Here is a 72,089-nt window from a genome sequence, read left to right as displayed (position 1 = left end):
CTTGTTATATAATGCAACTAGTGTTGCCGGACTTTAATACAGACATGTTGCACGATACAAAATGTTTTGCATTACTTGTTTGTTTGTAAACATCGCAGCTATTAGTTTAGTGTTCTGAAAACTTTTGTGTAAACACTATTATCCATTTCGATTAAGTTAAATGTCTATTACGTTAATTATGTATTTCTAAATTGTAATCACACAATTTGGTTTAACGATCTCTTTATATTTCAAAATATAAGAGTAACAGCTTTACATTCCTGGTGGTGGAACAAAATGTCGGAAGTTGATAACTCTCTCCATGCAGCCATTATTTTATGCGAAAAAAAGATGTTACGTGGTGAGGAATCGTACCGAGGTTTTCCAGTTGGAAGTCCACTACGATACCGATATTCCATAGATCACTCTACCCAAAACTTGTTTAACAAATGGTGTAGTGTTCCTTTCTAAGAAAAATAACATGAAAAGATGATACTTCAGATCAATGAAGTTTTGAACTGCAAACGTAATCCCCGTAGATGTTTGTCCTTTCCCAACCAACATTCGTAAATCGTCTGTGATATCTTCCTTCCACCTTCTTAAGGTTTGTTTGTTTAGTATGAGAAGTCACTCTTCGATTCTTCACGATCGGTTTGTAAAATACTTTTTGACCTGAAAAAGAATTTAAACCTACTTTGTTTAGCTGTATTACTCACAAACCCAGCACGTTACCTCTAGACTAACTTACCACGTAAAGTCATGAGTCAAATATTGCTAAGTTCCGCCCTAATGTTTGGAATGAACCGGTAATGTTCTTCCTGTAATGATATTTACAACAAAGTGCATGCCGAAATTCCTTATTCGATGACCTGGAGACAAATTAGTGCCCAGCAGTGGCGTATTTACAATTTTGTTTCGGGGGAGAGCTTTGCTAACTCTAGTTCTGGAAATGTGAAAATTCTGGAAAATGTCATTTACTTTAATATAGTAAGTACAATTTCGGGGGGGCTTAAGCCCGGAAGCCTCCCTTAAATACGCCACTAGGCCCAGTGATAAACTAAATAACATACAATGCAGGGAAATTACAGAAATGATAACATATTATACAGTAATTTCGCCATGCATATTCAAAAGTACGCTAATAATAATGATAATAATAATAATAAAGTAACAATAACAATAATAATAAATATTCATCTTCATTGTATATTTATCACTTCAACAAACTATTTACGTCTTCGTGCTATCGGTTCAAGTCCATTGGCACTATTGAACACAGTGGTCCTTAACATAGTTTGACCATAATTGTGTCTCGTCGTTAGGAGCTGAGTTGTTCGTTTTAGTTTTTCGTAGCAATTATTATTGATAATGTTTAGTACTGGCAGGGCCGGATTTAGAGGGATGCAAAGGTGCACGTGCACCCCCCTTCGTTGTAAATATACACTATCTAACAGTGAAAATACCAATACTTTCCGAAACTTTCTGCCATCATTTTTCCGCTTGGAGCTTAAATAAAGCAGAGTTTCGCAAAAGCAATAGTTTAAGTCGATTTTCAAAAGGTTGAAAGAAAAGGACGTACCAAGCAAAAGTATAAAGCATTTGTAAGTAGGGAAGAAAACAGAAGCTAGTAGAAGAGAATATTTTTTCCTGCAAAATACTTGCAACCCTCTTTAAAATACTTTTCTCAGTTTTATGCATCAATGTTGTCAGGGATAAAGACAGGGCCTAAAATTGAGTGGAGTACTCCACACTTTGTGGAACTGTAGGAAAGGAGTGTGGAACTGTAATTCTTAAAGTGTGAAGTGGTATTAATGTGAGTACCTTACTTTTTTCGGATTATACATTTCAAAGCGTTTAGTGTGTCAAACTAAGTCTTACTGATTCAATACATTCATTATACAATGGGGGGTTACTCAATTCCATATAACTGCCAGTATATGACATTAAGCCAAAGTTAACACGTATAGGTGTCTCCTAGATGGCAGGGAAAACCATTGCTAATTTTGAGGTGAAGGAATTTTTTAACTATATTAGTTTTTAAACGTTTTCGGTTGCATTCATATAGTTTTAAAATATGCAACTAACTGCACGTTTATCTGTTGTTTCAATAGGACATTACACTTTTCCGATATAATGAAATGTGTTGTTTTGTAGATAAAAATTACACGATCCTTTGAACCTGTTATGGAAATATGTACTACCAGAGATAACATACATCAATAACCGCCAAAAATTTAGCCGAAGCACAGCATTACGAAAATCAGTAGAAAGAGTAATGTTTCCCAGAGTGACTTCGATAGTTACTGATAATGAAAACATGAATACAGGAGAACACAAAGGAATGCGGAAATTGTTAACTGATGAAAGAGTTGCTTCAGGTGAAACGTTGCCTCTGTTGAAAATTTGGTATGCTGCCCATCGCATTAATTTAGCATGGAAAGATGTCACCAAGAATGTCCAAGAAGTTTCATCTCTCATATAAGCAGCATCTGGACTGTGTGTTTTCTATGACTCTTCAGAGCAGCGAACGAAAGGTTTAACGATGGTAGCTTCAGAAAATAACTTAGAAGTTTTGCACTACCCAGATTATTTTGACGTCAGGTGGACAAAATTTTCATTCAGTATGCTCACTACTCTCCTAAAAAAAAAATTGGTATCCAAGCTGCCTTTACTTGTAAACTGAAAGCCATGGATGTAATGAAGCCAATGGTCATCTGCGTAAATGGATAGAAGTAGATCGCCTTCATCTTCTGTGTCTTGTGAAGACGCTCTATATGTTTTCAAGAACTGCCAGCAGAAGTTTGAAAGTGATGAAATGTTTCTTTTGGACATAATAACAAATAAAAATAGAACTATAGCACAATTGGAGAGTATGAAAGAGAAACCTCTATTGGGCGGGTGGGAAAAAACGTTTTTAAACGAACGTGTGCAAGAGAACGTCAACGGAGAAATACAGTACTCATTACATGGTATTCAACTTCATTGCAACACACGTTGCAGTAAATCCCATAACAAATATGTCAGTGAGAAAAGAGATTTTACTGTAAAGGCTACGAAGTCCTGGATTCCATAATTAACTTTGTTAGTCATCGTTTGCTGCATGAAGACAGTATTGTTGCTTTGGAGCCTTTGCGTGTTTTGCAAGAGGATGTAACTGATGATGCCCTAAGAGAATGCCACAAAGTTATTTGTCTTGATACAGATCTTTTGCAGTTCCCAATGCAATATAGAGAGGCATCATCGTGTAGTATGTTGAAAGGTCTGGACGCTAAAAGCCTTCTCATGAAAATCTGTGGAAATCAGACATTTCATGCTCTGTCAACAAGTCGAGCCCGAGTTGTTGCTTTGAAACCATCTTCTTCCGATGTTGAAAGACTTATAAGTGACTACAACATATTGAAAACAAATAACAGACTGTCTTTAGCTCCCACTACTGTGAAAAATTACCTTCACGTTAATATAAATATGGGTCCGTTGCAAGATTTTAGCCCAACCCCTGCTGGCCAGAAAGTAAAGGCGTTTTGAAGTTGGTAGGAAGTCAAAGGAACAGCCCTGGTATAACGGTGTAGTTGCCTCGGCAGAAAACAGACTGAGACAGCGTGATGATCACGGAAAAATGACAGTGAAATTCTTATGTAAGAAAAAGTGACTTTTTTCTTCCAATGTGACTATTTTTCTTACCGGTTTGTTTCCTGTGTTTTATGGTTTAATACAATACAATTAAATATGTATCCTAATGTGCCTTTAATTTTGTTTGCTCTGGATGCCAAAATTTTCCTAAATAATAATAATAATAATAATAATAATAATAATAATAATAATAATAATATTTGGGGGTTGCAGGTAAACATGATGTACTGGACAGAACACTGATTATATGTCTAAACAAATGCTGACTAAACTGGTTTTTCTATACTATATAAAATTTTTACCAATGTGGAGCTGTGATTTCGTTGAATTTTAGGCCCTGGATAAAGAACATTGTCAGAGGTCACTTTGAAGAGTTTCAGTGTGATTGGTTATTTTGGTAGTTACTGGTGCACCCCCCCCCCTCAGACAATCCTGGATCCGGCCCTGAGTACTAGTAATACTTTTTGTCTTTGCGTATTCCTTTTATTCTCTTCATTTCGAAAGAGAATATTCAAACAAATACCACAATAATTCATCCTATTTTGAATGTAAACGCCATTTATAATTAGTAAAGAACAAAAATTGGACATTCCGATGTAGCCGCAAAAAGTTTAAAAAAAATAGCAGTGGTGAGGCTCGAATCCATACTCATGGTCATTAAAAGTAAAATACATACATGCCTTACACATCTCACCGACGATTTCTACGCCGCACAGTGCGTCGAGCATATGGGAATAATGGACAAAAATAAAACAAATCATACTGAAGCTTTTATCACATGTTTATTGTGTTGCAAGGCGTTCTTTGCTCACTTAGACTGAAGCAAAGTTGTTCTTGAAGTTATCGAACTTGACAACTGTACTTATATAGAAAATAATATCCCGTTCAGGGACGGAAAAAAACTATGTTAGACATTTAAGGCCTTATGCAGAGTAGTTCTGACGCGTGATTAGTGTCACACTAAAGAGTTCGACTAACATATGTTTCCTGCAGTAGTCAGGCCTTTGGTATGACGCTAAACATATGTCAAAACGACTCTGCATATGGCCCTTATTGTTTACGGCACTCGTAAACACGAACCCATACGACTCAAAACTACATAACACTAAAATATAATGAAAAGCAGTGCATGAAATGACTGAAACTGTTCTAGAGTATTTTTTTTAGATCAGTCAGTACCATCACTGTCTAAGTTATCAACTTCCATAGCGACAGAATTATGAAGTTGGACAACATCAGTGTTGAAATAACTCTCCAGATCTGTATCTGTCCTCCTTTTCTTTGCGTGAATCTGTATCTTGGAGGAGACAATAGGTTCAGATAGATTAAGCATATGTTTCATCAGGTCTAAATAAGTATTGAAGAGAGAAGTTTTCCGTATAAGATATAGCCTAGTGTGACAGAAGACTTTGTGGAGGGCTTCTAAAGCTTCTTCCGCATAACCGACAATCCTTTGGACTATTCGTCATTTCTTGATGTATTTAATTTCACTGCTGCTTCTTTGACAGCAAAGGCAAGCTCCTCTGCCGATTTAGTCGCTACAAGAGTATCTAAGCGCCTTTTTTTGTTTTTTACTGAATACTCTGCAAACTGTTTACTGGTTCTACCGCGAGTAGAGGAAGCTACATCGGTTTTCACGTTGCTGTGATACCGAGCAGTTATCACTGTTGACACAAAGTCCGGAAGTGTACATGCACGATCAAACCACTCTTTATTTTTAGCTAGGGAAACCGACCAAACTCTGTGCGACATCCTCCATTTTTTTTTTTTTTTTTTTTGCTCAAGGTCATATTAATAACTTACTAAATTTCACTAAACTGTTGTACACATCTTCCGTGGCGTCTTCAAGTTTATAATGACTACAAATAGCCTACATGGTTTCCGCTTTCTTCCGTCCTTGTTTTTCATGGCATCTTCTTGCGCAATTTCACTAATTACAGTCAATATTGCGGACACTTGCATACACTATTGCTGAATCCAAAGGAAGTCATTAAAGGAAGATATTCCTGTAGAGATCTCAAGACATGTTTAGGCTTTTTTGAGATATTCCAAATATACCAGTAAAAAATGATTACCAATCGTTCGTCGTAAAGGAAAGAACGTACCTGTGCTATAACTGCTTACTAGTGACAAAAAGTCTCACCTTTCGCTTTGGTCTGAAACACCAGTGCGATCGCTGTGGAGATAATGACTCAGGTCAGTTTAATATAGTAGTTGTGCATGCGAATTGTTATCTGTAAGAGTGTCATCTCGACTCGGGTCGGTCTAATGTGGTAACTTTGCGCGCGCCCTCTGTAGGCTGACGGGTTGTCATCAGTTTGTGGCTAGGAATTTCTGTCTTGTGAATCATTTGTGCTCATACCGTGCTATTTGCAAGTCCGAAGAAAATTGTTTCTTTTCTCATTTTTGTCCATTGTTCGACGCACTGTACGCCGGTCATCCGAGTTTGAATTTATCTTGGGGTATTTTTTTCATTTGCATGAAAGTATTGTTTCTTTTCGCTACAGGTAGTCACTCCTTTCATATTTTTCGTCCTCCTTCCTAGTTAAAGTAATTGTATATTCTTAAAGGATAGATCTTCTCTTTGGTTTCATGTCAAACATGCGCAGGTAGTGAAAGACGCTGTTGATAATAACAACAATAATAATAAATATTATTAGCTGACCCGTTTGTGTATTTTACACAATATAATTTTATATTATCATGTGGAAATAAGTAAGGAGGGCTGGCGCACCATCATATTTTTTCGATGCGCCTTATAGGTCCATAGTGTTCAACGTTGTTCCCATCCCTCTATCACCTCCTGTTCTCTCGATATAAATTATCGACATTTTGGCTGTAGAGGGCTCTGCCGTAGCCATGACTCCCCATGACAATGCCTCTTCGTTATTATTTGTATTGAAATCGTTTATTTTCACTTGTTTACTTTTTATCGAGTTGTGAGCGTCTGGTGATCACACATTTTTTTCGATAAGCCCTATGGGTGCATAGTGTCCAACGTTGCTCCCATCCCTCTAACAGCTGCTCCCCTCCGTTTCCTCGATATAAATTATTAATAAATCACCTGTAAGGGAGATATGGCGCTTCAATCATTATGTTTATGAAGATTTAGGGAATATATTTCGTTGCCACAAACAACACCTTTAAAAATAATAATAATGTATTTATTAATATTATTATTATTTTATTTGTCACTAATGTTGCCTATCACTATTTCCAATGCAATGTGTTATTAAACAACAAATCAAATAACACTCCTCGCCATTCACGCTCTCGAACTCGAAATAGTGTTAGGGGAAAGAACATTTATTATACTATTCTTTCAAATGAAACATTTCACAAGTTACTTTATTTTCAATGTGTTACTTCAAATCATCAATAACAATCGTCTTGTTCCAATAGAAAAATATTCCCCTCACAGAACCCGAGCCTGACCGTAGCGAAAGGGCACGAACCTTCTTTAGGTGATTAATCGGGTTTAATATTTCAATAAAAGAACAAAAGTAACTCAAACATTGTGAATACCCATTTATGGGCCAAATTTGGTTCGTTTGGAACTTTTCAAGGGTTTGAACGGCCGCCATTTTGAACATTTTCATCTGATTATTCTGGCTAACGAATTCACGAAATCATCCAAGATATTTCAGCAGTTAATGTCTGTGCCAAGTTTGGTGTCAATCTGCTGAAAGTAACGGGTTATGGCGTTCACAAAAAGCGTTATATATATATATATATATATATATATATATATATATATATATATATATATATATTAGGGTGGTCCTTATTTATATGGGCAAAAATAAATTTAGGAATTTCCTTGGACTCACCCTCTAAAATGGTTCCATATGGGACAAAATTAAGCCAGGAGAAAAATTAGATCCATTGAATAATTTTAAATGATGCCCCAAACGACCTAAAATTTTGAATGCGTTTACAATACATAGTATATGGGGAAAAGCTGGAATAAACTCTTGTAATTTACAAATGGCTTAAGGGAATGGAAAGATATCTTGGATAATGGAACTAGAGGAAATGACCAACCTAATTTTGTATAACATTATTAAGGCGACCATCTTGAAGTCTGGCATCTTGAATTCAGGTCAAAATTTTCAAATAGAAAGAGGGTCATGTTACATATCATTTTGAAGTGGCGTTTTCCCAGAAGCACAAATCTCGTATTATTTTCAAGCTACCAATAATCTTGTAAGAGTTATTACGTGTGAAAAACGAAATGCTTCGATGTAATGTTATTTTATTGTAGTTATGGACCACAGATCTGTAAGAATTTTGGAAGTATTTTACATAAACTGGAAACAAACTGCTAGAGAAAGTTAAATCTTTGTTTCCCCATGAACTACCAATAAGTTTTTCCATCAAGATGATTCATAGGCCATTATGAGGAAAAAGAAAAAAAATATAACATGGAAGAAATTGAAATATCCCTTATTTATGAAGTACTGTAGCTTTGGAGTAAGTTTTCAATAGATTTTCAATCTTATATACTACACAGTTCACTTTTGTCACATCTAGGAAAAGATTATCTATGAGAATTCACTATGTGCAAAATAAACTTTTTATGATACTCACTTTTCGTAAAAACGATGTTGTAATCTTCTGTTAGTTTCACTCCCCTTTCTGCTGCATCGTTTATTACGGAGATGAATTTAACTATTGTCTTTCCTTGAAGATAGTCATTGTTATCTGACCATGAAATCGGATCACATTCAAGAAACTCTTTGAGTATTTTAAATCTCACGAGAAAAAATTGTTTGTTGTATCAAAATCACTGATTTCTCTTTTCGCGAGAATTGTTATGATATTATCCTTGCGTCAGGCCTCTTTGCTGCTTCACGGTCTCTCCTTACATTTTTAATTCTTTTAACCAATTTTTGTTTTTCCACTATGTTAACTTCATCATTAAAAAACTCCAATGCTACGTACTCCTCCTTCAAGTACCAGAGATGCCGAGAAAATTTAGAAAGAGCCACTTCAGATAATTCATTATCTATTTGCCTATAACTGTACAAAGCTTTCAAAAATTGCAGGTCTTGTAATGGTGAATGGGATACTTGATTACATTTAAATCAAGCTTGGACATATAGTCGTATCAGAAAAATTCATGCATCCCGAAGACCCGTTTCTATTTGCTTCGTTAAACGAAAATGTTGGCGAAAGAGAAATATTTTTAAACAGTATGTTGCTTTTCCCATCTACCTTGCATGGTGAATTGCTCCAGGCAAACGAAAGAAAACTCTTCGAGAAGGTATGCTACCAAGAATGTCAGTTCTAAAAATTTACTGTAATCTTCTCTGCGGTGTCCTGCTTCTACAAGTTTGATAGCAAAATTCAATACTTCATTTCTTGCATCTGAAATGTTCCTTACGTCATTATCATCATCAATTCTGTAATAAAGTTAGTACAATCTATTTTAGACCAATCGTTCTGAAAATGCTTAAATAGGGGAACGTTCGGTCCAGATGCAAACGAAACACAACGCTTGTCAAATACACATTTTAAAACCAATTCATAAATGTAGTGTCTATAAGGAAGGTATACAAGATCATTTTGGAGCATCTGCTCTAGCAGAATGAAAGCACCGTTCACATGACATATATTTCAGGGAATAGTGTGACAACAAACTGCCTGCACGAACTTTACCAAGTTCCATTCTTCAAGCTAATGAACTGTAGTAGAAATAATATGTTCGTTCTCCTCTTCATGATGACAAACTGAGAACACCAATTAGCCTCTCATGAGCATCTCCTGTAATAAATATTGATAACCCGTCGATAGTCTCTCTACCAGTCAAATTCGGTAGTAGTTTTCCGTCTCATTGCACAACTAACGCACTTGATGCACTCCGAAATTATTTTTGTGATCTTATGCAACTTCGCTACGGATTTTCTCTCAGCATCGATGCATATTTATTACTAGTTCCTTTACATTATGGCCTAATATTTCTGCCGTCGCTGTCAGAATATGTATTCTCGTTCTATCAGTGGACTTGTATCGATCAAGAGCAGCAACCTGTCTTGGGAGTTTTAAAATTAGTTTTTCCCCTTTTACATCTCTTGCAGGGTCCGGGCGCACACAGGCACATATTTACATTTTATCTTACATACTCAACTGGGTTTTCCTCTTCATTTCTTGAAATGCTTACCTCCGTGTATTTTGGTGTAAAATTCACACAAATCATTTTCAGAAGTGCAATTTTCTTTTGCGTTCCTCTTTCTAATGAAGCCGCGCATATCCCTCTTGTTCTTTTCGAGCCAAATTCATGTCTTTACACTTAGTTGTGTAAGAGTTATTACTTGTGAAAAAGAGAAATATTTTCACAGGTAATAATTCTTAGACGACTAAAGCTATCTTTAAAATAGTGCCAGATTTGTGTTTCTGGTGAAACGCCACCTCAAAACGATATGTCACATGACCCTCTTCCTATTTGAAAATTTTGATCTGAATCCAAGATGGCGGACTTCAAGATGGCCGCTGTGACAATACTATACAACATTAGGTGTGTTTCTTCCTCTAGTTCCATTATCCAGGGTATTTTTGCGTTCCCTTAAGCCGTTTCTAAATTACAAGATTTTATTCCAGATTTTTCCCATATATTATGTACTGTAATCGGATTCAAAATTTTAGGTCGCTTGGGGCACCATTTAATATTATTCAATGAAGTTAATTTTTCTCCTTCCTTAATTTAGTTCCATATGGAACCATTTTAGGGGGTGAGTCCAAAGAAATTAGGAAATCAAAAATTAAGGACCATCCTAATATATATATATATATATATATGATAGATAGACACATAGTAAGGGAGACTTTCTAACTGAGGGTGGTGACCAGCAAAAGTGCATAGAAATTTTGTTTGTTTCTCCCATGATAGTCTCTGCAGTAGGCACATCTCTGAAGAAATTTGCCTATTGTAGAGACTCACATGTCCAACATTGAAGAAAACTTGGTTTTTCCGATCACCGCCCTTTGATTCATACCCTTGATTAGATATACCTGCTTCCTCGTTTTCATGGTTTCACTTCTCTAATAAATGCCACTGGAATTTTTACCTCGTTTTCACTTAATATATTAAACGGATAATACGCACTATTTTCCTCTCATGTGAGGTATGCATTATTAACAATAAAAAAGATACTCCTTGGAGTGGATTCGAACTGACGTCCTTCGGATTTGCAATCTCGTTCCTTAACCATTATAATAGAAAATACTATTTTCTATATATAATGTATGTGTCAAGATTCGTTGCAATATCTAGAATTACGAGGGAAAAAATGTCTTAATCCTGTTTGAGAATACAAATGAGATACTTTCGGAGAATCGAATCCAGTAACAGCACTCTTACCCTTCTAGTATCCCAGAAAATTTGACTAACGGAACGAAATATAACTCTTAGCTTTAAAATATATATATATAATTTCATTTATAATGGTTATTACAAATTTTGGTTACTATATTTTATTTCTTTTTAATACTTGTATTATTATTGCTAATATGGCCAATTTTGTTCCGGGGAATAATTCCTAACTTAGATCAGGGCCATTCCGTTATCCACTACCTATGGATCCGCCCTGTCCTGGACTGGTAACAATCGGTAGGTGCTTAACAATGGAAAATATTGTACTTTGTTTTGTAATCACGGTCCACCCGCCCAAAACACACTAAATGTAGAAAGTAGAATCAAATATTCTCTTGTTGACTGATAAAAGTCAATTCTGCTACCAGTCCAATCTAGTTAAACAAAATGCTACACTGTTCACACTCGTCATCATTAAAGTTGATAACATTGTCTAGGCAGGAAAATTATCCAGTTAAGTCCATTACAGTGTTCACACATGTAGGAACAATCTAACCCTACATTTCTACATATAGTTGGCGCAAGGCTATTCACAGCTGCGAGAAACAAGACGAAGATCATCATGTGCAGGTAACATGTTCCATCTTCACGATAACCGTCAAAAACGACTGTGACATTTCTTGCGTATGTGCTTACTATGTGCAGTGAGTGCTCATTGAATTGCGACCATCTCTCCAAACAAGAAAGTGTAGCCAGCAGCCGAGCTGACTATATCACGTACCCCTATAATGCAACACTTCTACCTACACGAAGACAACATTTTCCAGGACGGCAATGCATGGTGCCATCAAGCTACTGCACTTGCTTGGCTTAAGGAACATTTCATGGGGCTGCAGCGTATGAATTGGCCCCCGAAGTCACCGGATTTTAATCCTACAGAACATATATGGGATGTTGTGGAACGAGCTCTTTACACCATGATTCCTGTACAAACATCTGTGGACTCATTGTGGAATGCCATCAGGAATATATGGTGTCAGATCCCCGTGGAATCAATCGGCAACTACCACAATCCATGCCACGCCGTGTTCAGGCCGACCCCTGAGCAAAAGTGGACCAAGAAAGTATTTGGTAGGTGGTCATAATTCAGTGAACACTTAGTGTACTTGCTACATTTTTGAAGAACATTTTCCTATGTACAAGGAACATAATAAATAAGAAATCCACCAGTCACTACAACTCGTTTCATTTTCTGCTTTGATCAATTGCAATATAGCCACACTTTTTCGAATTTCTCACTATGGTAGTCATAAATCCAATCCATCCGGGTTGCGACTGTAATCCAACAAGCCATATAAGGTTGAGAGGAAACAGAAATGTAGAGGTGAAGAGTGGTCCGTAAGAGACCTTACTTGTTGAAGTTCACTTAAGTCTTCAATGACAATGACCATTGAAGAAAGACCTGTATTTCTCTTTTTCATTGGATATAAGTACTCTCGGATAGTTGCTGTTAATAAAAGACTCAATTGGAATTCTCTTAACTGTTCAGAGTTTCGACACAGATACCTGGCGTGACACAATGAATCCTTCCCATAGAACGAAAAATACCTTTGCTATCAAGACTTCTCACATTTACGTCAACTTTATCAAAAACATGTTGGAGAAATCCATCTGAATGAACAGATGGGGAGCCAGCGTTACTGATCGATGTTAGGTAGATTGTGACTGTAGGGTAAGATGCTCGCACTCCGATTGATGACCTACGTTTATGAGGTGTTTTGAACCGTATAATCGATTAGGTTTAGAGCAAGGCTTGTCTATATTATAAGGGTCAAAGAAACGATCTAGGTCTTACAGCAAATACGAGAGAGCGATTTATAACAATACACCTACTTTCAACTTTCTGGGATTCACTTGAAGTTTCGTTTTTTGTAACTTGTGATATAAAAATGTCAAGACCTTCTAGAATAAGATCTTTGCCCTCCTGAATTAATACTATTCTTAAAATTTACACTTTCTTAATACTCTTCCTCCGTAACTTTTCGTGCACATTGCCTTTTCTTTGTACACTAGCTTCACAAACAGTATGTACACAATTTTAACAACTACAGTGTCTACGTTAAGTTCATTTCCACAAATTACACAAATGAAATCAAAATTATTCTTGTTTTTTTTATATTAATGCTACTCAGATAGCCTGAAACAATATGCAATTACTACACTCTTGTCAATGTAATATATTATACCGAGTTAAGTTTCATTAATCAAAATAATATGGAAATGCACGTTTAAAATTAGGAACATTGCTTTCTACTTTCTGTTATTAATTACGGTAAATGATATTGACAAAAAGAAATAGTAATATTGCCAGCTCGAAAATGTATAATCACAAAACTTTATAAAGTTATGAATTTTAAATTGAAGTTTAGTTTTTGAAATGAAACATACTTGAGTTTTTTATCCAGGCATATTACATAACATATTTTATACAATTTTTAAAATTGATTGTGAAAAATCATTAAACATTTCAATGCTTGCCTTGCACTTGAAAACTGCTATTTTGTAGTTAAACCTAACGTAAACTTGTCTGTAGATTTTTAAAGATAAAAATCTACTTTGATTATGAGCAAGTAAATAAAATGTTACGTTCTAGTTACAGATAACAAATCAGAATACTAAAGGCATATTAATATATGCCTACATTTCAAATTATAAACCAAAAAGCTTACAGAAAAAAAGAACCTACTAGATACTCATTAAGTACTTCTCACTTCCACTGCACAAAAGCACTTACAACATACAAACTACATAAATCTCTCACTGAAACTGACACATGAAAGTAGACAGTATCAAAGATGGGGTACAGCGTGCGCCTAACCGGCCCGGCAGAATGACTTTCCCGCACCGGTAGTCATTTGGTAAGAACTCTGTGGATATCGTTCCCATTCCGATAAACCTATTAATACGTATATCATCTTAAAGCTAATAAAACAAGCTAAAAGTTTTATTTGAAACATTTTGTTGCAGCGCTGTTTGTTGCAGTGTTTTTAGTAATAATAACAAAAACGCTGAACATTATATTGAAAATTCAACTTTTTCAGCAATTTATTTCAATAGCGCCATATATACTTTAGCTAAAAACACATAGCGACATAATTTAAAGAACGTAATATAAGGAAGCTAACTTCAAAAAATCGTATTGATACGAGCGGCGTAATCGAGTTATTGACATTTCAATGTAGATATGCAAATGTTCATGTTTAGACCATGGGGGGAAAGCAAGAGGGGAGGGTTGGGGACTTTTGAGGAAATACTCCCCTTATGATATTGTAATAACTGGCAAAGTTTCAGCTTGTTACTAATTAGTCCCGACAAAAGCCTATTTTTTGCCTTTATTAACTGGACTAATCGTAATAGATTAAATCTTCATGATGGAGAAAATTCTTTCGTAAGATACTTGGGTGCATGAAAAAGTTAAAGTATCCACTTGCTGTGATCGATACATTGGACCGTAAAGATTTAGTTCATAAAGTAATTCTAACGCACAGGATATGCATTTTCTTCCAACTTTGCACAGCAGTTGCTCATTTATGTTTTCCTTGCTGTTTTCTTTGTCCTCATACTCTTCATCGGAGAATTCATTTTCTATATTCTCTCCTCTAGCCTTGCTCTGCTTCGTGTCATTGCTGGTATCGATATCTTTAGACTTTAATAATGATTTGTAGTCACCATAAGTCGGAAAATCTGAAGCATTTCTTTTCGAATATTTTCATTCTATACTTCGGAATAATAAGCTAAAATATCCATGGCATCCTCAGATGAATATTGCAACAAATTGATAAAAACAAAAACAGAATTCACTTGCAGATGTCTTTCTGTCAGTTTCCCGGAACTTTCAGTGCAATCCTCGTATGCGTATATCGTCATTAAGTAGAAAAAATCTCCGCATCTTGTTATACGTTGAACTAACAGCAAATATTTAAAATTCTTAAAATATGTAACTAGAAAAAGCGCAACGTCAAAAAGTGTAAAACTGGAAGCAAACCTGCATTATAGACGAAAAGTAACGTCATTTCCAGAATCAGTGAGTTCACGTATATACAAAACACAGGTATTTTGACAAGCAACTTGACTCACGCACATTAGCGTAATGTTCAACCTTCAGTACTATAGATGGGATGGTTCCGTTTAGAATTATTTTATAAATTATTTACCGTTAGGAATATTACTTAAAAGATAAGTTACTCCACTAGGCTTTCCTCCCTCTTATTTATACAGCCATATACTACACAACCTATCCATCTTCGTTCTTATAGTTAGTTGTGAGGGCCAAGATGGTGCCTCTTCAAGTCGAAGGCTTCAAGCTAATCAACTTATGTCCAATCATTTGACCAGTAGTCTGGTTTTAGCTCATCAGTCACGTGCCAACAATGCTGCAAAGTTGTTGCGCATCATTCTGTGTGTTGTGTGAAATATGAATCACAACATTTTAATCACGTAACCTGCAAAAATAGCTACATAAAAAACTGTACAAGCATAAATGACTTCTGTGGTTATTAATTACTATGTGAGTCTGTTAAATGCAAAATCTATTATGTGAGTATTAAATGAGCCAAAGATCACTCTGCAATAGGTTAATAAAAGTAGCACATTCGTCTACTGAAAATAATAGTTTTTTTCTCTTTCCCTACCGACAATAACAAAATCGAAATACGAAATATTAAAAATCTCGCATTTGGACTAAAAATCGGGACATATAAGCGGCACAAAGATATTTCTTGGAGATACTCTGTACATATCTAAATTCAGTATGAAAAGTTTTATTTAAATCAGATATTTTCCCTCCTGGCCAAAGGAAAAAAGATATACCGTAATTATATATATAAAGTAGGAGTTAAATGAAATAATGATTCGTATAATAAAAATAATTCAACTATATTTCACAGGTACATACAATAGAAATAAATTTTTACCCTTCTTTCTTTCTAGGCACTTGCATTTTATATTTTAACGTCTTTCCTTGTACTATCTTATCTTTAGAATGTTTAAATACAGATGTTAACAAATCCTGATTACGTTCTGTAAGTTTCTTTTCTAAATCTAGTTCGGTTGTTTTCTTATATTTTTTACTTTTTGAAGAATAAGTGACAACATCCAGTGTGCCTTCTTCGTTTACTAGATAATATTTTTTCTTTTCGCTCGAACGTTCACACGTCTCCCTATTGGACGCATCACTTGACATTCCTAATTCCTGAACACGTGACTTAATAATGCATTTCGTAGGTTCCTGAACAGATGTCTCAATTCTGCATTTTGTAGTAGAAGCCGAATTTCCTGATAGAAGAGGCATTGTCTCAAATTCAACAGGTAACAACTCATTACTTTTCCTGGAAAACAAAATACGGAATGATCATACTATAACGTTTTTATTTATATCTTACAAGTAAATATACCATTCTCTTTCAATATTTTACTTAAAATATGATCTATATAATCACGTTTAAAAGTAAAAATTTCCTCAAGGTTGGGCTGATTTCACCAAAGCTTTCCGTAACATAAATAAATAAGATGTAATATTGTGAATAGGACTTGATAGACACATACAAAAGACGTGAAGTGTATATTAATAACAATAGTAATAATCAAAATAATTAAAGCAATAACAATACGTTACATATTTGTTGAAACTTATGTGAAAATTATGAACATTATCAATTTGAAGTGAAACTATCGGAATCAGTTTATTCATAAACTTTAAACTCTTTTAAAAGAATGAATATTTCTTTTCACTTCCAGATAAAGGACAATGTCCCATTTCTTCGACATGTAAAGAAGTCTCCGTACTTCACTATTTTTTTCGTCGTGAGAATTTTGCCCACGTTAAGAGTCATCGCGTCTGACGTCGCAAGTACTATTTTTGGAGGCAATTATATATTCGTCATTTGAAAAACACTATTTCATTTTATGCATTGCCAAGATTTGCTTTCTTATCATTTTGGCCTCCGGTATTTAAGTCATCGTCGTGAGATTTCCTCTAGCCAAAGCCCTCAATGTATTTTTCCGCCACGCAGAGAAAAACCATCTATGGGGAATCATCGCCGTCAATACATGAAGATACTCTGTAATGCTACGTTTCTTTACTTTACTCTCTTTCTCTCATCTTTTCTTAGCCTTTTCAAATCACAAGTTATTTTATAGAAATATGTTGGATGTCCATTTCCCCAGCAACCCAGGTTCCGATTTCAGTACTTCAGTTCTAAACTTCTGTTGTTCAAAATCCTAGGATGGGTTTGTTAGCCCAAACCACCAAATTTAGTGTTTTATTTATTTATTTGAGTTACAAAGCTAACATCTACAAGTGCACAATATTATTAGTAATGCAGGACATGGGAAAAAAATTATAAATATTATATATGATCTACACCTATTTCTACGCTGTTGATTTTTGATAATTGGTATATTTTGAGAACTATTTTTCCCTTTACCCTTCATCTGTGTTTAGAGTTAGGAAAAGAATGGCTTTGTACGTGTAAGACATTTAAGATCAAAAGCTTACTGAGCTGTTGACCATTAGTGAAACATAATTACCAAATGTAAAATAAACTGAATGAAAATTTACTTTGTTGTATTTTTGTTCTTAAATGTTTCAAGTTAAAACTGTTAATATGTGCCAATTTTTCTTTATAAAACTTATAATAATTTCATCCATAGCTTTGTTCTAATTCAAGTCATGTCAGGTAAGGCAGTGAACCAACTATTTCTTGTTCGTTACAACCTTTATTCGAACACAAACACAAAAGTTTCAAAGCCAATTTCATGTAGGAAGTACGGTTACAACCAGACATACGTAACGTTGTTCTATTGTAATAATAATAATTCTTCTTCTTCTTCTTCATCATCATCATCATCATCATCATCATCATCATCATCATCATCATCATCATCATCATCATCATCATCATCATCATCATCATCATCATCATCATCATCATCATCATCATCATCATCATCATCATCATCATCATCATCATCATCATCATCATCATCATCATCATCATCATCATCATCATCATCATCATCATCATCATCATCATCATCATCATCATCATCATCATCATCATCATCATCATCATCATCATCATCATCATCATCATCATCATCATCATCATCATCATCATCATCATCATCATCATCATCATCATCATCATCATCATCATCATCATCATCATCATCATCATCATCATCATCATCATCATCATCATCATCATCATCAAATATAAATAAAATAAAGAGTTTGTATGTCTGTCTGCGGCCTGGGGACCAGACGAGTGGACCGAGAGAGTTACAAATTTTGGTCACATAAGCTTAAAGCGGAATTCAAACTGCTTCTCGGCCTCCATCGGAGAGAAATTGTTCTTCATCTGGATTCGAAATCGACAATAATTGGCCACAAATGCAATGAGTCTCCCGACTCATTCACGAAGGACTCCTCTTTGTAAAACAATACTGAAACCGAAAGTCGTGGTGAATTTCTACTACTTCCAGTTTTAATAGAGATTTAAAGATGGAAATGAAATGTATTATTTGTGTAATATATGGCTGTACCACAGAATTATATATATATATTATGTTATATATTTTAGTTGGGAATATAGTAGTATAAATAGTAGCTTTTTTCTGTATAATGAATTCTTGAAACAAAACTTTTCTGTTTAAACTGATATATATTTAACTTTAGAATCTATTGTAAATATTGTACTAGGTAACTTGTGATTCATATACGTTCTTCTGTAGATAATTTTTCAGCTACGAAAACCTTTGTTCCTGTAGATAAATTTCTGTTTGTCGTTTCTGTTTACGTAAGCCAGTTCTTTTGATTTCATATTTTCTTAAGTTAATACCGATAATACTTCTGCTTTCCATGTTATTTGTTTTTTTTTTTTTTTTTTTCTTTTTACTAGTTTCCCTATTACTAGTTTTGTGTGCTTAAGTTAGTGCTTAGCGCCAGAAACAAAGCTAACATATAAACATATAGATGACAATGTGTGCATGATATTTTGAAGTCAAGATAAATTACATAATATATTAAATATTCTTCCTCTTTTGGAATCTTTTTGTAAGATACAAACTAAAAAAAAAAATCAGATTAGATAAGAAACATTTTAATATATAAAGTGTGAGACTTAACAGAAAGAATCATCAGAGAACCACGAAGCATACGCTACGGTATAAAATCGTAAGCTAAGAAACCTCTCTTCCGCAGGCCACCCAGAGAAGTTAAACTTTCGCCCTGATTTCATTAGATTTCTCAAAATTCTAACCTTAGCTTTGAGACATCATCTCAACAAATAATTCTGACATATTTAGTATATAATACAATATTGATTTGTAAATGCTTTTAATTCTTAAATCTTGGGAGAAAATATGGCTTTTTCCTATCAGGGATTTGCCACGAAACGAATATACGTCCTTTGTATTATCCTACTAGAACTTCCGGTTCAACATTGGGACGCTTAATCGATTACAGGAAATAACTTCTCTCTATCTGTTATCGTTTCTACTCCATAGCGATCGCCGTTAAAACCGGAAGTGGTGGATTTCTGCAACTTCTGGTTTTGGTAGAGGTATTAATGTGGAAATGAAATATAATTTTGAGACGCTTAATCGATCGCAGAAAATCGCTTCTCGCTAGCTATTACAGTTTTTATTCTTTAACGATCAATGTAAAACCCAGAAGTGTTTAATATCTGCTACTTCTGGTATGAATCGAGAGTTTAGAGAAAGGTTGGTATCTACTCTTAGACTGTTAAATCGATTCAAGAATGCATTTCTTGTTACCTGTTATGCCGAAAACTTAAAAAAATGAACTTTAAAAGGCCCATAGCTCCAAAACTACGGAACCTACTGTAGTCGGGTCAAGACTTCACTTAGAAACTAATATGTGCGCTATCCAAAAATACATGTTTCAGCATCCTAAGGTACTCGCGCAACATTTTTTATAAAGGCAGTCTGGCTACAGGCATATAATTTGAAGTACTCACTAAGTATCTCTATAAAAATCGTTGCGGAAGTACTGCAGGATTCTGAAACTTGGATATTTGGATAGGCCACATATTAGTTCTTAAGTGAAGTCTTGACCCGACTACGGTAGGTTCCATGATTAGGGCTATGGACATTATATAGGGCGCAAAATTTCAAAGTCAGACGCACTCGCCAAATCAAGAAATGATGGTCTCCAGTATCTCTCACGTACAAATTGTAAGTCTCCCTCCTTCCCTTCCCGCACGGCCTTTGGTTTGACAAAGAAAGATATAGACCATTTCGACTGAGGGTGGAAAAGGAGGAAAGAATTACAACGTTGTGAGGACTTCCGTATTTGCTCTCACTCAGTGACAATTATTTTCGTGCTAAACAGAAACTGCGCTGCCCTGTGAGTTTAGGCAGGAACCATTCCTAGTGAATATTGGTCGCCAGCTGTAAATTTCTAGTCGCCAATGACGACCTGGCGATCGGGAATTTTGCGCCCTGTATATATAGTAATACGATAGAAAATTTGGTACAAGGAAAATGATTATTTATTTTAGTATACTTATGATATTTTATAAATAGGCTACGTAGTTTAAGTTTGAAAATAAAGTACAGTCTTTTGTTGGTGCTATAAGGTCAATCAATCACGTAACATTGTGGCTAATGAGGAAGCTTTAATACTTACATTTAAATCCTTTACCTACTCCTTTACCTACCTAATCCTTTACCTTTAGCTAGAATATGAGTCTCTAAACGTCACAATTTATTGGATCGGAAAATTAAATCATCTTCCTATATTAACGTAACAAGGAAAATAACTTTATCAATTAGTCGGAAGAAAACCATCAGACTATTGGTACAGGAAGAGGAGACTCGTGAACCGACACATGTAGAATTGAGAGTTAGTATGTTTAAGACTGTGATTAGATTATCATCGTACTACTCCGATTACGAAGACAGTTTTGAGTACAAAACATCAAATTTGACTAGCACCAATGCAATATGGATTATCCGTCATGGTGCGTTACGCACAAAGGTATGACTTCCTGGAAACTATTGAGCTATTACAATTTCCTGACTTCCAAGAAATTGTTACCGTCCGCTCAAAAAGTCCTGTCGACAATGCTCTGCGACATACAATGCATTCTTCTGGTAAAGTTTAATCCACATAGGACAACTGTGACTGTAATCATCTACGGTAACTCATTACTAAAGAGGAGAGATCCATCGTGGCTATATGGTTAGCATACACGCCTCTGACGCGGGAGATCTGAGTTCGATTTCCGGTGGGAGCTTATGTAATTCGAATTCCTTTATAGTCCGTATTTCATATAGCCTCGCTGCTAAAAGGAACGCTAAATTCGAATCCAATTAATAAAGATGTGTCGTATCTTTAGTGAACAACATCCGAAGCAACATGCTTCAAATGTTGGACTTTCACAATAACGCTCGTCCCCGTGTTGCACAATTCATTCATGCCAAAAATGTTCAATTTGGCCGGAATGTGCTTCAGCACTTACCACACCATACGGATTCTGCTCCTTCAGACATTCACTTCTTTGGTTCCTTAAAAGATTCAATAAAGTTCAAATTTATCACTCGCAAGTAGTTACAGATCGGAAAGCAGACTCTTATGATGAAGATGCAATAAAAGGTAAAAAATAAATAAATAAAATAAATAAATAAATAAAAAATAAAAAAAAAACTGAGAAATATTTCAAGCATTTAGACTCTTATGGTAAAAAAAAGAATATGACAGGTTGTTTTGTTGTGTATGTGTTTCAATTTAGCTATCTACAAAATTTGGCACGAAAAAAATCCAAAACCACCCTATCAAAACATATTAAAGACACTAACAGTAGGACCCAATGGAGAATTCTGTAGATAGTATTATTTGACAGACCATAATAACAGCGAAACGACTTTCGGTTATAAGTATTGTAGATAAAAATAGGTATAAGGTTTTCAAAAAAGATAGTAAATATTTTGGCAGTGACACAGTATGTATTTTTCTTATTACAAACAATAAAAATTGAAATAGAAATAAACATTCTTAATAAGTTCGGAAGATTCGGGTATGTTAGGAAACGCTCATACCTCTCAGTGTCGAGTTCTGAGCAATGATGGTCTAGCTTGTAGAGTGGCCCTCTCACTGAGCAGCTCGGTCTCCAGGAAAGGTTTAGGCGTGCCTGCGGCAGCAGTGGGCAACAGCGAATACCAGTAGAATGTCGGCAAAAATGCGCATTCGTAACCAATGAAAGGCAACGGGAAACTATCATCGTATCTTCCCTAAGAGCACGTAGCATGGAAATAGCGATCTTTAAAATTGAATTACACCAAATAGGTAGAGCAAAAAACTGCGAACCCATACTGCAAAAGCATTCACAACGCGGATTTTAAGGGAGCAGAAGATCATTTAGTTATCGACACGCAATACACATTGAAGAATATAAAGTAGGAGTCTAAACATAGCAAGTAATTTAGAAAATCTGAGGAATGAGATAGAACGACATAATGTGGACACAGTGGGGATCCGCAAAGTAGCAAAGATGAGTAAGTTCAGATATACAGAGGGGTCTGAATTTGGTGCCAAAAAGACTATTAGAAAAAGCAGTACTGGATTTTCTTTCCGTTTATATGATGCAAAATATAATTACTAATATCCGGATTTGTATGTAATTACATATTTTTTCCTTCATATGTAGGTTCGTCAAATCCTTAAATGTTTGTGATTCAAACCTGTAGGGTGCTTCAACTCAAGTTTCATATTATATATTTTTACATATTTTGACCAATATTACATATTTCTATGGTTTCTACATATTTTTTTTTTACATAAAACTGTCTTAAAATTTTGTGTTTACTGAAATTTTTATTTAAAATAAATAAATAAATAAATAATAATAATAATAATAATAATAATAATAATAATAATAATAATAAACTCTCCAACTGTGCAAGGCTTGCATCTAGATTCAATTTTGTCATGACTATCTTTTCGTTTCTTTACCGAAAGCGACATCTCTCTCTCTCTCTCTCTCTCTCTTTCTTTCTTTTTTTTTTATGTCAAATCATATTTCGCAGAATTTTCGTCAATAACAAAAGAAATATAAGAAGAAACAAGTAAAAATCCTCCCTCCGGCGAACATAGTAGCGCCCTTTTATTCTCAACTCTGGAGGAAGACAGATCACGTGCCTAACAGGCGACTGGCCAGGAAATTCCTAAAATGAAGTCTATTTGATTGTTATCGGAGGTCGGACGGGAAAAAAGATGAAAACAAATCCTGCAATTCAAGTTAAAACTATATGCTAATGTGCTTCCAGGAATTTACTGCAAGAGTTCGTTCCAAGAACCTGGCGATAATAGCAATATCATAGCAGGTAACCTACGCTTTCAAAGAACTTCGCTTGTTCAACTGAATGACAGGAGGGCAGTACTCTAGTATTGCACTTGAAAAACGCACGTGTTCTGTATTGACCGTCGAAGTTAGAAATGGCTCCGGTTGCCTCAACTTTATTCGCGAAATTGCGGTCGTGGGTAACTATCGATGATGCGTTTTCTACGGACGGTAAAGTGTTGTTGTACCAAGCGTGTGATTTAAAAAAAAAAAAAAAAAAAAAATGTTCAATGAAATCTCAGTTAGAACATGTACGAAGTGCACTCCTTGCAAGAAATAAAAATTTGCGAACTGAAAAAAAAGTACTCTTGACACAAATGCATCAAGATACTTCAGTGAGTGAGTTTTTCAAAGACTTGTGCCAAGCAATGATAGCAGCAAACATTCCTTGGAACAAAGTTCAAGTGCCAAAATACCGTGCTTCTCTGCACAAGTACTGCGGGCGTCGAATTCCTGACGAATCCACTCTTCGAAAGTGTTATCTCGAAGTTTGTTATAGGGAAGCTATAGATACCATTAGGGCAGAAATAGGTAGTTCATATATTTAGATTTCTGTGGACGAAACAACAGACGTTTTGGGACGTTATGTAGCAAATTTAGTGATTGGAAAGTTAAGTGAAGGTGCTCCATCTAAATCCTATCTTATTGCGAGTAAATTGCTGGAACGCACGAATCATTCCACGACTGCTCGCTTTGTAAACGATGGTCTTACATCCCGGGCCGGGAGAAGTTCAGGAAGAAAAAGTCCTTGTTTTCTATACAGACAGTGCAGCGTACATGTTAAAAGCGGCTAGAGCACTTACACTTTTTTACCCTCACTTAATTCATTTCACCTGTATAGCCCATGCTCTTCAGCGTGTTGCTGAAGAGGTGAGAGACAACTTTTGCGAAGTAAATCAAGTAGTTTCTCCCACGCAAAAAAAAAAAAAACATGTTTGTTAAGGCGCCACAACATGTTCAAGTTTACAGAGATCAACTGCCAGACGTGCCAATTCCTCCGGAGCCTGTGCTAACGCGATGGGGCACTTGGATACAGGCAGTACATTTTTACCTCAACATTTTCAAAAAATTACGCCTGTTGTTCATTCATTTCCATCGGAGTCTGCTGTGTCAGTTGGCATTGCTCAGAAACTGTTTAATGACTCAAAAGTAGCGTGTGATATCGCATACATAGACAGCAATTTTGGTTGGCTACCTACAAGCATTAAAAAGCTAGAGACTGTTGGGCGGCCTCTTCCAGAATCCATAGAAATCATAGAGGATGCAAAGAGACTGCTGCAAGGTGTGTGTGGAGATGTAGGAGAAAAAGCTCGAAAGAAACTAAATGCAGTGCTGGAAAGAAACCCGGGTTACGACAGCCTATTGGCAGTGTGTGAGATTCTCAGTGGTGAAACAAGAACCCCCCCTGAAAATATTTCCCCCAACTACATCCCCTGTTGAAATACGCTCCTGTTACCTCATGTGATGTGGAGAGATCATTCTCAGCATACAATAATATTTTATCCGATCGCCGACAAAATTTTACTTCTGATCATTTGGAAATGTACCTTGCAACCCATTGTGCAACAACACACAGTTGAACTGCAGGCGCATCTTTTGTAAGTATTTTATTTCAAATTAAAAATGTTCATTAGTGGAAATATTCTTCAATCTTAGTTCAGCTGGTATTGTTTAGAAGATATAGGACTGCTTTTCTCTGCATGAAATAAATATATATAAAACAATACTCTGCATGAAATAAATATATATAAAACAATACATTTCTCTTAAGTTGCTTTCAGTATTTAAATTTGTATATTGCATATAATTCATTTCAAGATTGGGCCGTGGTGACGGATGCGCATTTAGTGTAAAAGGTTCTAGATTTGAAACGGGACCACACCACACCACACCACAGGAGATTTCTGACGTACAAATGCCTATGCATTGCTTTTCTCGGGGCTTTACTGTTTCTCTCTAGCCGATTCACATCTTCCTTCATTCGCGTCTGATTTTTATTATCCTGCAATCAGACATCAGTGACGTATGGCTGTCTCAGCTGTTCAAGCATTTCACTTCATTGGGGAACTTGCATTAAGCAGGATAAAGTTTAGTAGATTTTCCTTTTTATTTTCATAATTCGTTTAAATATTGCATACTCATACGCATGTTAATATTACGTTTTCATAAATATGTAACATATGTAATATTACATATTCTTATATAATATTACATATTTCTTACATTTTAAGCGATTTTTGTTACATATTTAGGGTGTTATTACATAAAAATCCGGACTCTAATAATTACCATGCAAATATTAAATAAATTTGAATAAAATTAAATAAACTACTCTCACTCAGAAATCTACATGTCAATGTAAAAACTAAATTCAACTAATACTTATATAAGTATAAAGTGCTATGATTGGTGACCAGTTGATTGGCATGGTATCTTAACACATAGTCTTATTTACATGAAATTTTTGTACTGAACTAGAATTTGAAGAAAGTTTCTTATTTACTAGGAAAAAGTTTTTTTTTTTTTTTTTTTTTTTTTGTGCGAGAACTAGTATCTTCTTTCAGAATCTAACTACGCCGTTACGTTAAAACAGTGTCTAAAAGACATTTTTCTCAACCAGTCGTCTTACCTGCTGAAGTATTTATTATTCTGTCTGAAGCACCACGTATAGTGTTGAAGAACAAGAGAGAAGATCAAAGATAGTGAAAGTAATAAAACAATAAAGAAAGAAACTAAGCTATTGAAAGCTTAATGGATTTTCAGCACTTACAATTTGGAAAAAAAAAAAAAAAACTTTCCACAAAAGGTACAACATAAACCACTATTATTCCACTTTTCATCCTTATCACTACAAGTAATATAATCTCTTCTCCGTTAAGTATTTTGTTGAAACTATTAAAGAAAGGAAACTTACTCTTGTATTTGAATTTCACACTTCTGTTTTCTTTTCTGCGGTGACAAAGCAGTCCTCTTAGTTCGTTTCTGATTGCTGGTGCAATTTTCTTCTGTTTCACTATCAGTTATTATCTCTACACAAAAATCAACTTCATCATCAGAACTGTCGGCTTCTCGAAGATTACTGTTGTTTTTACCCAAAGTTGCAGCAGAAAATAAGCATTTAGCTTTATCGGTCGAATTTGAGACATTTCTGGTAGCCGTATTTGTCGTACTAAGCCAATCCTGGTTAACATTTCTGCTTTGTGAAACCTCACTACTTTTTTCAGTATCATCTAGCATTTCATCTAAGATCCACGTATTCATTGTCGTACAATTCTCTATCAATGTGAGATCTGTTTGAACGGAAGCGTTACAACACATTTTACGTGACCTCCTCTGAAAGAAAATAATACATTATTTAATAACTCACAAACGTAGATTCCAATCGGACAGTTCCTTAAAAGTCCATAACATTACAATCAGGTAATTGAAATTAAATACAACTATAGCTAACTAGAACTAAAACTCATTCAGTCCATGGTTAAAGTACGACTGGAGGGTTCATGTGAATTAGATTTACAACTTCATATTGTGTCTAATATTACGCTTATATATCAGTCATAATTAATTATTGAGCGTATGGAACACATTTTTTATTATAATAATAATAATAATAATAATAATAATAATAATAATAATAATAATAATAATAATAATAATAATAATAATAATAATAATAATAATAATAATAATAATAATAATAATAATAATAATAATAATAATATGATGGTTCTGCTGCTGCTGATGAAGAGGTATTATACTATGATACTGTCGAATACTATGATCATGATATGACATATTTCGAATAAATAGGGACTAAGTTACAAGAAATTGAAAATTGTAGTTTTCCTAAAGGCTTTATTTCCAAAAAGTGCTTAGATAAGTATTACATCCTATCACGTAGATAGTTTTCCAAAGATATAAAGATCATAATGCCGTTTAATGCAATATGCTATATTAAACCGTTCAGCATATTTTAAAAACACGGATAGAGCTTGCTGCACTGCTTAGAAAAGAATTTTTGGGACACCTTCACAATGGTTGTTCATTTCTTTTGTTTCTATAACACTACAGAAACTATTCTTTATAATTGCAATTATAAGTTCTTGCGTGTGCTGCGCTGGCTCAGTGGTACAGCGTCCATCTTTTGTGCCTGGGGTTCCTGGTTCGCACTAAGTGAACGTTGTAGTGGACAAACACTATGTGCGTGGTATTTTTCGGGGTTCTCCTGTTTCCTTCCAATTTTTTTCATTCCATCATTTCATTCATTATCATGAGCTTCTTCGTGGCTAGGCAGTCAGCGTACAAGTCTTTGGCACGGAAGACCCGGGTTCGATTCTCGGCAGGAGCTCACGTGGTTCGGATCCCACATTAAGCTGTACGCCCACGTCTCATATAGCCTCACTACTAGAAAAGACGTTGAACTCAAACTCAAATCAAATAAAATCAGTCATTATCATCATCACCGTATCCTCTATTCTCACAGCATAATAGTGGGACGTAAAATTTTCAATTTATTATAATCTTTTTTACAAGCTATCGCAATGACATAATTTTAAGCAGTGTTGTGGACTTTACCAGAGAGCATTAAAAGAGGTAACACATTAAAGGGAATTAGAACATTAAAAGAGGTAACACATGAAAGGAAATTAGAGGAGAGGATTGATTGAAAGATTCGTGTTACTAAATTGCAGTTACAAACCAATACCGGAAGAATTACCTGACGACCAGTGTAGAAAGTCTTAAGTAACATTCATGAACATTTTAATAGTGGAATCTTATTGTTACCGTTACTTTTTAGTATACACTATGCAGACATGAAAAGACACAGAGATAATTAAATTTCTTTCTTTGTATGCTTTCGTTTTATTTCACAACGGGCCCTAATTAAAAACTATGCCTCGTAGCAAAATGTACTGTAAGAACAACATGACCATTGTCGTGGTAAGTAATTATATGTAAAGATTAGTAGAATACCGATACAATTGAAAACATCTGCTGAAATCAACGGATTAGTTATAAAATAAGGCGGCTTCGTGAAGCATCAAGATAAGATAAATAAGGAATTAAATAAATAAATAAATAAATAAATAAATAAATAATAAAAAAAGCAACAAGAAAAAAAAATGGGCTTTCTACTTCCTCATAAACACCTTAAAGCGTTAATATTAAAAGTTTAATTGTGCTGACGTAATTATAATTCTTATCGCAAAGGATATAATAAAATGATGAGTTTCAGTTTCTGGATTAATTACCTTCGGGTTTCTTATATCATATAGTTAGTACGATTTAATTAGCATTCAAATAGATTAAAATTATTCAGGCACAAATACTCGATAGTTATACGATGTTAAGTGTATGTATGTCTTATTCGGAAACCGCACGGAACACTATTCTAAATTTCAATGAATACAGGTTAATAAAAAGCAATTATATTAGCCTTTTCCAACAATTTCAGATGCGATTCGGGCACCCTTCTTCTGAGTATGCACACAAGAGATTCTTGTGGGACTAGCTGCATTTCTACATTTAAAAAACTGAAGATTCTCCTATTTGCTGAAGTATAATGAATGTTGTAAAGGTAAGCTACAATTATTTTATATTTGATCACATCATGTGCTTGATGACAACGGCATCTTCAATGTTTCTTTATATACACAAATACTAGTTCAATTATATTCACAATCCATAGAACTAAATTGTGGTTGCACAAAAGTAATTCTTGTTTCATACACAATGTAAAGTAGTAAACTTATTAACTTCATTTATATACAACTTATGCACCACCTATAAAGTAACCCAATTACCATAATTGGAAACTTTTGGATGTTTTCATTAAGCATTGCCAATTATCCCTTAGAAGTTTTTCACATTGGCAAACTTATCTGAAGCGGAAATTTTTGTTCTGATTATGTGGACAATTAAACTGGAAAATTTTTAATCTAAGATGAAGTGTGTGCTCAAAGAAGTCAGTGATTATGTATGCAATTTTTTGCTAATAAAGATCCCATGAGTTATCAAATGATCCCATTCTTTATCTTTATTTATCTGGTGAAAATCGTTTTATATTTGCTCTTCTTTACTAACGACAGCGTCCTGTGTAACACTTTAATATCTTTGTTGCTATTCTCTTTTGTGGTATAAAGTATTTCGATAAGACTGATACAGCTGCACTACCATCCATCAAGTTTCTAATTCATTACTTCCTTTGTCATCAGTTATACACGAAAAGATTTACAATTTAGTGAGATTAGAACTATCGTAATAGTTCGATGATCTCCCACCAGGAATGGGGTCCTCGTGTACCAAAGGCACGTATGCTAGTTCAAGACCGACGAGGATGGCTTAAAGTCTCTAATATGCTCCTTAATTCTAGTATCTATGTTTCACTTTGTCATGTTTATGTAACTACTGGCGCATTCACATTTTGACTTCATAAACGCTAGATTGTTCATTGTGAAAATAAATTTTGAAGGCTGCAAAAGCTTTTCTTTCATTTATTGAAGGTTTCAAACTTAAATTTATTTTGATGTATAATATATATGGAAGTCAAGGAAATTAAATCCCATATCACAATATTGCGAACGATTTTCTCATGAAATTAAATCCATTCCGAATTATTATCTTTTGTCTCCTTAGCGCCTGATTTATTAGTTATTTGTGCAGATAAATAAAATTTTTGTTTTCTAAAAATTAAAATCATAAGAGTTATTCTTGTCAAAATGGTAAATAAATTTGATTTTTTTAAAATTTAGCTCATCTACAGTTGAAATTACAGTTTTATTAAATTAAAAATTTTCAAATATTTTGTACATGTACGTCTTAGTTTCTGCAATTTAGTGGAGGATTACTTCAAACATATACATCTACAACAAAGTCGGGAACACATCGGAAAGTAGTTGAATTCTGATTGTTTTAACAGACGGAATGTTGTTCAACGTGCAAACTACGTATGTTGTTAGTCTTCTAAATGCTCATGCGATGTCTTTTATGAGAGTAAAGGATCTAGCCCTGCTTACTTTTAACTCCTTGAAAATGAGCCCCCTGCAATATCACTATCGTGTAAGGGCTACCACTTACAGATAAATACAGACATTACATTTATTATCAAAGGATAACAGAGTAGAATGTGTAACACGAGATGAGGTGAAACGTGAGGTCGGTGCTCCTCTCGTTAAGATTTGGTTCCATCTTAATAAGAACACGTATTGTCAAAATTCTTCAATATGAACCACAAAGAACACAAGCTGCATGAGTCACTTCTGCACAAAATATTACAAAAGGTATTCACAAACACGACTCTCCTATTAACTTGTGTGAAGAGTAAAATGAACATTTACAGTACTTAAAATAAGATTACAAGATTACTTTACTTTCTAAACATATTACAAATAGAAATAAATTAAAAAGGAAAATGTAGAGTACCTTTTGGATTTCTCCATATATTTTTTTCAGTTTAGAGGTTGCTGCTCTACAATCTTCTCTAAACTTATAGAACTGTTCCAACTTCTTGGCACATGGTTCACACACTATGTTCGGAAAGTCGTCACCTACAGAAATCTAAAAAGGAAGTTAAACGTTACACTCGGAAATATCACTATTTTTCTTAGTTTTACTTTAGACTATCTGTATTACTAACATAATAAAATGTCATTAATAGATCAATTATGTAATAAAATATAAGCATCACCCTAAAGCAAAGTTGTATTTACATGTTACCAGTGATCTTAACTTGGATGAATTACATGGTTTTATCACTTTATTCTTAATACAAGAATTTCTCACTCAACCTAATAACAAATATTATCAGACGCTTTACAACCACCTATATACAGAAGGTGTTCAGATAGTATTCGAGTGATTTTCAAAGTGTACTTATCCCATGAAAAACCATGCCGCCACTATTGGTTGTGCTCTATCGGACCACTTGCATAATGGATTATCATCCGACATCGTAATTTTTAATGAAACAAACTACATTGGAGCACACGCACTGAAATTCTATTGCATTCCTCAATGTAGGTTTTTCAAAGGCCAGTGAGTACATGTTGTAGATGTTGACTTAACAGTCCAAATGCGCAGAAATACATTGGTCTTGCATCAGGGCTTTTCTCTTGGCCTACCAGTCGAATTCCACGATGCACTTTAGGTGACATTTTCGCTTATAACCTCGAACGGGCCCAGGAACGAATATCTAAAGTATTAACCGTATTCTGTAATTTCGCAACGCAATGTCATTTTCCTTGCAACTATTATACAAGAGTCAGTCAAAAGTTATACAATATTAGCATACATGTTTTCTTTGCAGAATGTAACGTGACCGAAGCAGTTCAAGCCGTCGAAGATGATCACTACCATGGGTACAGACAGAAGTAATTTGCGCCCTGAAAGGTTCAGCAGTGTTGTGGTCCAGTGAGATTTGACAGTTCCAAAGATGAAAATGCAACGAAGCCTAACTCGGGGACATTTGCTTTACAAATTCGAACTGAGCTACAACGCCGCAGAAGCATCCCAGAATATCTGTGAAAAAAAGTGAAGGGGCCGTTGGTCACAGTACAACAACCAGGTGGTTTTAAAAAATCGCTCGGTAGTAAGAATCTCGCCAGTCAGCCAAGGTCTGGTACTTTGGATTCGGAGGCCGTGCATCATGCAATAGAGACAAGTCGGACAACTAGCACTTGGAGCTTATTAGGTTAACTTAGTATTTCCTATTTTCACGACCTCCACAAAAACATCTGGAAATGCCGAATTGTGCTTCACGATTTTGACTCGAGATCAAATACAAAGATGAGCAGATATGTGTAAGAAACTCCTGAAAAATCCGTATGATCTGCGTTTCCTGAAGAGAATAACACGTCAAAAAGTTTACATCTTTCCAAAATTCTAACATACATAAGCAATTGTTAAATAAGGGTAAGGTACTGGAACCTATAGACAAACATGAGTTTCGAAACTAAGGTAATGTTCTACGTTTAGTGGAATAATTCACTAAGAATTTTCCCGGACGCCCGAACTATCAATGCCAACCTGTATTCCGAACAGCTAGAGCAGATGTATGCCATTGTGTGCTATACCCTGCACTGGTGAGCAGAAAAATGAGCCTTTCTACAGCACGACAATGCAAAACCTCATACTTCTCGAATGATTTGGAATAAACTTCAGGAACTTTTCATGCCTAGAATATAGTCCGGAATTGTCACCCTCGGATTATTGATTGATCCAATGTGACTTACTCTCCTATGCTCGTGGTGTCATTAACTAAGAAATGGAAACTGCAGTGCAGGTATTTTTTATTGTAACTTGACACATAAAGCACGTACGTGACCGAAATATTGCAAAACTTGACTTTCGCATAGGTACTTTCTTAATAAGGACTCACCCTCTATACACCGTCTCCTTTAGCCTAGTCGGTATAGCCGTGGGACGTAAAACTCAAAAATTTCATTTCATTTTTTTTCACCCCCTATACGGACGTAAAGTGGTATCTTAAACGTTCCCAGACATTTTAGTAAAGTCATCAGGTAGAGTGAATGTTCCTGTCTTCCTGTCAATAACTTTAGATGATAAATTCGACAATACTAATAAATCTGCAAGCGCAAATGGGAATAGATACATCCCATCAGTCATCATAGTATAACACTGGTGAGTTTTAAAGCCAAAGTTTAAAGAGAAAGAAAACTATGAAAAGGAACCTTCACATCTGGTTTCACAGGTTTAGCTAGATAAAATAAAAATACAATGTGCACAAAATAATCTATGAAGAACTTTAAAAAAATCTGAATCGGTCATTGATAAAAGGGAATATGAGTTATTTTCAATAAGTTAGTTACAGAAAACATGGAGAATGAACAGTATGATTTAGAGTTGAGTTGAATTGATTTTGAGTTTAACGTCCCGTTCAGCAACAAGGCTATATGAGACGTGTACCTACTGATTAATGTGGAATCCGAATCACACGATCTCCCGCCGGGAATAGAACCCGGGTCTCCGGCGCCAAAGGTGCGTATATTAACCGCTTAACCACGAAGGAGCTTGTATAATTTAGAGTAAGAACATTAGTATTACTTATTCTGCAAAATACTACAAAAATTTAACCAATTAAAAAGAGTTGCTTATTTCTTACTCCATATTTTGGTGTTTTATTACTTCTGAGAGGTATATACTAAAACAAAATGCAGTAATTAGAAAACTAGGATGGGTTTGTAAAAGAACTAATAATAATAATAATAAAATAAATCAAAATACTGAACTTATCTCGATTTATTCAAAGTATGAATATCCTTTGTCTACACGTAACTTTGCATGACCCAGTACGTTATGGAATATGTTTTGGAAGTTCTGGAATGTAATGGTGTACAAGATCGTCGTCATGCTTTTAGGATGGAAATATAGTTAAACAAGCAAACTTTCAGTAGGCTTTTAATATTGGGAAAGACAATAATCACAGAGGAACAGATCTGGTAAATATGCAGGGTGTAATAACAAACAAACATTTTTTTTGAGTCCACAATTTTTGGGTCATTTTCTCCTTCTCGGTGGGTGGGGCATGAAATGTGCAAACAGCTTCCGTTTATTTAAATTCTCTGTTAATATTTGGCGAACAGACTCATTCATTCCCAGGAGCACTGGTATTACCCTCAGAATTGGATTTCCGTCACCCTAACTTTGCCAATCATTTCAGTTTTTCTCACAGACCTGCTTGGATCCGGGCGCTCATCATCTTCCACACACTCCCTGCCAGCACTGAGTCTCTTATACCGTTCAAAAACAGCAACGACAAGTCTAACTGTCTCGATAAGCCTTTTTCAAGATCTCAAATGTTTTCGTTGGAGTGACGAGGTATCATAACATTATTTTATAATTTTTAGCAGCGTCACGCGTTCTCTCGGCAGGACATTTCCGCACGTGTTCCTAATGTTCCCAAGGTTCACCACTATGAAAATCTTTCTGCCGCAACTAACTTCGCAACAAAGAAATCACTCTCATTTCTTAATTGCGTGTGTGTGTGTGCACGCTAAAGGTCTGCACAGGCTCGGGCTGAGCCCTCGGGCTTACAAAGCATAGATCACTTCGGGCTCCGGCCAGGCACGGGCTGTAAATTTTTAAATATACAGCCATATTTCTCGGGCCTTTCTGGGCCTAACTTTGTAAATATACTGCACAGCGATATTTATCGGACGACTCTTTCTGGAAAATTTTAAAACCACATTTAAATTTATAACTTGAGATGCCCACACTGAAATTCTGATTATCATTAGGCCTATGCAATTGAAGGTAAAGCTGTGTAGTGGATCGAAAAACTAAAAGTAACACAAATAAACATACTTAGCTTATCTGTGAGTGAAAGTACTGTTTCTTACACTGGATTAAAGGAACAAAAGCATTCAGAACAAGTTGTCTTTATTTTTTCTTCTTCGAGACAATGTTAGTTTATATTTTAGTTTATTATTATTATTTCTTCCTTTTGCTGATACTGGAAGCATTTCTTTCACAAATAAAAAAAAAAAAAGCATTTCCATTTTCACTTGTAAAAAGAGGAATCAAATATTCCCAAAACTGAATCGCAATCCAATGGATGTCGAAAATATTACAAAATTACAAAAAAGGAGAATATCTTCTAGTGGAAAATATGCTCTGCAAAAGTAAACTGCAAAATTAAACCTATAATTGTTGTAAATAAAAATACAATTTTGCGTTAATTAATAAGTTTCTGTAATTCGGGCTTATTTCGAGCTAAAACATATTTCGGATTCGGGTCGGGCCTCATATAAATTCACGGGCCGGGTTAAGAATTCCGGCCTGTGCAGACCTCTAGTGTGTGTGACACACACACACACACAATATATATATATATATATATATATATATATATATATATATATATATAGAGAGAGAGAGAGAGAGAGAGAGAGAGAGAGAGAGAGATAGGGCTTGAAAAATCTTGCTTGTATGTGGTACTAGACAGCAAAAAAACGTACTAGGTAGACTATTTTGCAATTAGTGCTTATACAAATAAACAAAAATCACTTTGCGACACAGTAAACATACCAATACAATTTTTATTTTATTTATTGGCATGTCTCTTACAAATAAAAAAAGAATGACATCTGTTATTTATTCTTGAATATAACACGTTTTTGATTGATCGGACTTTACCCACCAAATGTATAAAAAACACTTGCCACTGGCGAGCAGGCGAGTAGATTTTTCAAGCCGTGTACATATATATGTAATTTACGTACCGTGTTCATATACATATAAAAGAAAAGCTAACAGATTATATACTATTATTGCACATTGATATGCGGTACGTACCTCTGATGAAATAAGTATCTGAATTTTCAGCATTATATCTTGTCTGTATACTCGTCCATCGTTGTCAGATATGTAAAACAGCTTATTTGCTTTGGCACAACACAAGCGACACAGTAAAAGATCATCATCTTCCTTATCCAACTCTTGCACAATATGCATTATGCCACTATTTTCTCGAAAGAGTGGCAGTCCATCGTTTGAGCTGTCCTGATTATCTGATAATAAAGGATTTGTATTTTCTTCCACACCGGGAATGTATACTGAATTTCCTTTTGAATCTTCAACAATCATTTCCTGCGTTTTAAATTCTGCTAACGGAATTTCATTTTGGAAAGACTGATCTGTTACTGTTACTGCTCCAGGAGATTTACGTGAACAAAGGTAATCTGACTGGCTGTATACTGATAAAGGAATCGCATTTGGCTTAAGTTCATGTGTCCCATCTGCTTTAACTAACAAATCTTCCTCTGAAAAATGTATCGAACATACATATTTGGTCGTTAACTCATTGATAGGAAACTGATTATGGTATTTTTGTCCGGAAATATCAATCCACTTCTCTAACCTAAAATTAAATGAATTAATTAGCTTCTACATCTGTTTCGTTTATAATATCTATATCTATATCTATATCTATATCTATATCTATATCTATATCTATATCTATATCTATATATATATCTTGCAACAGTATTTCAGTAAATGTGTTTCTTAAATCTTATAACAACAGTTTTTTCACATTTCAAGTTTCAGCAAAAATTTAGTAATAAAAGTCAATACTATACTTCAAAATTCGCTGATCCTTCTAATTAAGTAAAGGTTTACATTTTTTTGTCGAATATCACATTATCAAAAATGATTTGTAAAAAAATGAAGGATCAGGATGGAAACAAGTTTGATATTTTCTTACAGTAGAAGAACAGCAGAAACGTACACCGAATTCCGTTCGTAACAAGATATTTATTCTTAAAATTTAAAACACCAGCAAAAAGTTAACAAAAGAAAATACACAATAGACGATTTTTTTTTAAAGTTATATATGAGTTTTAGTCTGTATCTACGACTCCTGAACAATAAGAAATATGAAACGAGCCTATTATATATTTATTCCTTTCATTCTTCACTGTTTCTCATAGTTGTGTTATCCGACGCGTGATCTCTTTCATGCAGCAAAAATGGAGTAGAAAAGGGTAAAACAAATGTGGGAAAAAACATCTGATATATTGCTACAATATAAAATATGAAATCTTTGAGTTTTACGTCCCACGTTATGCCGGTTAGGCTAAATGAGACGGTGATGATGAGTAATGAATGGTATGGTGGAATGAAGAAAGTGGGAGGAAACGGGAGAACCCCGAAAAAACTCACGCACGCGGTGTTTGTCCACCACAAAGTTTACTTGGCGGGGGCTGGGATCGAACCCGGGACCCCAAGCACCAGAGGTGAACGCTCTACCACTGAGCCACCGCGGCCCCGTTGCTACAATATAAACTGCTAAGGTGACTCCACGTCAATGAATGAATGTAGGTAAAAAATGAACAGAAATGACGGCATACTACTGCTAAATGTCACTTTATTTCTTTTCAAAATATGTTTTTTTTAGAATAGAATGCCCAATGAGAGGAAACCAATTGTTGCCTAGAATGCAAGAATTTCTATTTAATGCATGACTTCCAGATTAAATACATGTAATTTTTTATAATAAAAAAATAATTAAAATAATTTAATTTGTATGTCGCTTTTGCTTTATTTATTACTCTCACATCGTTTGCAATATGTCGGGTCTAAACTTTTATGGCTGAATAAACCTGACTGCAGATTGAATATTTTTAAAGTAGTTTTTTTTTTTTTTTTTACTCTGGTCTGCATGCTGCATTATAGAGACACATATGAATATAATAAATAATAAATAAACGTACTTTTGCATTGTTCACATTTATTATTTAGGAGCCGCTGATTTCGATATCTATACAATTCTTTGGTATCTTTAACGAGGCAAATTTCACCTTGGAGTAGCAAATTGAAAATTACATGTGAGTCTATTGAGATTTTCTTCCAAAATCTTAAAATAAAAAACTTCTCAAAACACTGTTAAAAATTAAAGGAACTTACTATTGCTGGAAAATACAGATAAAAAACTTATTAAAAATCAATAAAAGACTTTACGTTAGAAGAACTATTGAATTTTAAATTACGTTAGCATTATTATTCAGAGTTGGCGATCTTATATTTGTACATTTCTTGTATGGAAAACTGCTGAGAACGTCTTCTAGTTCAATACGAAAAATGACTGAGTTAACACAAACCAACTGAAGTTAGTTCTTTTCCATGGAGTTACATAGCTTAATAAGAACATGTTACAATATTCCAACTTTTATGCAAAGAACCTTTATCAATATTAAGTTCGACCCTCTACTCCAAACAAAGTAGGATTCGTAAGTAGATCTTTCGATTTGCGAAGTAGTCTAACAGAGCAGATATACCTTATTAATAAATTGCTGTAATTTATTAATAACTGTAAGAAGCAGACAAATGTTTAGATAAACCTGATTCCGCACGATCTTGGTCCTTAGAGTCTCTCAGATGCTCTTTAATCCTCGTTATTATTTCTGTATATTCCTTTTAGTCATTCCAATATAAGTTAGCTGGCATTGGAAAGTTACTATAAGAATCCTGATGAACTGTTTCAACAATAGCATTTCTCAGCACCCTCTCTGCTACGTTGTATTTTATATATAGTTGCTGAATGCGGAATCTTTCCCTACACAGTTTGTGTTATATGAAAAAGATCCATAATTAGGACCGAAGGCAACCGTTATAAGTTCGTTTCATGTTAGTTTTAAAGCTTTCCTGTGCATACATCATACTCATACACTATGAAATAATGAACAATTTCTTACGCTGTTTATTCCAACATTTCACTTACCGCTTTTTATCCCATACAGGATAGTCGAAGAAGACTACTTCGGAGGTTTTAGCTGAAGGAATGGCATTTATGCAGCCACGAAAACTACACAATCGATCAGCATTGACTTTATCTGCCCTGCTAAAAAGTATTAAAATTACTAAATTATAAAGTTGGAAAAATTATGAGAATGAACACCATTGTCTTTACAGTAATTAATCTTATTGCTCAAATCAAAATAGATATGAACATAAATAAAATAAAAAAAAAAAAAATACTTACCTTTCTTACGTGTACAAAATTCTACTACATTTTATACTCATGCTTGCATGCTATATTATGATGTTAAAGCAACATTCAATTCTTCCCCTTAGATATCAGTAACGAATGCAATAATGATCGATCATTAAACTAAAAATACTTTTTTGAATTTTAATTTTATTAAGCCTCAAAATATGAGAGATGTCGTAAAGTTTTAATTATGCTTGGAAGTTGCTGAGCTAACTCAATGAAACTTTGCTAACTTAATCACTTGTCTTTAGTTGTAAGATGATGCAAAAACTGTCTCTGTACATCATTTATTTTCTTTACAGGTGGAGCTAGAAATCAGTAACCTGCCATACACGTAACATTAAGCCTTGCAGTGTGATGTGAGTTTTGAATTTTAAAAGCCAGAGCAACCGGCAAATAAATGATTAGGTGACAGCTGACTATGGTAATGATTGTTCATCCTATGATACTGTTGAGCAATAGAAAGGACATTTTAATCTCGCCACATGTCTCTAAGAGACAAGCCAAAAAGTAGACAGCCTTCATTCACGGCCATAGTGAAGAAAGGTGAGCATCTTATCCAGGAAAACAGAGGACAAACCATCAAATAATCATCGACGAGACTAGTTTTAGTTCGGCAGTGTTTAGAAAATGAATATGATGAACTGTGTATCAGCTGGTTAGGTTCCATGTGTGACCACCCTTCGTTACATATTGTTTCTACTGTTCTGAACTATTGCATTCTGTACGCTTAGTGTTATTATTCAAAGAACACTTAAATTTTAGAATTTTGTATAAAATTATTAAAATTAATGCAGTAACTGAAATTGGAGCTACTAACATTACAGTATGTTTTGCGCCTAATTTTCTTTTTCTTTTTAAATTTAAAACTTTGTTTACTGTACTAAATTTTGTAATTATGTTTAGGACAGTTTTTTTTTTTTTTTTTTTTTTAACCGATTACGAATCATTGATTTATTGAAAAATCCAGTGTCATTAGTGCCTGATATCATATTTCAGGTAATTTTCCTGTATATTAAAATATTGGTAAGGAATTACATTTTACTAATGGATGCTGAGATAAGTAAAATGAAATGAAATGTTTGAGTTTTACGTCCCACGGTTATGCCGGTTAGGCTAAAGGAGACGGTGATGATGAGTAATGAATGAAATGGTGGAATGAAGAAAGTGGGAGGAAACGGGAGAACCCCGAGAAAACCCACGCACACGGTGTTTGTCCACCACAAAGTTCACTTGGCGAGAGCAGGGTTTGTACCCGAGACCCCTAGCACCAGAGGTGAACGATCTACCACTGAGCTACCGCGGCCCCCGCTGAGATGTCTAACCACAATTATGTTTCTTTTTTTTTCAAATACCGTAGCATTAAGTTCCAAAGAGCTATCTTGGTAACCTAACTGCATTACAACTATAGCTTCTTAACTTTTATTGTATTTTATTTTAAGGCGAACATATAGCATAAAAATATAAAAACTAAACAAAAATATTTCAATTTCATAAACGTTTCTCAGTATTTACTATTACTATTATACACATAAAGAAGTGTTTTTCGCAATACAGCTTTTCATACATGTAGAATAAAAAAAATAGTAGAATACGGCTGGGGTGTGAGGTCCCCGATTGGATCCCAACTCGCGCCAAGTGAGCTTTGCAGTGGACAAACACTGTGTGCTTGAGTTTTCTTGGTATTACCCGTTTTCTCCCACTTTCTTTATTCCACCATTTTCATTCATTCTTATCATTACACTGTTGTTAGGCTATATTGCATAAGAGTGGGACGTAAAACTGAAAGATTTCATTTTATTAATTTAAGGCATCTACTAAAATTAGATTTCAGATCTAACTCTTTATCCCTGGTAAACTTATATACAAAAGAATAACATACACCCACTTTAACTATAACTAACAATTATTTAACAAAAACTTCCAGTACGTAACTTACTTAAACTTCGAACATCCTCTATAGAAATAATGAAATCCAAGAATAAAAATTACTCGCCTCGTCGCTTTTTTATTTTTTAATTTTATTTTAATGGTCAATTGTGTTTCACATAATCAATAAACTTGAATCGTACAAGAACTTGTCAAATAATAATAAATAAATAAATCAGCTATGAAATAAATCAGCAAAGGTACTTAATGTTCCATGTGTTGTTTGTATGTTTAAGATACATCTGTGTATATTTACATGCAGTGTCAAGGAAACCTGGGTGACTACTTGCATCCTTTGCGTTAACTGTTACTTGCACTTGTATATAAAATATACTCATAGAAAAGTAAAACTTCCCTTTTTTTCTAATATTTGTTTGAATTTGTTTGAATCTAGTGTTAAAACTATTGTGTAAATCATGGCACAATTGATCACGAAGTACAACTGATGGAAGGATTTTTCATTCACTCTGTCAGAAATTCATACTGGATTTCTGAACGCTTTTGCAGATTAAGTACAAGAGAGGAATCGTTTGTTTTGACTATTCAGATTTCATGATGGCAATAACTAACTAAAGAGTGTAAAAATGGAATATATCTATTGAAATGGAAGTCTCATTAACTATAAATTTGTACCAACATAAAGCAAAATTTGCGTTTTAGTTGTGATTGTCCTCATGCTGTAAATACTTCATTTATCGCATATTTTGCGTTGAATAGTATTATAATCAGGCCACAACGAAAGCTTACTACTCCGATGGGAAAAGAAAAGAAAATTTATGGGAATCATGATTTTCCAAAAACGGGGCTCTGTGTGATTCTGCTCTGTAATACTACTGTGTTTACTCGTGTAATAGTTGCCTTCGCATAATAGTCGCACCTCAAATTTGAAGTAAGATAGTCGCTAAAAAAGTTTTCTCGCATAAAAGTCCCAATCTACGGGCTTTTGTCTCTGTGAACGAGAGTTCCTTCGAACTTGTTTATCTTGCGCGAATCCGAACAAAAGAACTTTTCGTGTTTACTGATACGTAATATCGTGACCCATCTGTCAACAGAGATCAAGCAACCTACTTCCACCCTCCATTTTATATTTACACAATGCTGTATGTATCAAAATTCGAAATTGTTTTGACCACAGCAATAACTGAATGGCAGATTTCCTCGCGTAATAGTCACAGTTGGATTCCACATTACAAAATAGGTACAAAAAGTGCGACTATTACGCGAGTAAACGCGAAACTTGTGTCTTGTGGGTTTGGAATGGCTCCTCCCACCCACATCCATTTCTCATCATTTTTAGCATACGCAGTATAACAATGGTTTATTACTACAATGACTTGATATCCGAGACATTGAAATCATTAAAATTAATACGTGAACACAAACAGCACACTGGTATCTAGTTACAACAATTTATCTAGTATTAAGGTTTTCTAGCTAGTGTCGGCTGCACTTGACCATGTAACTACTTGAAATGCTTTTTAAATATTAGTTTCCAACTTTGTCAGGAATCAAGTTATGGCGGGTGTGCTACAAAGTGATTTTTTTTTTTTTTTTCAGTTTAACGTTCCACAATTATGATCCAAGACTAAGGGAGACGGTGGTGACGATAATGAATGATATGGTGGAATGAAAGAAATGGAAGGAAACCAGAGAAATCTGAGAAAACCCACGCACATGGTATTTATCCGTCACACGTGTACGTGCGTTGTCCTGTTTCCTTCTACTTCCTTTATTCCACCATTTCTTCATTATTATCAACATTGTCTCCTTAGAATCGGAGCACAATCATCGAACGTTAAACTAGAAAAATAAATAACTAAAATTTTAAAAAATAATTTCTACAATTATGACTTTCTATAAACCAACTATTATTATGCGATCAAATTTCTCTATGACACAAATATGGAATTATTTAAAGGACGGGGAACTGGTTAAAAGTGGAAAAAAAAAATGAACTAAATGTACCTTCGGAATGCTTCCGAAAAGTTCCTTGTTTCCTTTCTATGAGTCTGATTTGAATTGCTCTTAGAAATAGTCATTGGTTTCATATTTTCATTATCATTATCAGAAACGTTAATTGGTAAAGGAACTGCATTCCAAATAAGTCTTCGTCTATTGCTCGCTGAATATACATCTTTCTCAGCAAAATGTACTTCACAAACTTTTTTCGCATATAGTACGTTCTCGGGTAGACCACGAAGATCCTCTCGTCCCACATTTACAAGCCACTGTTCCAATCTACGGCAAAAAAGAAAACAAATCAAATCAATTAAAGTTAAAACATTTCCTTGACATAATTAACATAAAAATGAATACGCTCATTCATACCTCACACTTCCTTTAGATACATATACATTAACTAAGGAACTTGTACTACGACAGTTTCAATTTGAATCTCCTTTCAGTATTTTGAACGGAAATTACGTCTTCATTTACCTTGAACCCCTTACGTTATCTATTCGATTATTTTCATACGGAGTAACTTTGCGCTTATTTTGAATGGTGACAAATATCTGAAGTTAATAAACAAAGGGAATTCTAATATATTATAAAGCATATTATTATGTCCAAATTAAGGGGTCTTCTACACTAATAAGCAAATTGATCTAATATTAATAGTACATGAAAACTAGTATTGATATTGTCTTGAAGTTTGCCAAATCCTTCCTTATTAAATTTCAGAACCTCCAAAACTCAGGAACTCCATATAAGTTTCATTTTAAAGCCTGTTTTATATGAATTCTGTTGTTTATACTCCCTAAATCATTAATAACCAACAGTAAGTCACGGTTTTTACAAGCTTTGATCACGAAGTTTCCCGTGACTCTTCATACAAATTCAACTACCACCTCCACGTTTGTAAGAAATATTTTTTCTGCTACATATAGACAACCTTACCTCATCATTATTTATTAAGTATTTTTACTGTATTTTATTTTTCTTATTTTTATATAGGTTGTTGATTTTAAGTTTAACGTCCCGTTCAGCAGCGAGGCTATATGAAACGTGGACCTACTGACTAACGTGGAATCCGAATCACATGAGCTCCCTCCGGGAATCGAACCCGGTTCTCCCACGCCAAAGGCGCGTACTATTTTTATATAGGAAGTGTAATAAAAGTGTTCACAAGTAAAAAGTAAAAAAAGTAATCACAAGTAAATATTTATACATTGTTCAGCGTAAGCTCTAAACTCCTATAAACAAAATATTTGTATCCTTCCGCTTGTCACAAATACGATTGGCTAGTGATGTATCACTCCCACTCCCCACGGGGAGGAGCAAATTATACACGTGCATTTAGACAATACTGTCTCGTGTTGTCCAGATACTTACAGCAGCAGCAGAAAAGAAAGAAAAGAAACTCGAAAGATTAAAAAAAAAAAAAAGTATTTGAATTTCGCTGGTAAACAATTGTTGCTTAGTGAGTAAAGGTTTACCATGTTGGTGTTTCACCACAACACTCGCGGAACCGGGATTCATGCCAGTCATCTTTCAGACTTTAAAAGCAGAACACCCGTCCACAGTTGAGTTGGCGCCATAATTACTGCGCATGCTTAGTGTTTATTTCTACTGTTTCATTAGTCACACTCGTTTGCAGTATTATTAGATAATCCGTATTATATTTTTGTCATTTATAATAATATAGCAGTTTTATATGAAGCTTCATAGTAAAAGTAATAATGCAATCACATGAACTATTTTGCGGAGGAGTACAAGCGTCGGTACAACAACAGCAAATCAACGAGATTTAGTTTCACGTGGCTTTGTTTATCGCAGTTTAGAGCTTACGCCGAATAATGTAAGTGCTCAAGTATGTTAATACAAGCATTTACAAAGGTCAAGTTTGCATATAATGGTATTCTGACAATAGAGGAGGGCACTTTGAAGGGAATGGTAGTTGAAAGTCCGTACAAAGAGCAATAAAGCAACTACTTTATTTATTTATTTATTTCTAATTATGCCTGCATCAAGAATGAATTTACCATTGCCTCGTTGATTCAAGTGCATTTTATGGATGGTTCACCAATATGATATTCTACTTCACAAGCGAAATGCAAAAAAATGCGCTTAGTACAATTACACCTTGTTAGTGGAGACCACAGATAACTTCCTATGTTTGAAATGGCGATTTTTGTTTTAAAGCACTCAACCGCGTTTGAAATCCTCGTAAAATTTTAATTTTCAAACGTTTTTAAAATTTAATTCTTCGCAAATCGAAATTCCCTGACTTTTAGCAAAATCCACGCCTTCCCTGTTTCCTCAAATTCCTTGACAAATCCCAGTTTTCCAGGTTTGTCGCCTATCTAGGTTTAAAAAAAAAAAAAGTTAATATTAAACAAAGAACTTAGCTTATATACTACATTAAAAAAAAAAAGTTCGAAAAGCATTTTTTTTCATGTAATCTATAGAACAGATTTCATTTCTAACATGTAACAACATATAATGTTGATCTACGATGTAACTAGGAAATAACATAGTCTTTACAATTGACGGTACGAATTTCACGCATCCAACTCGTGGTCGATTCCAGCCCGCGCCAAGTGAACTTTATGGTGAACAAACATCGCGTGCGTGATTTGTGAAAGTTTTTTTAAAAGCCCTTTGTGTTCGAAAGCTTACCACGTTTTCCCCGGTTCGATAACTAATTGGAATAAAAAAAATGTTGGTTCAACATCGTGAGGCAATTAAAGAGTTAGTTGAATTAAAAGGTATAGCACTTCGGTCTACAACGAAAGAAAAACCTGTACGAACTGATGTTCAACAAGATTTACAAAGTACGCGAAACAAGTTTTCCAGTATACTCCACGAAGAGTATGAATGACACAATGGTGTACGTTTAACTGGGTGATCTGCTTTCAACGTCACGATTGCTGACATTAACATTACGGTAGTTAAGTAACTGCTACATAAACATTCTATTGTTATTAAGGGTCCGCGGTGGTTCAGTGGTAGAGCGCTTACTTCTGGTGCACAGGGTCCCTGGTCGATTCCAGCCCGCGCCAAGTGAACTTTGTGGTGAACAAACACCGTGTGCGTGGATTTTCTAGAGGTTTTTCCGTTTTATTCCCTCTCATTTTACAGTTATCATTAATCTCAACACCGTCTCCCTTAGCCTCGGTGCATACCAATAGAATATTTAACTAAATAATACTAATAATAATAATCGTACTTAATACAGTATTATTGTGCTTCATTGTTTGTCGAAGTAATTTTAGAAAATACTTCTCAAACTCGAGAATTTCCCGACGATGGTTCTTTTATTTTGAAACGGTAACGGACAAAAGATACTCATGCAATGAACCTGATGATTATAAGAACATCTTACAGTTTAAATCCTTTACATTCATGATTTAAGGATAATTGTAGAATTTTCCATGGAAAAATGCTGCACCTATTCTAATTACCTTAGATTTATGGTTCATGCATTGTCTTCAGAATAAATCAGGCTCTTGAGACCATACTACAAACATATCTCCATACAAAATTCGAAAGAAGTTCCAAGAATTTTCAATATAATGATATTCAAGTAACTAATTACACACTCCTGGCGGGGCCCAGAGTGGAAGTACCCGAAAAAAAAATAACATGTTCATGTCTCGAGAATTTTCGAATTATTGAAATACGAGTAATAGGTATGACGATAAACATTTCGCCGTCGGTTTGTCAAATTTCGTTCATGTGACACAGAATTACAAAAGGACCCCTATGGACACCGACCAATATCATGTTCGGATGAGCTCTTCACGAACACCATGGAAACGGCTCCTCGGAAAAGTGCTTTTGCCACTGCAGACGACTTAGGAATACAATACACCAACGTCGTATGACAGCTCCGTAAGATCAGTAAGGTAACCAAGTTTGACTCATAGTAGGGGAACTTAAGGCAAAAAAATGGCCAAACCCTGTACTTTGTGTTAAAAAGGTACCACTCGGATATGTTGTTCCCCTGATCCAACTAAGCAGGAATCGAAGTAGCCCCACTCCGACAGGTGGCCAGAATCCAATATGGCGGCTATCAAAGATGGCCGTCTCTGCGAATTCATAGTGTTGGTTTTAGAGGTATATATCTCCTTAACTAATAGTCCAATCTTCACCATTCAAAAACTAAACGACGTAGAAGATAACAGGGTCTAGTAATTTGGCAAAAGGTTTTACCTAACACTGAAATTAACACCTACAGAAATTATTTAATTTGGAACTTTACATTTCTTATGATGGAGTTTACTCATATTTTTTAAAATAACAAGTAAACGGCTGGGATTATCGAAAAAGATGTCGTATAACTTTTCAAAGAGTGTTAAATTATCTTTCGTTTGGTGTATATTTCATTCAGATTGGTTAATAAACAACGAAGTTATGACAATTTAAAGATTCGCATTGAGTCGATTGATTTTCCCAAATGTCGAGCGAGAGTTCATTTACCGTAATAAAGCATCACTGATGGATGCTGCATTGTACGAAACAAATCATTCTCTTGTGATGTGTTCTTCATAAGTAACATTTTCACCAGAGCACAAGACAGTCTGACCGAGCCCGGTTATATGAATCCAATATGGCGGCCATTAATTATCATCCATAAAGGTAAGTCTCTTTCGAAATATTTATTGAAGTATCTAGATTTATAAACAAATACGACAAACCAATAACAAACATTTTTCTCTCCCCCATCCTTCTGCCCCACAGAGTAAGTATGGGAAAGAATTAACTCCAAATCTTGTTTCGAAATACGTCAAAAGAATCGGATAGAACTGAGTGTTTAAAAAACTTGGAGTAATAACAACTGCACTATTCTCGAAGTATTTCCATTGAAAGTAACAATGGCGTAAATCCCGTGTAATGTTTCGGCGGGAATAGTTCGGAATCACAAAAAAAGGCAAAGTTCGAGGCGCCTACGCAATTCTTGTGTTACCAAGAAATCGTCGATTCAAAATGAGCGATGTTTTTGAATTGTACAAAACACGGTTAATGACGATTATGAAGAAGCCTGAATCAGAAGAAATAGAAGTTCATAGTACAAGATTTCGTGAAAGGATTCTTCGTCACAGGCCAGATCTAACAGCTCATCTGTCCAGCAGAGATGTTTTGCTTTCAGAAGGATCTGACATAATAAGTGAGCTGGAGAAAGACATAGATGAAGATGCTATGACACTAAGTCGTGTTGTTAAGATGCTTCGAAAGGATATGGCAAACCACAAGTCATTTTGCAAGAAAATTTGAGAATCACTGCCAGGAAGATACTGTTCCTCCTTCACTAATAACAAAATAACAAAATTATAAAAGGGGGTGGCGGAGCGATTGGACTCTTACACGACGACAATGCTCTTGTCAAATGGATGCCAACGGGACCTGAAATTAGTAGACTAATTAATGAATTCAAAATACCATATAATGAATATGATCCTGATAATAAGCACCATGAAGATTACTCGTCGATGCAAGAAAAATTTAAATCGTCTGTTGAAAAGATGAAAGAAGTTTTCGTCGAATTGGGGAATCCGTTTGAAGAAAATAGTGGACTTGTTAATGTTGCTTCCAGAATCATTTATAGCGGTGATATAATTGAATCCCTATATTGAGCAGAAGAAAAAGGATCTAATATGTACAAGAAATTTGTGCAAGAAAGATCAGTAGGATGTACGAAGCCATTCTTTTCGCCACCCCCTATCTTCTCTAGTGCTTCGTTCTTCACTTCAAAAGAATAAAACAAATAGAAATGAAATAAAATTACTTAAGATGGACGTTGAGCTATGCTCTCGCTTACTACGCGTCAGTCAAACAAGACGACTTGACTTGGATGAATTCTTTCAGCACGAGAGTCAACCAATTCCACAGTCTCTCTGCCATAATTCACAGTCCTCAAAAAAGTCCGACTTAGTTATGCTTCTAGAGAGTGAAGCCAACATCAAAGAAGAACACTTTCCTAATTCTTGTGATATTTCGTTATTTGATGGAGCAATTTTGATTCACATTTTGCAACCAGTATCAGTAGAAACATTTTGTGATCATTTCCAGTATAATTTCTTCAAATATGTTCAAGGAGATGCAGACACATTCCATGCAGAGCAAGTGGATCTGATATGGGATAGATACTATTCAAATAGCATAAAATCTTCCACATGAGAAAGCAGGGGAGTAGGAGTAAGGATAAAAGTAACATCAACTACACCAATTCCTAGCAAGTGGAACGATTTCCCTCGTAATGACGCAAATAAATAAGAACTGTTCCTTTTTCTTGGAAAGTCTATGTGTGAAAAGGAAGGAAGTAACTTTGAGGTAGCAATCAGTAATGGATATCACATAGAAACTTCAAGAAATCTTCCAACATTTTCAAACAAATCATCAGGAAATCATTTAGAAGAAGCTGATAGTAGGATCAATTGCTTTGATGCAGCATTAAATGCACACAAGAAGATAGTTATCCGCACAGTAGACACAGATGTTGTAAAACTTACTGTATCGTTTTTCCACGACTTTGAGCGACGCGGTTTAGAAGAATTATGGATATCTTTCGGTACCAAGAAACATCATTGATTTCTCCCAGTTCATCATATTTCAAAAGCATGAAGAAAAGAAAAATCAACTGCGTTACGAGGCCTCCACGCGTTTACAGGATGTGATACAATGTCATACTTTCTCGGACATGGAAAATTATACGCATGGAAAACACGGCTTTTGTGTCCAGAGGCGACCACAGCTTTTCTAACTATTTCACACCCTGTAATCAACATAGACAAAGATTGTTTTAATTCACTACAACGATATGTTGTCCTATTATATTCAAAAACAAGTGAAAAATTTAAAGTTAATGAAGCCCTTTATGGATGATAATTAATGGCCGCCATATTGGATTCATATAACCGGGCTCGGTCAGACTGTCTTGTGCTCTGGTGAAAATGTTACTTATGAAGAACACATCACAAGAGAATGATTTGTTTCGTACAATGCAGCATCCATCAGTGATGCTTTATTACGGTAAATGAACTCTCGCTCGACATTTGGGAAAATCAATCGACTCAATGCGAATCTTTAAATTGTCATAACTTCGTTGTTTATTAACCAATCTGAATGAAATATACACCAAACGAAAGATAATTTAACACTCTTTGAAAAGCTATACGACATCTTTTTCGATAATCCCAGCCGTTTACTTGTTATTTTAAAAAATATGAGTAAACTCCATCATAAGAAATGTAAAGTTCCAAATTAAATAATTTCTGTAGGTGTTAATTTCAGTGTTAGGTAAAACCTTTTGCCAATTTACTAGACCCTGTTATCTTCTACGTCGTTTAGTTTTTGAATGGTGAAGATTGGACTATTAGTTAAGGAGATATATGCCTCTAAAACCAACATTATGAATTCGCAGAGGCGGCCATCTTTGATAGCCGCCATATTGGATTCTGACCACCTGTCGGAGTGGGGCCACTTCGATTCCTGCTTAGTTGGATCAGGGGAACAACATATCCGAGTGGCACCTTTTTAACACAAAGTGCAGGATACTTCCCCTAAGCTCCCCTACTATCATAGGTGTTACATGAGTTGGCACTGACCAATAAGAATCACCGTCTGCAGGTGTACAACTGAATGTGAGAATAACCGGGATTGCACTTTTTTTTTTTTTTTTTTTTTTTTTTTTTTTTTTCAGTCTGGTCAGTGAGTGAATCTTGATCAAAGTCCATGACGGTTCCCAAAACCCCTACAAGATTACAAGATGATGTTGCCAGTATGGTAATCTATGGTCAAGTTGATTCATCATGTCTTCCCCAACGAAGTAAAGTCATCTATGCGGATCGTTACAGTGTGATGAACCCCATGAAATTATTCCGCAACGGTTTCGCACAAACATCCACAAATGTTGCTCAAAGCATGTTGCAGAGTGTCCTACCGTCTACCATCACTTCCGGCATCTCGAGCACTTTTTGGAAAGGAAGACCTTACCCTAATGATCGGCCAGCGCAACATGCGGCTAAGGATTTCTTCGCAATGCACACTCCAGACTTCTTCCGTCACGGAATCAACTCGTTGGCAGAGCAATGACAAAAATATGTGGCTGTAGACGGCTAATATTTTGGCTAACCAGGTAGTGTAGTATTTTTTCTTTCTTTCTTTGGAAATGAACCACTTGGGATGGACATTTTATTGGCAGCAACATAATACTTACGTTAAGCACTCCAAACAAAAATCAACCATTTAAAATTGACTCTTTATTCACGACTTACTCACTCCTGACGTTTGCACATGTCTTTAGTTTATAAACTTCCTGTAATCTTACTGTTTGTGTTATTTATTATGTGAATTTACTTATATCGTTAAGCGAAAAAATGTTTATTTTCCTCGTTTTCTGATCATAATTTTGTACTAAAAGAAGAAAGAATTGATATGTAAATAATATATTTGTATACCGATAAACTGATGCTTGAGTTTGAAAGTTCAATTTCTGTAATTTTTCCAAGATTATTGTCTAAAATTTTTTATATAATGTAATTTTATTTTTCAATGTAATGAAATTTCTCTTGAGCAATATAAAATTTACATTGTTTTCGTGATAACCGAAATTTAATACATCGAAATTTTGATTGTTACTACGTTCCAGTACAATTATATATAATTCTTTAGACATGAGTGTTAACTTACGAAAATTTACAGAAATTATGAAATTACACCAAAATAGAACAGTTGTAACGGAAATTATCGTGGTGTAAAGTAATCCACCCCACATGAGCAGGTTGAAAAAATGAAATGAAATTTTAAGTTTTACGTCCTACGCTTATATCGGTTAGGCTAAAGGAGACAGTGATGATGAGAAATGAATGAAATGGTGGAATGAAGACAGTGGGAGGAAACGGGAGAACCCCGGGAAAACCCATGAGCACAGTGTTTGTCCACCCCAAAGTCCACACGGCGCGAACTGGGATCAAACCAGAGACTCCAAGCACCGGAAGTGAACGCTCTACCACTGAGCCACCGCGCTCCCTATGAGCAAATTGAATTCTCCGCTCATTCTTGACTGATTTTATGAACGAACATTGTTGTTATTCCATCACAATCAATTGTGTATAATACATCTTTATTTTAGTAGTTAGCACAATTTAGTCATTACAGAAATATAAAATGAAAATGAAATAAAATCTTTGAGTTTTATGTCCCACGGTTATGCCGGTTAGGCTAAAGGAGACGGTGATTTGAGAAATGAATGAAATGGTGGAATGAAGAAAGTGGGAGGAGACGGGAGAACCCCGAGAAAACCCACGCACACGGTGTTTGTCCACCACAAAGTTCACTTGGCGGGGCCTGGGATCGAACCCAGGACCCCAAGCACCAGAGGTGAACGCTCTACCACTGAGCCACCGCGGCCCCCCTACGGAAATATAAATAAAACATGAAATATTATACAGGAAACGACGTTTTAAAGATATTTAATTTATCTTTCTTGATAACAAAATTTTTCACTATAACTATGAACTGCTGAATACGTAATTGAACCTCACCACTATGTACATAAATATAATTTGACTGACTGATTTTACTTACCTCTCTCGAGGCTTAATAGGAAAGCGGAAAAAGGATAATCCAGAAGAATTTTTCCAATTATTTTTGCATCCTCTGTACTCGCACCTAAAATGCATTCTGCGGTATAAAATAAACCTATTTCGACTCCTAATTAAAAAGAAAAAAGAAGTAGGTATTCGTTAATTAAAACAAAAAATAGAAGTAGGTAATCGTTAATTTACCAAACGTCACTTCGATTATTCACAGTACTATACACAAGTAACCTAATTCTCTTATCTATGACACTACTTTCGATTAAAAGTTGTACGAAATAGGCACTTCTTTTAGACAATCAGTGTTTAAAATATTGATCTAACGAAACTGAAGGAAACTGGACAATCAGAATGGCCGACCAGGATCTTTCAATTATATAGTACGAACTTCAACGACTCCTCAATCGCTCAACTGTTCTGAGTTATAAAAAACTACATACCTAAGGCCATGCCGAAAGTTTTTAGCAGCGCAATAATCTAACGTCACAGCAACATTTTGTTTATTGCATTCGACATTTTGATATTTTGTGACTTTCAGCCATCAATGGCACAATTAGTCTGTGATAGCATGGTCAGAGATAAGAGAGATAAGGAAAATGGTGAAAGATGATCCCCATATATCTTTCCTGGAGATCGAAGCGAATGGTGTGAATTTATGTTGAATACATTCAACCAAGGGGTAAGTCGTGATGTTTACAACATCGTCACGGGTGACGAAACGTGGATTTATCATTATGATACGCTTACCAAGCAGCAGTCGGATGTGTAGTGCTTTGAGAATGAAGACCCCCCCAACCAAAGTGAAGAGACCTCGGAGTGTTGGAAAGAAAATGGTTGCGTCTTTTTTCTCACGGAAGGGACATGTTGCGACTGTTGTACTTGACAATCGGCGTATGGTGAATGCTGAGTGGTACTCAACAGTTTGTCTTTCCACTGTGTTCAGGAAATGGAAGGCCCAACATTCAAGATCAAAACTCGGCCATTTTCTGTTGCATCATGACAATGCAAGTGCCCACAGTGCTGCAAGAACTGTAGACTTTTTGAACCAGGAAGGAGTCAGAGTGCTGCCACATTCACCCTATTCGCCGGACTTGGCCTTGTGCGATTTTTTTATGTTTCCCTAAGTGAAGGAACAGTTGCATGGACATCGCTTTTCATCGGATGATGATGCGACTGGTGCTTATTGGGAGTCTGTGGACAATATAGACTAAAGTGTGTGGAATGAACAGTTTTCTAAGTGGTGTGAAGGGATGCAAAAGTGTATTCGTGTCTGTGGAGAATACTTTGAAAAACTGTAAATGTTTTGTTCCAGCTCGATGCTTCTTGTGGTCAGAGCTAAAAACTTTCGTCAGCTTTTATGTTGAACGAATACTCAACAATGTGTATTATAGGTCATTAGAGAGCGCTCAAGAACTTGAGTGGGTTTGAGAGGAAGAAGGGTAATACAGAAAAAATAAACAGCAACTACAGAAGAAACGAAACAGGGGTGAAAGCAGAAAAAGACTTAAGTAGGAAGGAGGATTTTTACCAGTATTTGACTGATCTGTATTCATACCTATGGAGTGTTTGAGATGTGAAACACTGATTCTAGAAAAAGACGAATTGAAAAATTTGACTCATGGTAAAAAGAATGAAAACCTGCATTAAATCAATTGAGAGACTGCTGACACAAGAAGAGAAGCAGAAAAATAGGAAACCCTGACGTAAAAGATCGAGAATAGAAATAAAAATATAAACAATTGCTTAAGATTTTGAGTGTTTTACGATTGGCTAACACTCTTCCAATATGTCCTGAAAAATCCGAATCGAATAATTATATTCCTGTTAAGATTTTGGCACCCAATCCTATTACTTTCGACAGAGCTTCAGCCTCAGAAATACTTTTACATATTTTCTATCTCCGTTTATAATAATACTAATAAAAAAAAGGAAAAACACTAAAATCAGCAATAACCTTTTACAATAATAATGATCACTACACACACTAACTCACAACTTAGGGATACCAATTTAAAAACACAACGAAGGCGCTACTACTTACATATTCCTTAAACCAGTGGTTCAGTGTATCGCGAAATTTTAGAATTAAAATAGTAATAATAATAATAATAATAATAATAATAATAATAATGCATTTGATAATTAAATCAATTTATGGCAGATTGTACCAGTACACGAATCCAGTGGCACCAACAATCCCAGTACTACATAGAACCACTACATCAAAGAAACGTATAGACTTACAGTATAATAACTTATACGAAGGGGTGCTGGGAAGTCTTTAGCTTTGTTCCTTTCCCATTGTCCGACATCAATATATATATATATATATATCCTTTTTTTTTTTTTTTTTTTTTGATAGCTAGATGTTTCTATATGTTTGTGATCCAAAATCAAAGTACCGGTACTAATAGATCTATTTTTGTTGCAGGTAAGGAGTGAAAATGGAGAGTCAGCAAGTGAAGTTTAACGACGTTGAAACTAGAGCAGTCATCAAGTTCCTCTTCCTCCAGGGGAATTTTGCAGAAACCAATCATGATGAGATGCTACAAATAATGGAGTTCATGCCTTGTGCTATTCCACTGTTAAGAATTGCGTTGTCAAATTTAGAATATGGCAGTTTAGCACTAGTCTCCACCAAGGAAGACCTTTCAAAATGATTGTGCCCAGAACAATTGATTAAAGCTAATGAAATGATTCTCTCAGGTCGACGCATTTCCGCTAAAAAGATGGCAAAAGATCTAGGCATCTCCCGTAAACGCGTCAGTGTCATTATTTATCATCATCTTAACATGAGAAAATTTTCCGTCAAGTGGGTACCCAAATGTTTGCCTGCAGAACACAAGCATGAGAAAGTGCTTGCTTTCAGAGACATTTTGAGCAGGATGCCATTAATTTTGTTGCACGTTTGGTCACGCAGGATGAAACATGGATTTATTTGTATGATCCAGAGACAAACGGACAATCAAAAGAATGGCGTCACAGTGGTTCGTCGAGGCCAAAGAAGTTTCGTATGCGAAAATCCAGTCAAAAGTTTTTACTAGTGTTTTCTGGGATCAGAATGGGATAATCGTTGTTGATTATCTATAACAAGGTAACACCATGGATGGGCATACTGTGCATCATTACTAAAAAAACGCTATGGAAAGTTGTCCCGAAAAGTTGTTTGCCTTCAAGACAATGCATCCCCTTACAAGAGCAATATTGTAATGAACAAATTGGCTATATTATGGTTTGAAAGCTTGAATCACCCTATTCACCTGTCCGAGTAACATATGACTACACCCTATCCCCAATTTTCTTTTACATAAAGAAAAAAAAAAAAAAAATCACCTGAAGGGATGCAACATTTCTCAAGAGATTGCAGCTGCAAATGCATGGTTGACACCGAATCGATTTTTTTTTTTTTTTTTTTTTTTGCATTGAAAGAGAAGTATTTTGAATAAAGCCACTAACTAACTTTGATCTTGACTTGTTTTTATTAGGAAAACTAAAAACTTCTTCACAGCTCTCGTATTCTTATTAATAAAAAGTCAAACAAGTGTGTCGCGATATTGTCCTCATTCAGTAAAATATGTCGTCAATCAAAAGGGTTTAAACGATTTAAAATATTTCATTTCAATTCACTTGCATCCTTCTTCAATCTCTTCTTCTTCGCTAACCATAGATAAATTGCTTCAACTTATACTTATGTAGAAATCTGAAAGAGTAATAACTGAACCATTTAAAATTATACAGAATTGAGTATTTTAATGAGGGTGTTTATAATTAAATGGTAGGTCTTGTTGAGGGTGCCTTCGTTCAAATTTAACGTTGGTTGTTTTGTTCTAATGTAATACGACTCGAACAAGTATCTTTTTGCTGGTGATGAGATTTCTTAATTTTTTTTTTTACCTCCTTTGGGTTTTTTGGTTATGCCGAGATATTTTGATGAGCTAGAATACTAACTCCTGTTTGGGCACCACGTATGAAAGTTGTGGCGTTCGCCCGTGAAATGGAGGCAAAATGTAGAGCCATCTGACTTCCGGACGGGCCAAGCCTATATGGTAAACATTATACCTTTAACTGATTATTTTACAAGTTGTTGTCGTGGTTGGTCACACCATCTTCACCGGGCCCAGAACCTGCACCTAAGTACAACTACAATTGTATCGTAGTAGTAGAGCGGTTATCTGAATGAAACTAGGTTACTTTCCTCAAAACAATACGCATGAACTATCAAAACTCCAACCCATTCACGCCAGGAATCGGAGGTATTTACATGTGAAGCTATCCCTATGCTTACAGAGATAAGATTGTGAAGTAAGAAATTGCACAATCTTATCTCGGCGTGCACAGCATTAGAAATTAGATTTCTGTGCTTTCGGCATCTATGGCCATGTTAGCCCGTCAAGTATGAGGGATGACATCCCTCAGCGATCACACTATCCGAGGAAAGGGAAGAAAAAAGGATTGGGGAAGGAAGAAACTGGCCTGGGACCTGTAAGTTAGGTACCATACCGGCATTTGCCTGATTTGAATTAGGAAAACCCAGGAAAATTTCACTCAGGATGCCTGACCTGAAAAAACTTTCTCTTTTTCGACCGAGTACCCCTACCGGGAATCGAATTTGGAACCGCTCGCACGAAAGACGCGAGCGTTAGCGACTATGCTATGCGAGGACACTTGGCGTGCAAAGACTTAAATTACATACTTACTAGAGTGCGCAATTTAAAAATTTACTTATGTATATGTTTGTATTCATTGATAGAGATGCACACTAAATGTGATAAAACTTAGGCATCGGCACTTTATTTCTGTCTAACCATTTTGTGATATCAATGTTTTTGTCCTTAACCCCTGCACGCGAAACTGACGCGACGAATAAGCCACGATGCATGAACAATACGTAAAATTCCACAAATTCTAAAACTACTGTGTTTTTGTATGTTTAATAAGATTTTTAAATCCATTTTGTTCTTCATACAGTTTTGGAAATTGAATAGCTCTCATTGTACTAAAGAGTTACAAAGAACGATATAATACGTTAGCTTAGAACGACTTCTTCCACACGAAAGGTGTTAGGTTTCATCCAATTAATGGGTAGTCCGGGAACTTTCTTGTTGAACAATCCATAAGAAAATCAATCTCGTAAGATCTGGAAAATGAAATGGGAATTTTTCAGTTTAACATCCCACGTTTATCTCTTAGGCTACGGGAGACGGATAATTAAGGCTTGTGAATGGCGATATCAGTGCAATATAAATAGAATAAAAGCTAGGAGACTTTGCCATAATTCCAGGGTCAGGGCAATTTTGGCAGTTAAGAATTCAGAACAAATCATAATTTTCTCGGAGTTTTAGATTTTTCTTCATAATTCATGCAAATAATATAAAAGTAATATAGAATTATTGTGATATTTGTCAAAATTAAAACAAACTATATTATTTTGGTAACAGTTAAAGTTAAGATTTACGTTTACCTGCTAATCACCCAACTTTTAATTATAGTTAGGATTTATATTAACAAGACTTATATTAAAGTAAGCTTGGGGTCATGCTTATTTTTTATACTCTGAAGAATAATATTCTTGAATTTCCGTTTGAATTATTAGCAGAAACATAATTATACATTATTGGAAATGAAATATTTTCTTGATCACCTACGTTTACCTGACTTTGAAAGTGTTATTATTTTTTTAAAAAAATAATGCATTCATAAACTCTAAAAACAAACGGTTTCAGAAATCGCAACGTAATCGTAATGATGTCCCACGGCAGGCTAACTATCCGGGGAAGAAAGGAAGCGGCCTGGGACCTGTATGTTAGGTACTATCGCGGTATTTGCCTGGTATGAATGAGGAAAAGAAAAAAAAACCTTACTTAAGATGGCAGGGCGAAAAAAGTTGTCACACCTTTTCGACTGAGTAAATCCACCGGGAAACAACTTAGGACCGCTCGCATGTAACCTTTCAGTTCTACGTAACACGATTACGCTGTTTAAGTTAAACGAGACGTGGTGATAAGAATGAAGGAAGTGGACGGAAACGGAAGAATTCCGAGAAAACATGCACAATGCTAAGATGGAGCCAGGAACCCAAAATTGAAGATATTAGCAGAGTACTGGGCAATGGCGGCCCAAATGTAGCAATGAAGTGAGAACATGACACTGGTAAGATATGTTTTAGCGTCGTACTCTGAAAGAACACGTGAAATAAAATTAAAATGTAAGATATACAGAGCTATGTCTAGTTAAAGGGGCCCAGAAGTACGTAAAAGATTGTAGTCACGGAATTATACTTGATTTCTTTGTCATTTAAGAATGGAATCGTACTAGGCCTACGTTGTAGAAATGAGAAATATTTTGTACAGACTACACATACTTACCGGAAGCACACATAAAACAGAGAATACAAATATGTAAGTAGTTAGCCCTAATGTAACCTAACCAAGCTTATCTAAACTAAACCAACCTAACAGAAAGAAGCGAAATTTTATATTTTTTTCGAAAGTAAGTCTAGATCTTTTGACTATACATAGGCCGATATACAATATATGACAAATCAAGAAAATACTAAATGACTAGAACTACTCTATTTAAAGCTAGACTCATGTAAATAGTACTCAGTCCAAAGCCCTACCCAACTGTCCTAATTGTCTAACTTCACTTTCTCAAGTTCTTTTTGTCCGAAGCAAACTCCCTCATGCAAGAATCATAATAAAAGTATGTAACAGACTTTTTGATCATTTCGGACAATTGTTGAGGGGAAAAATGCAGAAAAGCATTACAATACACACTCCAGGTGTGCATTAAGTTTAATGAGTAGAGCCGCTTTACAAGATAGTAGAGTAGAGTAGAGTAGAGTAGGGTCGGGTTACGAAAGTTTGAATGTTTTGTTAAAATAATTTAGTACAATTTCTCGTTTCTGCGTACGGATACCAAGTGCAGCGGGCATTGTAAGGTTTACTTAACGATGAATATTCAGGATTGTTTTTGCCGTCCTAAAGTTAATGTACGCCGACGAATCCAACATTGCATCTACATAGTTATTTTGTATTGGTCGATATATTAACCTGTACGATATGGCCGATATATTAACAACCTGTACCATAGATTATATATAATAAACTCATTTTTTTTTTTATTCAAACTTAGTAGTGCCTCCCTGAAACCCAATGTAACCTGTGCTACTACCTATCATATACTTGACAAAAGCATTGGTACGGTGTATAGTAAATTCGACGGAAAACTAAATTTTAGTAATCCTACATTGTTACCGACATATTTTTAATCTGGATGAAATTCAGACTACCTTTTTCTTTTCTCAAAATAAACTTTCAATTGAACACAAAGAACAGATTATTAATTTATGAAGATATACTGCGTTCTATGATATGTTTGCGCTTTATGACTTTCATCTGTTTTAGTGTTTTGTTGTTAATTGTGCTACAGGGTTGGCAATTACATAACACATTTGTTTCAATTTGAGATATATCAATTGAAAAAATAAAAATTGATTCAAATTTGTTACTCCAATGCTTTTTTCGCGGCAGCCTTCGCAAAAATTGTGGAGCGTAATGTAACATCAAGCATTCATTAATCAATTATAACTGCATTAATATTATCGCAAAATAAAATCGTAGCTTTTGCGTTATTTGACGCAAAACGTTTTAGGGGCAGCCAGCAGTGACACAATTGATCCTCTGCGTATACAGATCGATCACAAAGTCTCGATACATCTAAGTACATGAAAAGTATAAAGTATATTGGAGAGTTTCAATTTCTCAGGCAAGAAGCAACCGCAATCCTTTACCTCCGTTAACTGCGAGCAATTTGCCAAGTATGGATTGCGTAACGCAGTGACGCGCCACAGGGATTAAGAATGTCATTATTACTTCAATAATGAAATACACCGAATGAATAGGTTTACTTATTAAATTGAGAGAATTCTCACTGTAAAAAAAAAAAAATGTTGATGTTGAAGTATTATTCGTGCAGATTAAGAATATGGGGGACACTAATCGAAGTACCGGTATCATATCATATTTCTTTGTATCAATAGCTTTAAAACGCATTCTGATCTTTATTTTCTTGCTGAATGTCTACTTACAGCATACAGATTTACAATACGATTACTAACTGATACGCTATGAAAACCATTACTTCAGTGCCTACTATTAATTTTAACTAGGTCCAAACACATAATACGATTTCTTAAGGGAAGTGTTGATGCCGGAGAAGCAATAGTAAGCAACCGTGTTCGATTTATGAAGGTATGTCTGAGATTTTCCCCTTTAGAAAAATCATCCTGCTTCTGATTTGGCAAATGTCGTCCCAAGAAGACATAAAGATTTCTCCTCTCTTACAGACTTACTCTTTGCTGAAAAATATATCTGAATAGGCTCTAAGAGTCCATTTTCTAAGTTTGGGTGACGCTTCTTCTGCCACATTTTCCTTTTCTTTTCCATACGTGAGGCTGTATTTGATCGCGCTAGCTACTCTCATAGAAAAATGTCGTTTCTAGAAGTGCAAACTACAGCTCACAGATGACGAGAAGAACCCTAGCAGAAGTAGTGTGACGTAGGTATGGGCTCGCTTACTTTTTGCACGGGGTTTCAATGACACCACGGAATAGCACACAGATAACTACCGGGAGTAGCAGATGACATCTAAGTATAGACCACACCTCAAAAACCGAAAATGGACTTGACCGAGTCGTTGACCTTTCCCCGCTGCCCCTGTTTTAGGGTTCTTCTCGTCATCTGTAAGCTGTAATCTTGCAAGAAAACAAAACCAAAGTGGTGTCTTGCTTTATGGTCTGTAGTAGATTTGGAAGGTGTTGTTTGTCAGCAAGGAAGAAGGGGAGGATTTGATGTTCAATCTTTCTGTTGAGACTTGGAGCACTAAAATTGATCATCAATAATGCGTTTGTACTTCCGTCGACAAGAAAACAAACAAATAATGTACTAGCAAAACCACAAATGGGTCAGAAAATTATCCCTCTTTCCCCGAGCATCACATCACAGAAGGAAGAAATGTTTGTTGCTCTGCTAGTCAGTGGTGCTATTCAGCCGGTTCACAGCTGTTCGCGAGAACCGATTGTTAAAATATTTCGAGTTCGTAGAACCGTTTGTTATACCCAGACAAAAACACACACACGCAAAATTTAGTCAAGAGTGAAAGAAAGAAGCCAAACAAGTTTGTGAAAACACCTCTTTATTTTCCCGCTCGCTTGCATTGTTCTGAAATCAAGCAGCTTTGAATTGTTTCAATTCAATGGGCAGACAGAAATTTGAATACGAATTCCAGAATACTGGGACTTGAGAGTGTAATGAATGTGATACGTATATAATGCTTATTACGTGTGCTAAGTTACCTATTTGTTTTTGTATGATTCCGATATACAATACAAAATATTGGTCTTTTCATCGTTACCTCAAAGGATTGCTGTCATTCCTCAAAGGATGGCCCATTCCTGGTGGGACACCATATCTATCTATATCTATATCTATATCTATCTATCTATCTATATATCTATATATCTATCTATCTATATATATACGAGGTGTATTCCAAAAATCCGTTTATGATTTAAAAAACAATGCTAGTGCGCATTGTCGTCGACGAGAATGATTCCGGACGACAGTTTCCCGCGGCGTCGATTTTGAATCGCACGTCGCACTTTGGTAAGCGTATCGCAGTACACGTCAGTGTAACTGTTCTCCCACGTTCCAAGAAATCAACCAACAGGACGCCCTTGTCGTCCCAAAAGAAGGTAGCCATCAGTTTGCGACTCGACTTGCTTGAACCTTTTTCGTTTGGGGGAACCTGAATGGCGCCACTGCATGGACTGTTGTTTGGATTCGGTGTTGATGTATGAGATCTACGTCTCGTCGCCCGTCACAATGTGGGAAAACAAATCTGTCGTCGATAGTGATCCAAAAACTGTCGGGAACTGCACATTCGTTGCTCTTTGTAATGGTCCATTAGCATTTTTGCACTCAACTTGTGATATCCAAGTGTTTCTGTGAAAATCCTGTAGATGGTGGTTCGTGCAATGTGAAAAAAAATCATAAGCCAGAGCACTGATCATCAATTCCTGATCAGAGGGCGCGGAGGCTCAGTGGTAGAGCGTTCACCTCCGGTGCTTGGGGTCCCTGGTTCAATCCCAGCTCGCGCCGTGTGGACTTTGTGGTGGACAAACACCGTGCTCGTGGGTTTTCTCGGGGTTCTCCCGTTTCATTCCACCATTTCACTCATCTCTCATCATCACCGCCTCCTTTAGCCTACCCGGCATAAGCGTGGGACGTAAAACTTAAAGATTTCATTTCATTTTTTTCAATTGCTGTTCACTTCGCAGTTTTTGGTTCACTTCCTCTACGAGGTCATCCGTCTGAATACTAGGCCTGCCACTCCGGTCTTCATCGTGCACGTTGGTGCCATCTTTTTGAAACTCGCGACACCATTTGCGAACCTTTCCTGCACTTACTACTGTAGGTTCATACACTACGCACAATTCCCGATGTATATCAGCAGCAGAAGTTCCTTTTGCAAACAAAAATCGTATCACACCGCGCACTTCACAACTTGCGGGAAGAACAATTCTCGCGGCCATTGCAATCTGCTTTCCACGACTGCCAAATTCCTACTGACTCAAGACAACCACTGAGTGGCTTTGGCAATAGTCTGTCATTGGCGTTGCGTGCTTGAAATTGTGTTCCAGCCTATCCTCATTTCACTATACCTCGACGGCCCTTACTTTTGAAATACGTCTCGTATATATATATATATATATATATATATATATATATATATATATATATATATATATATACACAGGGGTGCCCACAAAGGGGGCTATGACGCAAAGTGCGTCATTGAAATATTTGGGTGGTTAAAATATATATATAAATATCTTTGAGGGGGTGTAAAAATTAATCGAAAAGATTTTTTTTCATGGAAGAACACCTACGGATAGACAATTGAGAGGGGTGCGTCATGGACATGAGGGGGGGGTGGGCATCACTGATATATATATATATATATATATATATATGTGTGTGTGTGTGTGTGTGTGTGTGATAAATAGATAGATAGATAGATAGATAGATAGATAGATAGATAGATAGATAGATAGATAGATAGATAGATAGATAGATAGATAGATAGATAGATAGATAGATAGATAGAGAACCGGTTGTTAAAAAAATAGAATAGTACCACTGCTTGTAGTCAACTATATGTTTAAAAGTTGGGATCCCACAATTTGCACAACCAAAGGCAAGACTGAACATAAGTCTGCATTGTCATTTATTCTTTTTCTTCTTAGCTAATAAAGCAATGCAACTTGAAAATTTAATCTCAGTATAGCACTCGAACTCAGTATGACTACAATTGAATGGTCGTTGAGAAGAAATACAGGCAATGGGTGAAATTAAAAATATAAGAAGTGAAAGAATCAATTCAAGTCATTGTACACTTCGCGCTCGTGGAATCAATGTTATATTTGTTATTTCGTTTCCAGTTGTTTTCTTGACAGATCCGTTTGGTACAGTTTTATTGCTCGTTGAACATAGAAATACATATATGCTTTCCTCTGTCGGTCGTAGCTACAACACAGTCCGGAAGTAAACGTACCCCTAATTAGTGTTTTCTGACGGTTTCTATGTTTTACCCATATTTGTTTGGTAACATTGCTTGGCCTTGTATCTGGAAGAAAATGGTATCAAAGACAACACTGTTGTGATACAGCTGGATGGAGCACCAGCGCACTTCACGATTAACGTGCGCAGTTACCTGAATCAGACGTTTCCTGGCCGCTGGATTGGAAAAGGTTGTGCATCTTCACCAGATCTCTTTGCCTGGCCTCCAAGAAGGCCCGATCTGACGACATCAGACAATGCTCTCTGGGGTTTCAAAACAACAAGTAAGAAACATTCGATATCACACAATGCAGAAATTACGAGCAGTTGTGGAACACACCTTCACCCTCGTGACTCCGAAGTATCTCCGCAAAAAATCTGCGAGAACTTGCCGCAGAATTCAGCTGTGTTACAACATGGATGGTGATCATACCGATGTTTATGATTCTTAAGACTTAAAGGTAACTGTGTACAGATATTTTACCATAATTAACACTATACTGTTGAAACTAAAGGGGGATACGCTCACTTCCGAACCACCCTGTATACAGAGGATGGCGTCAAAATAATGACAATAACCACTTCGATTTTGATTTTCAAACAATCTAACAGTTATACAGATTCAGACTCGATATCAGCCACAGAGGTTTGAGGGATATGATTATTTTAGAGAGGCAAGTCATTTAAAATTACCTACTTACTGATTAACGTAGACCTACTGATTAACGTGGAATCCGAACCACATGAGCTGCCGACGGGAGTCGAACCCGCGTCTCCCACGCCAAAGGCGCGTACGCTAACCGCTTAGCCACGGAGGAGCTCTGGCTGTTACATTAAGGTAAGTTAATTATGTTAACTAATTATCGTTTGTAAGAGCATAGAAAGTTAAACATTCGGAGACCTATTCATAGACATTTTCAGACGTTATTAGCGGTCACTGGCGTAGTTTAAGAAGTGCGTGACTAATTTCGATTTTTTGACATAGTTGGTGGCTTTAAATTAAAAATAAGACATTTATTTGAGACTTCCCGAATATCCCGCTCAAGAGGGGGCGTTTCAATAATAGTAAAATTTCCCTTTATTTATTCACAAATTACCGAATGTGAGGATTCGCTTCAGTTAGAGATGTAAAATTCGGCATGTAAACTCATAATAAAAATAATGGAGCACAGGTTTCAGCGTCTTTGAAAATTTTCTCTTGAAGGGGAGATGGGGGATTTCTATAGTAGTGGGGTCCGGTGGCTCAGTGATAGAGTGTTCACCTCTGGTTCGATCCCAGCTTGCGTCAACTGGGCTTTGTGGTGCGAGAAGCACCGTGTGCGTGCGTTTTCTCGGGGTTCTCCCGTTTCCTCCCACTTTATTCATTCCACCATTTCATTCATTTATCATCATTATTATTATTTCCTTTAGTCTACCTGGTATATGCGTGCGACATAAAACTCAAGGATTTCATTTCATTGCTATAGGAGTGAAATTTCCCGTTATATATTTAGAAAGTGTTCAATATGAGAAAAAGGAAACATTTTTATAATTGTGACATTTAACGATAGAAGGTTTTGAGGAAAACCCCACAAGGAGGCAATGCAGCAAACGGAAGCAGAAACAGATGGGCTGATTATTTTGTAAGCGACATAGGTAGAGTTCCATGGCAACTCTAGAATAGCAACGACGTGCACAATATTATCAATTGTACGAGAAACCATGGGCGTCTCTGGCGGGAAGGACGAGGGGGACGCGTCCCCCTCCAATATTTTGGAGTACAAAATATTCAATATTTTATTCTAATTTAATTAATTTACTAACGACAACAACATATGAGTAATAATTATTTTATTTATTTGCAATATAATAGGTAACAGAGTTCCTGATATACCTCAGGGGGTCCGTGAAGGTAAGCAGAAAGGTAACACATGGAATCAAAGATAATAAACAGGTTGGGCTAGGTAGTACCATTTAAATCAGTTTCTTTGATGTCCCCCCCCCCCAAATTTTACATGCCAGAGACGCCAGTGCGAGAAACTAAAATATTTCTGTTACATCTCGAGCATGCTTTTTATTTTTTAATCACATGAGTACCCTGATGTTCAACAATATTCGTGTTAACTCTATTTTTTTTTTTAATTTAGTACATTAACAAATAAAGACATTTGTCAGCCGAAAAACGATGTTTTTTCTTTCTTTTTTGTTATGCTATTATGTTGATTGTGTTTTGGACTTCAGCGTCCCTTTTGAGCACAGAGGCTATATAATACGTGACCTCGACCTAAAGTATAATGCAACGTACGTTATAAACAGTCGGTTCATTCCGGAGTGAGTGACAAGAAATCTCTATCAAAGAAACTGCATTTACAATAAAGGCTTGTTCTCCAAGCGTATTTGTTGTCTATTGTTATCAAAAAAAAGTATTGATAGCCTCGCTGGTGGAAAGGGATGATAACCGAAAATCAAATGTAAATACTACATGAATATTAGCTTTTTACATTGGAAAATAATAATAATACATACCAATGCTGTTTTTTTCTTCTGTTTTTTCATTAAATTTCACACATAAGGTTACACACACCTTATTCCATGCATCCCGTTTTTCATTTCTATCTCTATACATTTCGCACTTTAAATTTCATAACTCGTGATATTTTTGTATTTCGTTAATGAATAGTTCTTCGCTTTCCATGAGCTCCTCCGTGGCTAAGCGGTTAGCGTACGCGTCTTTGACGTGGGAGACCCGGGTTCGATTCCCGGCGAGAGCTCATGTGGTTCGTATTCCACGTTAATCAGTAGGTCCACGTCTCATATAGCCTCGCTGCTGAAAGGGACGCTAAACTAAAATCAACTCAACTCTTCGCTTTCCATTTCTGCGGGCGCGGGAAAGTCTGCACGTGTGGCTTGGCTCATTGCCAGCAATGGTTTTCCGACCCGCTACACCTGTGTGGACTCGCTGCGAGCCAGCAATCCCCGCAACTCAATTTTTGCCCGCTGCGGGTCCGCAGCAGAGTCGTGCAGAGTCGTGTGGTAGGAATGATAAGAACCAATGTATTTCCGGCACGCGCGGGTACGCAACAGAGTTTTCTGTTGCGGGCCCGCAACAGACTTTTCTGCACGTCTGAACCGAGACTAACTTCAATTTTCAGGTTTCCTACAATAATCCTTTCTACTTTGTAGACCCTATACTTATTGTTTCCTATGTTTGGATATATTTGAGTGACTTCTTAAGTCTCTTATAAGTTACTTGCTATCATACAGTGTTTCTTTAGTTTATTATTATTATTATTATTATTATTATTATTATTATTATTATTATTATTATTATTATTATTATTATTATTATTATTATTATTATTATTATTAAAACTTAAGGATTATTTTTGAGATTTTAAGGCACAATAGTGCAGAGCAAGGCGCTTGAATAATCCTCCATCTCCAGTTCTTGATTGGCTACAGTGGTTACAAGAATCCGGAAGTAATTCTCGTTACTAGTTGCTCATGCGAACGGAGTTTCTCCAGGATTAATTATTTCAAGTCCAAACTAAGATCGACTATGCTTCAACAGAGACTAAACTCCATAATGTTGCTTTCTGTTGAAAAGTCGATTTCAGCGAGCATAGATATTAAATATATCATTGGAGAATTTAAAGCCATGGTTTCATTCAACACAAGAATGTTCTTATAAAAGCTCTTGTAATTGATGCCATTGCAATAAAAAGTACCCTTATACACTTAAAAATTCTGATATTTCTTTGATAAATACATAATTCACATACACGTATATTTGTGTATGAACTTTCTTTAAAAATATGTACATAAAAGTTTTTATTGCGTACCATGTTAATATTTTTTATTATGTCTTATCCCTTCCCAGCCTGCACCCACATTACCAAAATCCTGGCGCCGCCTATGGTCTGTAGTACAATTTACGTACAGCCGTCAGAATGGAGAAGCAACGAACTCCACTGTAGTCATTTTATGCTCCCAGTACGAAACAACAGGAAAGGAGACTGAAAAATACTACGGCAAATGAAGACAGGAGCGTCATTACAGATTTTGCATGGGGAAGCAAAACCCCTTGATATAAGTAAAATTTCGTGTTTGTCACTGCTTTACTATTATTCTATTGATAAAATCTATAGAAATCTCAAACTAAGGGGGGTAATTGCCCCTCCCTGCCCCCTAAATGACGCACCCTGAATGAAGATTCTTTATCAGATAAGATAAAACACACCGATGTAGAACCGAGTCGCAAAACGAAAGTAACGTAGATGTCGGTAGTTATGGTAATTTGAGTTCAATTGAGTTTAACGTCCCTTTCAGTAGCAAGGCTATATGAGACGAGACCAACTGATTAACGTGGAATCCGAACAACATGAACTCCCGCCGGGAATCGAATCCGAGTCTCCCACGCCAAAGGCGTGTAAATTTTACCAGCTATACGGTATAGGATAGATCCTAGGAAATTTCTTACGGTTTGTCCTCGTCAAAATCTCAACATGTATGGCGTCAGATCGCAAAAGAAAAATCCGAAAGATTTTGATTTAAGCGACATCAGGTGAGAGAAAGTGAAAACAGACAAGTGATCAAGGATGTTATAAATAGAGGATCTGCCCGTATGTATCGTCATCCGATTAAATCGATGAAGCCAGAAAACAACCGAGCATCGACACGTCTGATTGGCTACTCTCGTTTCTGCCATCGCCTGGTTAGCTACTTTCGTTTCCGCCATGATTGTTGGCTTAAAACATTGCGATCCTATTGGGCGGAGTGGACAGAGTAGGAGTGGCGAAACTGTGACGTATGGCTTCAGGATTTTGTTGTAAGGGCAGATCCTCTATTTTATAATATCCTTGCAAGTGATGCGGTATGTGCTGCTAATTTAACTTCTGATCGTGCAGGTTTATTTCTGGTGCACCACTCGAAATAATTATTGAAAAATTATAATTTGTCACTCATTTCCTTATTATTCTTTCCTAAATGATTTGCGCTGAGCGACATGAAAATATCTCACATGACATAAATAAAATTCAAGGGGACTATCAAAAGCAATTATTGAAAAACTACAATTTTTTTACGATATGCCTATAAATACGGCGTCCGGATGTACAGTATGAAAATTATAGTGCATAAATCACAAACCAACCTGTGCTAGGTGGCCACTGGAAAGCATGAATGCTATCTAACCGAGACAATACAGAGAGAAACGGGGACCCGTGTGTTAGCGAGGGGGTGCGTTCGAAAGAAGCAGCCGCGTAAGCGAAAGTTGTGCAAACGAGTGTTTTTTTTTTTTTTTTTTGGCAATGATGCGAGTTTGAATAGCACTGGTCATGGTATCATGCTAGTAGCGCTCCACTTAGTTGAGGGATATATGTAATTCCGTAAGATTTTGAAAGAAGCAATTATATGACTGGTGGCGATGGATAGATAATGAGCTATAGAATCACGTACTACCAGGTGTTTTGTCTCAAACTGTGGCTGTGCCGCTGTATGACGTCATACTTCTAAGATGGCCGCTAACGTCGACACCGATGTCTTTTTAGCGTTTTAAGCTAAAGTTATCAACCAATTTTCATGGGAAGTTGGCTCATTTTATTTCTTCTGGTTGCTGCATCTGCCTTTTGCATAGATATTTGCCAAATAAATAGTTTCACTACTTCAAAAATTAAGAAAACTACCGGTATCAAAACTGAGGTACAATTAAATCACTTTTTCTAACTCCAATCGACATACCCACTAAACTAGCGAATGGGTTTTAATAAGTGTCTTATTTTTTCCATGGCTATTATTTATACAATATTGAATAAATATTTGACAAATAAATAATTTTATTTATTTACAAATTTAATAAAAAGTCGGCAAAATGATATAAAATTCAGTCTTTTTGAAAGATATGCAATCAAATATCCACAATGAAAATTGTGTGAGGTATAAAATGTTAACAGATCATTAGGCCGATAAATACCTTTAAATTAAACAAAAGTTTCCGATTATAGGGTAATTTATTCTCGTATTGTAGTAGACCACTTCCTTATTACTGTTAAAAAAAGATAGGCATCCAATTAAACAAAAATAAAAATTAGTAATAATGCTGGGTTGTAATATCAAAACAAATAGTAAAATACTTCAAATAAACATTTTATTATTGCAGAATTGTTTAGAAAGGAAACTAATAATAGAAATTCGACTTATGAGTCATTATCTCAATCCGACGGTTGAATTTGATCTTCATTTTCACAGTTGTCACAATGCTCTTCCTCTGCTCCACATTTGCTCAGTTCTGTGCATCTAAGTATTTGAACACGGCATTTGTAATTGACACAATTGAAAGCAAATCGTCCTTTGACACAATCGCAACGCACCAATTTTAAAATAGCTTCTGGAGAGCATGGTATATGACTCATGGTAGGAAAATTTTCATTTCCCCTCCTTTCCTATCTAAACGTAGATGGTCAGGGAGATCCGGTTGTCGAGGATTAGCCGATCGTCACTCCAGCACTTGGTAGTGAGTTCTTAAGATGATTGGTGTAAAACTAGCTTTGTTGGCACCAAAGTGTCACGTTGGACATGTTTTCCGGTAAACAGCCACCACCGGACCTTACCAATATCTGAAAATTGTTTACCTTGTACATAGGCGCGACAAATGTACCTTTCTATCAATATTTCATCTTCACATATGAAACTTCTGGGCAGTTTAATCTATCAAATTCCTCTAGAAGTTTTTTCTGTGGAAGATTTAAAAACTTTCTAGAAAGATTGTTTTCCCTTGTCCTTGTAGCAGTCTGCTGTGTCACACCCAGATAGAGGATGATTAATAATGCCTTAATTTGCTTGGGATTTAGGAAAGCGTAAATATAAGTGCTATTAACCTCCTATTAGCTCAAATTCCGGTCACAAACACACTGCCTGATTGAAGCAACTGCAATTGTATCTATTGAATAGATGTGAAGAGCAGAAGCACGAGCCGATACATGTAAACAGTGTAAATTAATTTGTGTATCATCTCCATCCTGACTACTTGCAAGGTCGTATTACCATCGCTAACTGAAGACTGCCTCGTCCCTTCAACTAGCAACTAAAGTTCCATTTTAAACAAGACGAAATGCCGTTTTGTTCCTTAGGAACAGATGAAGCTCTCGAACAAGCAACCAGAGCAATGAAATATTTGGAGGTATGTTAAACGAAAACCGACTCCAACACGTTTTTTCTTAGCTTCTCCTCAACTTTCTAGGATATCCGCAGGAACTATGAAAACAAGTCAAAACACCACCATTTTATAGCATGTAAGAGCGTCTCACCTATTGAAAGATGCACGTCTCTCTTTTACAATGGCAAAGCCCGTAACGTTTGAGGTAAAAGAGCTAATTAATATCTCAACACAAGTTTTTTTTTTCGAATTTAACCAGAACAACACAATAAGAATGTTTGAAAAGGTCTTGAGCTGTACAGCGTTTTCTAACAAGAAAGGATTGAGTAAGATAAATGTAGCTTGTGGGCACCAATGAAAAAAGATATCTTCAATTATGTAGTAAAGCCCACAGAGTTGTATTGACGAAATTGTCGGATACTGTATTGCAGTTAAAGACAGTTCTCTGTTCACTATGTTACTAATTGTTTCGAGGAGTCGACCCTACATCGATCTGTAGCAATGTCTCAGTGATTATGAGTTCTCAGCTGTTCCCTGATCAATGTATAATTTAGACGGATCAATGATTTTACCTTTCAACAAGAGCAATTTGATGAAAATTCTTGAACGCCTTATATCGCCAATTTCTGACAATACAAATCAAAAAATTTTATCTAAATACAATGGACCAGCAACTCATTCAAAACAAACCACTCCCATACAACACTGTGGAAATCATTTATAGCATGGCTGAGGTACAACGTCTGCAAAAAGATTCAAGTGTGAAGACGTGTTGAGACCTTTCAATTGCGTTTATCAAGGAGATGGATCAGTATCTAACGAAATATAACGAACACTCTTAGTTTTTTTACACTTACGTCGAACATTCACTGAAGAACTCAATGAGAAATAAAAGGTCTATTCAAACAACATCTGTTCAATATAAAATCACGGACTCCACAGGTACAAGGAAAGCAACTTTGAGGTCTTTACTGTCTCATCTGTTCTCTAAGGATGAGTTGACAGCTTACCTC

General features: G+C 35.7%; 1 protein-coding gene across 4 annotated transcripts; it reads right to left on the bottom strand.

Moving 5' to 3' along the window:
- Positions 1-15,831: 15,831 nt before the first annotated feature.
- On the bottom strand, positions 15,832-59,739 carry LOC145666663 (uncharacterized). 4 transcript variants are annotated; one of them, XM_081734131.1, is made up of 8 exons: positions 59,615-59,739; positions 52,313-52,438; positions 42,749-43,021; positions 38,585-38,704; positions 35,659-36,223; positions 30,769-30,903; positions 26,261-26,679; positions 15,832-16,308 (listed from the first exon to the last, which is right to left on the bottom strand). In XM_081734131.1, the coding sequence occupies exons 2-8, from the start codon at positions 52,405-52,407 to the stop codon at positions 15,891-15,893; spliced, it is 2,025 nt and encodes a 674-aa protein (XP_081590257.1). In that variant the 5' UTR covers positions 52,408-52,438; positions 59,615-59,739; the 3' UTR covers positions 15,832-15,890. The 4 variants fall into 4 exon arrangements, with proteins under 4 accessions (XP_081590257.1, XP_081590255.1, XP_081590256.1 ...); XM_081734129.1 differs by having other exon boundaries at positions 59,376-59,728; XM_081734130.1 differs by having other exon boundaries at positions 38,585-38,701; positions 59,376-59,728.
- Between the last annotated feature and the right edge of the window lie 12,350 nt (positions 59,740-72,089).

Source organism: Thermobia domestica, chromosome 12, assembly GCF_964235325.1.
Source record: "Thermobia domestica chromosome 12, izTheDome1.hap1.1, whole genome shotgun sequence".
Classification (NCBI taxonomy): domain Eukaryota; kingdom Metazoa; phylum Arthropoda; class Insecta; order Zygentoma; family Lepismatidae; genus Thermobia; species Thermobia domestica.
This window is presented reverse-complemented; position numbering and strand designations above follow the sequence as displayed.

Excerpts from the sequence above, each read along its gene's own strand:
- LOC145666663 (XM_081734129.1), bottom strand. The coding sequence starts at position 59,413 with ATGGTACAGGTTGTTAATATATCGGCCATATCGTACAG. Across the intron at positions 30,904-35,658 it reads AGATACTTATTTCATCAGAG|ATTTCTGTAGGTGACGACTT; the intron begins GTACGTACCGCA and ends CTTCCTTTTTAG. Across the intron at positions 26,680-30,768 it reads TATATGGAGAAATCCAAAAG|AGGAGGTCACGTAAAATGTG; the intron begins GTACTCTACATT and ends ATTTTCTTTCAG.